General features: G+C 50.1%; 1 protein-coding gene and 1 non-coding gene across 2 annotated transcripts; one reads left to right on the forward strand and one right to left on the reverse strand.

Annotated features, from left to right (window-relative positions):
- Window positions 1-20,259: 20,259 nt before the first annotated feature.
- LHX2 (LIM homeobox 2) lies at window positions 20,260-39,410 on the reverse strand. The gene is made up of 5 exons (XM_004463423.4): window positions 39,149-39,410; window positions 37,451-37,653; window positions 36,164-36,567; window positions 30,360-30,565; window positions 20,260-21,131 (listed from the first exon to the last, which is right to left on the reverse strand). Exons 1-5 carry the CDS (start codon window positions 39,266-39,268, stop codon window positions 20,844-20,846), a joined length of 1,221 nt encoding a protein of 406 aa, XP_004463480.1. The 5' UTR covers window positions 39,269-39,410; the 3' UTR covers window positions 20,260-20,843.
- Window positions 39,411-60,456: 21,046 nt separating this feature from the next.
- LOC111765365 (U2 spliceosomal RNA) lies at window positions 60,457-60,655 on the forward strand. The gene has a single exon (XR_002797740.1). It is a non-coding gene; the product is annotated as a U2 spliceosomal RNA (small nuclear RNA).
- The last annotated feature ends 10,460 nt before the right edge of the window (window positions 60,656-71,115 follow it).

Here is a 71,115-nt window from a genome sequence, read left to right on the forward strand (position 1 = left end):
CCCTTTTCCCTCCCCCCGGGGGCGGCAGCAGCCAGGCATGGGCGGGAAACTCAAGTCTGCCCTCTACCCCAGCAATAGCAGCCACCAATCACTGAACCCTGCCACTTCCCCCAGCAACAGCAACAGCCGGTCCCTGGCCACCACCCCTCCCCCGTCCAGTGCCACCCACTGACCTTTCACCAGCAACCAATCAGAACAGGGTGTGGCTTCGACCAATCAGCCTTCCCCAGCCCCTATAAAACTGTTGCCTCTCCCTCAATAAAGTGGACTTGCGTGTTTACCTTGTCTCCGCAGTAGTTTTTCTGCCGTGCGCCCTCCAGTCCTGAGAGCCCCCAACAAGGGCCTGGCCTCCCTTGTCCCCAGTTCGTCGCCTGCTTCTCCAGGCGACCCCTTCGTCGCCGGCTTCACCGGGCGACCCCGTCAGCCAAACCGCGCAACCCCTGTGAGACCGACCCCTCGTCTGCTGCCGGACCGACCCCTTGTCCCAAGTGGGACCGACCCCTCGTCCAAAGCTGGACCGACCCCTCGTCCGCAGCCAGACCCCACCTCTACCAACCAAGCAAGCCGCCGCAGTTGGAAACTTCAAAACACCACTCTCAGCATTGGATAGAACATCTGGGGAGAGGATCAATAAAGAAACAGAGAGCTTGAATAATATGATAAATGGACCCAGTAGATGTATACAGAACATTGCACCTCAAAACAACAGGATATACATTTTGCTCAAGTACTCATGGATCTTTCTCTAGGATAGACCACATTTTGGGTCACAAAGCAGATCTCAATAAATTCAACAAGAAAGAAATTATACGAAGCACTTTCTCTGATCATAATGGAATAAAATTGGAAATCAACAAGAGGCAGAAAAAAGGAAAATTCACAAATATACAGAGATTAAACACCATACACTTAAGTAATCAATGCATAAAGAAGAAATTGTGAGAGAAATCAATAAATATCTCGATACAAATGAAAATGAGAACACAACCTATCAGAACCTGTGGAATGAAACAAAAGCAGTGTTGAGAGGGAAATCCATAGCCCTCAATGCTTACATTTAAAAAAGAAGAGCTAAAATCAATGACCTAACTACACAGCTGGAGGAACTAGGAAAAAAGCAGCAAACTATTCCCAAAGCAAGGAGAAGGAATGAAATAACAAAGATCAGAGCAGAAATAAATGAAATTGAGAACAACAACAACAAAAACAATAAAGAAAATTAACGAAACCAAAAGTTGGTTCTTTGAGAAGATTAACAAAATCAACAAACCCTTAGCTACACTGACAAAGAAAAAAGAAGATGCAAATAAATAAAATAAAAAATGAAAATTGGGACATTACTACTGACCCCATAGAAATAAAAGAGATCATAAGAGGATACTATGAACAACTGTATGTCAACAAACTAGACAATGTAGATGAAATGGAAAAGCTCCAAGGAATGTACAAACAACCAACACTGACCCTAGAAGAAATAGAAGACTTCAACAAACCAACCACAACTAAAAAGATCGAAACAGTCATCAAACAACTCCCTAAAATGGAAAAGCCCAGGACCAGATGGTTTCACAGGTGCGTTCTACCAAGCATTCAAAAAAGATTTAATGCTAATCTTACTCAAGCTCTTCCAAAAAATTGAACAAGAAGGAACCCTACCAAATTCATTCTATGGAGCCAATATCACCCTAATATTAAAGCCAGGTAGAGATATTATGGAAAAATAAGATTACAGACCCATTTCCCTAATAAATATGAATACAAAAATCCTCAAGAAAATACTTGCTAATCAAATCCAACAACACGTTAAAAGAATTATTCAACACGATCAAGTGGGTTTTATACCAGGCATGCAAGGGTGGTTCAACACAAGAAAATCAATCAGCATAATACACCACATGAGCAAATCAAAGAAGATAAATTACATGATCCAATGATTGATGCAGAAAAGGCATTTGACAAAATACAGCATCCTTTCTTGATAAAAAATTACAAAAGATAGGAATTGAAGGAAATTTTCTCAACATGATAAAGGCCATATATGAAAAACTCACGGCTAATATTGTACTCAATGGTGAAAGACTGAAAGCTTTCCCATTGAAATCAGGAACAAGACAAGAATGCCCACTGTCATCACTGTTGTTCAATATAGTCCTAGAGGTTCTAGCTAGAACAATCAGGCAAGAAAAAGAAGCATCCAAATTGGAAAGGAAGAAGTAAAACTTTCACTATTCACAGATGATATGATCCTACACCTAGAAAGTCCCGAAAAATCTACAACAAAGCTGTTAGAGCTAATAAATGATTGCAAGAGTGCCAGGATATGAGATACATGTGTAAAATCAATGGTGCTTTAAACACTAGTAATGGGTTATCTGAGGAGAATGTCAGGGGAAAAATTCCATTTACAATATTGCTTAAAAGAATCTAATATTTAGGGATAAACTTAACCAAGGATATAAACCAAATGACTTCAAAAAGCTACAATGTATTGCTAAAAGAAAATTTTTAAAGACCTAAATAATGGAAGAACATTCCATTCTCATGGATTGGAAGACTAAAATGTCAGTTCTACCCAAAATGATATACAGATTCAATGCAATCCTGATAAAAACTCCACCGATACTTTGAAACAAATGGAAAACACAACTATCAAATTTATCTGGAAGGGTAAGGGGTCCTGAATAGCCAGAAACATCTTAAAAAGAAAAGGTGAAGTTGGAGGACTTTCACTTCCAGACTTTAAATCATATTACCTAACTACAGTGGCAATAACAGCATGGTACTGGCATAAAGATAGACACATGGACCAATGGAACCAAACTGATGTGGTTCAGAAACAGACCCTCCCATCTATGGGCAAGTGGTTTTTTGACAAGCCTGTCAAACCCGTCCAGCTGGGTAAGAACAATCTATTCAACAAATGGTGCTGGGAGAAATGGACATCCATTGCCAAAGCAAAGAAAGAGGACCCCTACCTCATACTGTATACAAAAATTAACTCAAAATGGATCAAAGGCCTAAATATAAAGACAAGAACCATACAGTGGGAGAGAATGTGGCTCAAGTGGTTGAGTGCCTACTTCCTACATATGAGGTCCCAGGTTCATTCCCTGACCCCAATACCTGAGAGAGAGAGAAAAGAAAAGAAAGAAAAGAACCATAAAGCTCCTAGATGAAAATGTAGGAAAATATCTTCAAGACCTGGTGAACCGGGATGCAGTCTTACACCTTTCACCAAAAGCACAAGCAATGAAAGAAAACATGGATAAATGATACCTCCTCAAACTTAAACACTTTCTAGATTCAAAGGACTTCTTCAAGAAGGTGAAAGGCTGCCCACTCAATGGGAGAAAATATTCGGAAACCACATATCTGATAAGAATTTGATTTCCATTCTATATAAAGAGATCATACAACTTAACAAAAACAGAGCAAGCAATCTAATTTAAAAATGGGCAAAAGACTTAAATAAACATTTCTCCAAAAAGGAAATACAGGGAAGCAGATTTGGCTTGATGGATAGAGCATTCACCTACCACATGGGAGGTCCAGAGTTCAAGCCCAGAGTCTCCTTACCCGTGTAAGGCAGGAAAGGGGAAAGAAATAAAAAGTAATAAATAAGTAACTTTTTTAAAGATTTATTTATTTATTTCTCTCCCATTCCCCCCTACCCCGGTTGTCTGTTCTCTGTGTCTATTTGCTGCGTCTTCTTTGTCCGCTTCTGTTGTTGTCAGGGGCACGGGAATCTGTGTTTCTTTTTGCTGCGTCATCTTGTTGTGTCAACTCTCCGTGTGGGCAGCGCCATTCCTGGGCAGGCTGCACTTTCTTTCACGCTGGGCGGCTCTCCTTACGGGGCGCACTCCTACACGGGGCTCCCCTACACGGGGGACACCCCTGTGTGGCAGGGCACTCCTTGCGTGCATCAGCTCTGTGCATGAGCCAGCTCCACATGGACAAGGAGGCCCGGGGTTTGAAACGCAGACCTCCCATGTGGTAGATGGATGCCCTAACCACTGGGCCAAGTCCGCCGCCGTAATAAGTAATTAACAATTTTTTTAAAAAAAAAGAAAATACAAATGGCCAGAAAACACATGAAAAAATGTTCGATATCACTAGCTATTAGGGAAAAGGAAATCAAAATGACAATGAGATATCATCTCACACTGCATAGAATGGCCATTATTTTTAAAAAAACAAAATAATAAGTGCTGAAGAGGATGTGGCGAAATAGGAACATTCCTTCCCTGTTGGTGGGATTGTAAAATGGTGCAGCCTCTATGGAAGACAGTTCGGCGGTTCCTCAGAAAGCTAAATATAGAACTGGTGTATGATCCAGCAATTTCTCTACTAGGAATATATCCAAAAGAACTGAAAACTGTGACACTAACAGACATCTGCACACCTATGTTCACAGTAGTGTTATTCACAATTGATAAAAGATGGAAACAACCCAAGTGTCCATTGACCAATGAATGGATAAACAAAACATGGTATGTACATATGATGGAATACTATGCTGCAGTAAGAAGATATGAAATTGGGACACATATGATAACATGGATTAATCTTGAAGACATCATGCTAAGTGAAATAAGCCAGATGCAAAAGGACAAATATTACATGGTCTCACTAATCTGGACTAAATATGAAGAATAAATGCATAGATTTAAAACCTAGAGTATAGGTTATTAGGAGATAAGAGGAGGCTGTGAGGGAATACTGAAGCTTAATGTATGTAGACGTTTTAATTAACTTGACTGTAAATGTGTGGAAATGGATAGAGTTGATGGTAACACATTATAGTGAGTAGCAGCTGGTTTATAAGTGGGATTGTGCAGAAAAGGATAGTCTATGGATGTAAACGTCAGTTGAAAGAAAGCTAGAGAATAATCTAGGGACTGAATAACAGAGGTGGATGAGAATCGTGCTTAGTAGTACAAATGCAAGAATGTCCTTCTGTGAACAAGAATGATGGTGGGAATATCGGGAAGCATGGGAAAAAAAACAATGTAAACTATGAACTATAAACTGTAATATTCTTGCATCAATGCCAAAGATATACTGTATTAATAATAAGGAGATATGGGGAAAATATGCCAAATGTATGTTATGGACCATAGTGGTAATAGTCTGATCATATTATCTCATAATCTGTAATAAATGTTCCACAACAGTGTGGTGTGTTGGCGAAGGTTGTTGGGAATTCTACACATGTGCATTATTATTTTGTAAGTTCACAACTTCTGTAATACATATATATATATATTTTTTAAAGAGGTACAATACAGAAAAGCAATGAAATAATTTTTTAAAGGAAGTAATGGAGTAATTGAGAAACAAAAACAGACAAGACCTACAGAAAACAAATAGCTAAATGGCAGAAATAATTCTTTTTTCTAAAGTGAAAAGACAACCCATGGAATAGGAGAAAACACTTGGAAACAATGTGTCTGGTGAGGGGGTTAATATTCAGAATATATAAAGAAATCCTTCAACTTAACAACCAAAAGACAAACAACCCAATTTAAAAATGAGCAAAAGATCTGAATAGACATCTCTCCAAAGAAAATATCCAAATGGCCAAAAAGCATATGAAATGATGTGCACCATCATTAGCTATTAGGGAAATGGAAATCAAAATCTCAATGAGATACCACCTCTCATCCACTAGGATGGCTATAATTTATTTCAAAAAATGGAAAATAATTTCTGGCAAGGATGTGAAGAAATTGGGACTCTAGATGTGGTTGGTGGGAATATAAAATGGTACAACTGCTATGAAAATGGTTTGGCATTTCTTCAAAAACTTGAACATAGAACTACCATATGACCTGAGTCCTGGTTCTAGATAAATACCCAAAAGAATGGAAAAAGGGACTTAAACAGACACATGTACACCAACATTCATAGCAGCAGTAGTCTCAATAGCCAAAAGGTGAAAGCAAACCGAATGTCCATTAGCAGATGAATGGATAAATAAAATGTGGTATATCTATACAATAGAATATTATTCAGTCATAAAAACAAGCGAAGTGCTGGCACATGCTACAACATGGATGAAACTTGAAGACATCATGTTGAGTAAAATAAGCCAGACATAAAAGGAAAAACATTGCATAATTTCTTTTCTACGAAATACTTAGAATAAGTAAATTCTTAGGGACAGAAAGCAAAATAATGGTCACCAAGGATAAGAGGAAGGGGAAATGGGGAGTTATTGCTAAATGAGTATGAATTTTGGTTTGGGATATGAGAATAGTCTGGACATAGATAATGGTAAAAATACAAAGTATTCTCAATGTGCTAAATGTCAAGAATTGTTCACTTAAAATGGTTAAAATGACGTCTGTTTATATATATTTTACCACAATTATAAATAAATAAAATTAAATGAATTTTTTAAAACATAGGATAAAATTACAATAATCGAAATAATGTGGTACTGTTGCATTTTAGACAGATGGAGCAATAGAACAGAATAGAAAGTTGGAAAGCATACTCAAATGCCTGTAGGAATTTAGTAGATGACAAAAACATTATTGCTAGTCAATAGCAAAAAAGTAAATTATTAATAAATAACGCTGGAAAAACTAGGTAGACATTTAGAAAGAAATCAAGCTGAATCCCTACTTCACATCTTAAAAATTCTAGAATTTTTCCAGAAAACCTAAAATACTCTCAAAAGTAATCTTACAGTAAAAAAAAGACCTTTTAAAGTATGAATTCATAAAAAACAAAATTCATGAGGGAGAAATTTATTTGCCAACATAAAATTATTTTTAATTCTTCATGAAAAAATAATATAAACAATGTAAAAATTCATATATTGTAGTCGTAGCATATATTATTGACAAAAGACTAATATCTTTTCTGTTTTAAGAGCTCCTTCATATCAGCCAAGAAAAAAACAACAGCCTAATTAAATGATAGGCGAAGCATGTAAACAAACAGATCCCAGGAAAGGAAATGTAAATGATTCTTACTGACATGAAAACATGGTCAACCTCCCTTGTAGTAGGAGAAATGAAATTAACTATGAGTTACCATTTTATATCTAACAGATTGACAGAGATCAAAAAGTTTGATAGCATGCTGTGTTGGCAAGGGTGCAGGAAACAGGCACTCTCACTCACTGCAAGGGGAGGGCAAATTGGTATAACCTCCCTGTAGAGGATTTTGGCAATATCCAAGAAAATCAAAAATTTTCATACTCTTTAACCCAGCAATTCCATTTCTAGAAATTTATCATACAAATATGCTGGCACGTATGCAAATAATTGTGTGAAAGTATATATTTATTACAGCTTTGCTTATAATAACAATAGATAGGAAAACCTAATTTCTCATCAGTTAGGGACTAGTGAAATAAATCATGAAACATCCATTCAGTGGAACACTATACACTGGTTTAGAAGAATGGGGGCAGTTTTAAATATCCAATGTGGAAAAATCTCTGTGAAACATAGTTAAGGTGAGGAGAGCAAAATGCAGAACAAGGTGTACCACATATTACCACTTCTGTAAAAAATGTATTTATAGACATGCTTTCCTAGACATAGAAGGTCTTCAGAAAGATACACAAGAAAAAGGTTGCCTCTGACTAAAGAACTAGGATGCTGGGGAAGAGAAGTGGCAGGGAAAATGCATACTTTTTACCTATATATACTATGTGCAAGTGTTAACCATTCAAAGTCAGACAAATATATTTAACAACAACAACAACAACAAAAAGACAAAGCAAAAGTTTTCAGATAGATTAAGTTTACATGTCAGCTCCACCACTTTCTTGGACAAGTTATTTCAGCTCTCTAAATCTTGGTATCTCTCTCTGTAAAATGGGAGTAATAATAGTTCACCTCAAGGGGAGCTCTGTGGATTAACTGAAATAATACCTGCCAGCCATCAGCACCTTTTTCATCATTATTAACAATGGCTCCTTGTGAGATGTGATATGGGGGCATTTTTGGGACTTGGCGTTGTCCTGAATGATATTGCAGGGACAGATGCAGGACACTATCCTGCCATAACCCACTGAATGGACTGGGAGAGGGTGTAAACTACAATGTAAATTATAATCCCTGTGATGTAGCAGTACTCCAAAAATGAATTCAGCAATTGCAATGAATGAACCACACTAATGAAAGAAGTTGTTGATGTGGGAAAAGAGGGGGGTGTGGGGAGTGGTGCGTATGGGAACCGCCTATATTTTTAATGTAACATTTCGTGGCATCTATGTATTTTTTAAAAATAACTTTAAAACATATTTTTTAAAAAACCAGTGGCTCCTTGTAAAGAAGGCTTCTTAATAAAAGGCTAAGACGAATGTTGTATGTTCTCCCATGGCCCACTGGATGGAACGTGGGAAAGTGTGGGCTATGGTGTGGAACGTGGAACATGGGGTGCAGCGATGCCCAAAGATGTACTCACCAGATGCAATGGATGTGACATGATGAGTGTTACTGTGAGGGGAGTGGTAGGGTGGGGGGGTGGGCGCGAATGGGGACCTCATCTTTTTTTAATGTAATATCTTTTTAAAAAATGAATAAATTGAGTAGAATTTGAAAAATAAAATAAAATAAAAGGCTAAGAGGCTTGGATGCCACTCTGAAAACCAAAGATCACAGCACTCCGTTCAGAGAGAGCCCTCCCTCCCAGCGCTGTGTGGGGCGGTAGCAGAGCGGGCCTCTCCCAGGGCTCCACCACCACCCAGGCTAGGATTACCTGGGAAAGCAGGACAGATGCCAGCTGCCAAGGCACCTACATGCAATGAGTAAACCTGAGCTCAATCTCGGACAGAGTGGAGGAGGGGAGGGATGTTTTAAAGGACATTATTGGGACACCGGTGAAATATGAATGTGGATTGTGAATTAATTTTGGGGACTGTTAAATGTCCTGAACTTGATAAGTGTACCATCCTTATGTAAGAAGATGTCCTTGTTCTTAGGAAATATAATACATATAATACACATTGTTCAGAGGCAAAGGGCCATGATGACTGTAACTTACTCTCAACATAATAGCACATACAAATAAAGAGACAAAGCAAATACAGCAAAATGTTAACAATTGGTGAATCTAGGAAGGGCATATGAGATCATTGTTCTAGAGCCCCTTTTCTGTAATTTATAATTTTTTTTCCAAAATAAAATGTTTGGTTGTTTTAATTGCTGATTCCGGGGCCTTACCCCAAACCCATTAAATCCGAATCGAGGGGCCGGAAGTGAGGCCAGGGAACTCATCTTCTCCAAGCACGCTGTATCCGAGCACCCCCGGACCAGCACGCAGCTGAGGCTGGGAGCCAGCGGCCCCCGTCAGGCCTCCCCCCGCCCTCCCTTCCCTGCGCACCAGGACCGACGGCGGGGATTCAGGGGGTCGGGAGACGGAGGCCGCCCCCGGTAGTCTCGGGAGAGAAGGGCCCTCGGGTGAGAGGCGTGAGCCCCGGGGGGCCGCACCCCGCCCCGCCCGGCCTCCCGGCCTCCCGGCCTCCCGGCGGGGCCCGTGCCGCGACACGCGGAGCGCCCTGGCCCCGGCGGAGCCCCCATCAGATAAGGCCGCCTCCCCCGCGCTGGCAGCGGCGCAGCCGGCGAGGAGTTTACGTAAGCCTGTTGTTGATGGAAAAACAAACGCGCCGGCAGACGTTGCCCGGCCCGCCCGGAGCCGGAGCCGCAGCCGCGCGCCCCAGACGCTGGCTCTGCCCGCAGAGGCCCGGCCCCGACAGCTCCCCCGCGGCTCGGGTTACACCCTGAGGGTCCCCTGGGCTGGAAGACTGTTCTCAGGCAGCCACCCGGAGCCTCCCCTCACCAAGCCCAGGCCACCCTGCGCGTGGGTCCAGCATGCAGGAGGTATTTAATTAATGCTTGTTTTTAAGCTCTCCCTGCTGACCCTGGCACCGCCCGCAGCCGCCTGAGGACCCTGTTCCGGCCCACACCCACCTCCCGCCCAGCGCCCAGGAGGGGTCTGGTCCAGGCATCCATCAGCACCTTCCACTGAGTCCCTGCCGCATGCCTGGCCCTGCTCTGGGCAGCGGGGGTGGGGGGTGGAGGCATTGGGAATCGGCGGAGAGCCACGCTAACCAGGCAGCGCTAAGAGGAAGTTTCGGGGGGAAGGCCCAACTCTACCTGGAGTCTTCTGATTTTAAACCCGAGGCAGGCCTTCACAGAGCCGCTGGAAGGACAAAATGACACACCTGAGTTTGAACCTTACACACTCCCTTCCCCCAGATCCATTTCTGGCTGGAGGGAGGCAGATGAGCAGGGTTCAAATGCCACTCACTAGCTGTGTGGCCCCATCGTCTTATGCCCATCTCTTTGTATAAAAGGTGGACAACACTTAACCCAACCTCAAGTTAGGATTACCTTAGCTAATAAATATGTAACCCTAGCATCATGCCTAGCATAAAATATCACACAGGAAAAAATGTCACTGGAGATGAAAATACATTACTCTCAACGATCCATTCCACCTCAGCACAGCCATCTGCCTTCCAGGGTAGTCTCTCCTGACACCCACTCCCGCCATCCCAGTGGGTTAGGTGCTCCAGTCCCTGTTCATCCACTTCTCCCGGTAGCCTGGGGAACCACGTATCCACATGCCCAACCACCCTCCCCACACACGCCAGATTGTGCACCTACTGTGTGCCAGGCCCAGTGCTGGCGCTCCTCATGCAGAGCTAAATCACACTCTCGCCCTGCCCTCTAGGGGCTCCAGACCCGGAGGGGTGGGTGTGTGCACAGGGCCAGGATTGATGAAGGAACGCAGAGGAACTGGAATCCTCCTGGGAATGTTGTACAGATGACAGAGGCCCATGGAGGCACAGTGCTAGCACCCAGGCTGAGGCCCAGCAGGTACAGCCCCAACTCAGAATTACATAAAATGATGCTATTTATTAGTGGAAAGGCTTAGAATCTAATGCTGGCCTCAATTTCCCTTATGCATGGGAGATGCTAATATTAAACACCCAAATTAAGGCTCTGGGGAGATTCAGACGAGTCAGTGCATATGGAGGCACTGTGTGGACTACAGAGTGTTAGTCCTATCAACCACGAACTCCTCTTCCATGCCTGGGACAAAGGCTTTGGTATCAGGCCTGGGGTCAGCACCTGGCCTGGACACCCCCATTCTTGTGACCTATGACAATAGCCCAGCCTCAGTTTCCTCATCTGTAAAGTGGAGTGCTGTTATAGCCCCTACCTCCTAGGTCGCCATGAGGAGCTGAGGAGATCACAGCAATGGGAACTAGTACTTGTTGCACACTTACTCAGTGCCAGGATGGTTTTTAAGTGGTTTATACATATTCACTTATCTGCTTTCTTTTACAACGGAGAAATCTAGGGACAGAGAGATTAAGCAACTTGGCTAATGTCACACAGCTGGGAAGCGTTGCTGGGAAGTAATCCTGGCTGGTACTGGAGCCCAAGGCCCTAAACACCCTACATCACTGCCTCCCCAGAACCTTGGGTAAAGAGCTTCACACTGACACATAGTCAGGCCTCTGCAAACAGTAGCCATCCTTATGGTTCTGTTAACACATTGTGTTGATATCATGATGATCTTAATTACTCATCGATCCCTTCTCAGAGCAGGGCAAGCTGAAGCACTTTGGGCCTGGATGGGTGCCAGCTGAGAGCTGGCACCAGGGGCCTGAAATGTGAGTGGGGCTTTGTTTCCCCATCACACCCAACAGGAATCAGCCCACGGGGTGGTGGGGTGCTTTCTAGGCCCCCAGGAAAGCATGGATGTCACAGGCAGCCCTCTTTGCCCAGTCTGGTGCTGGACTCCCCCTCCCCCCTTGGCTCTCCAAGCAGGGCAGGGCCAGGAGGCGGAGGCAGGGGCACACACTGCCCCTTTTGTCCTGCTCCCCACTGGGCCCAGCCCAGAAACCTGTCCATGCTCCCGCCCCAGGCTGGGCGAAGGTGCTCAGTGTCCTCCTTGGAAAGGGAAAGAATTCAGATTAGAGTCAGCAGTCTGGTTAGTCCCCTGTCTCCACCACCTTCTGGCCAAATGTTCTTGGGCCAGGCCCTCCCGGCTTCCTCATCTCTAGCATGAGACCCAGAGAGCTGGACTCAGGTAGAGGCAGGGGTTAGGAGAGAGAGAGGGAGAGAAAATACTGGTCCTGAAGCAGCCGAAGGAAGGGGACAGGACAGGGGCCCAGCTCTCCCCTGCTGTTGGGTGGAAATGTTGTTATGGTTTTCGCCCCCTCCTTGGCCCAGAGCATCCCTCAGCCCCAGCACACACACATACACACACCCCAACCTGCATCACAAAAGCAGACACCAGCTGAACACTCATGCACACCCAAACAGACCTCTAGAGAACACACACAAACCCCTGAACACACTCTCCTCTGCTCACAGACACACACACCTTAACTCAATGCCCTGCGCACATGTCCTCGGTCTGCACCCCCAGCAACTGACGGGTGTAGACACAATATACACACCAAACGCCCCCCCATGTGAACACACAGACTTACACAAATGCCTGACCACAGACACACAGACACACCCATAAGCGCACACACACACATTTCTACCAACACCTCCACAGCCACACCCATACCAACATGGCCACATACACAGATGCACTGACACCAGAACACACCCACATACCTACAGCCACGGCCCCTCAGTCCACCCACCCGTCACACAACAGGCAGGCTCCAGTCGTTGTGCAGGCCACTGGAGGGCAGTGTGGGCCCCTCGGGGAGTTCAAGATGGGTGCTTGGAATTGCACCTCTCATCCCTTCCCATTCTTGGGGAGCCGGCCCCCCAGTCTTGGGCCTCACAGCTCTGCCCAGAAGCACCCAGGAACTAGCATGCTTAAAACACCTACTGTGTGCCGATCCCTGCGCTGTGCGCTTCCACACTGTCACGACTGCTGAACTCTGCCTAACGCAGTACCTGGCACACATTACATCAAAATTATTAAAATTATCACCCCATTTTGCAGCTGCGGAACGCAGGTCCCCCCCCCCCCCCCCCCCCCGCCAGGAGTAGATGGATCCCCGGTCTCTCTGAGCGCCCTCCGGGGAATTTCATCAGCGCAGACCCCAGACTGCTGAACAGGGAGGGGAGGGGGAGACCCGGGGCGATGCCGCGGTGCATCGCCAGGAGGCGCGCTCCGCTCGGCCCCAGCGGGAGGCGCCTTCGCCCCAAACCCAGCGTGGCTCTCCCAACCCCCGCGGCGTTCCGGTCGGCTCCCCGGGGACCTCCCCTAGGTCCCGGCGGACGCCCCGCAGGATGTCTCCGCTTTCCACCCAACGGATCCGGCCTCGGGCTCCGACTTCCCCCACTCCCCAGTCCCCAGGGGCCTCCTCCGATAGCCACCCACTCAGCCCGGAACCACCCCAGAGCCCACCCGCCCCAGGCTCCACCGTCAGCTCTGAGAACCACTGAGGCCACCAGAGTAGACGTCTCCTCCCTCCCGTCTCCTCATGGCACAAAGGCTCAGGAAGTGCCCGCACTGAAAGATTGAATTTTAAATACCAGCTCCCTGGAACAGAGCACTCCTATGCGCCAGGCCCTGTGAAACACTATCGCTGCATGGATTATATCACTGGATGTTCACAAAAAAACTCTCTGAAATAGGTTATGATTACCCCTATTTGACAGATAAGAGAAACAGGAGCTCAGAGAGGTTAAGTAATTTTCCCAGGATCCCACAGCAGGAGTGACAAGGCAGGTCTCGCAACAAAGCGCTGAGGACTGCACTCAGTGATGGTGTACCCCATGCGAACATTTATTCTGGCCAGGATGGAAGAAATGTTTATTAAGAACCCGCCGCGTGCCAGGACTGTGCTCAGTTGTGATTTGGAGGTGAAGACAGACTGAGTCGTGGAGCTTACAGTAGCAGGAAAGAGAGAGAGAGGGGAAAGTAATCCCCAAATGTGCTCTTACGGATTCATGATTAATTTGCTCACCTAGTAAAAATGTGTTGGTCAGGACTCTGTGCCCAGCACCGTGCTGCTGTGCTAAACCAGACTGGCAGTCCCCCAGCCTCCCCGCACCCCACCCTCCAGCCTCCCTGATTGCCAGGAGGGGGTGACAATGAACAGATAATTATAGCCCATTGTGGTGAAAGCAGCTGAAGCCACAGCAGGGTCAGGAGGGGAGGGGGCTAATCTGGGAGTGCCCCACAGAGGAAGGGGTATTTGAACAGAAGTTTTGAGGGGGAGAAGAGAGGTAGGGCCTTCAGACAGAGGGCCCACCAATCTGTAAGGCTTTGATGGCAAGTTTGGAACACCTGCCGGCTTTAGACTCAGAGGTGGGCAGGACCCAAATCCTGCACTAGAGAGCTGGGCAGGGACTGACTTTTGACCCAACCTCAAATACCAGCCTCAAAAGATCAGCTTGCTTCCAAGGCCTGGGAAACTCAAGGAAGAGAAGCAATGGGTAAATATCCTAGGTCCCTTTAATGCCTCCCCCATCTGACTAGAGCCCCTTGGCAGCAAGGACTGGGCCGGCATTTTGATGTCTTAAAGGCATCCAAAACTGAGCAAGTCTGAATCTGCCATCCCCCTGCCAGTGACATTTCTCACCACAATGAAAGGCCACGATCCACCGTGGTCCTGTGCCCTCCGTGTTTTCGCTCACAGCCAGGACATCTTCTCTGCCTCCACCCAGTCAGATGCCCCATCTGGGTGACTTCAAGCACCTCCTCACACCCACACTTGCCCTTCCTGCCCCTTCCATCAGGCACCCAAAGCATTCTTCTTAAACTATGAAACTGACTCATCATTCCCTGCTTCCTAGTGCTTTTCAAATGAAGACCCAGGGGCTCCCTGGAAATCTGGCCATGTCTCTGGTCCCACCTCCCATCACCCTGGTTCTCAATCTTGGAGCTCCAGCCACACTGGCCACCTTTCAATGCCTTGGACCTGCTGGGCCTCAGAGCCTTTGCACATGTGTTTGCCCCTTTTTTCCTCCTCCCTCCCCCTTTTTTTTGCTGAGTTAATATTCACTCATTCATCTGATCCCTGCTCAATGATGCCTTTTTTTCCAGGAAGCCATCCTTTCCCTCCCGCTTTGTGTACACTCTCTTTGTCCAACACAGGCCTCATCACAGACGTCAAGTAGTTACTTTTGAGGCTGCTTAGCATTTGTCTCCCCTACTAGATTCTAAGCTTGTGAGGGCATATCTTATTTACTGGTATCCCCAGTGCACAGACCAGGACTTGGCACTCAATGAATGTCCTTTAGCCAAATAAACCCAGTTCTGCCGTTTCCTGGCCGGGCACCCTTGGGTGAGACCCTTCTCCTCTGTGACCTTACACAGCTCCTCCCTAAAATGAAGGGCCAGATGGGTGGTCCCTAATTTGGGCTTTAAAATCCTTGAGGGACTTTAAAAATGCAGTTGGTCACCGTCGTCATTGAGTTAGGATGGGGTGTGGGTGGAGGTACAGATGATACAAGAATGAATGCTGAAAACTAGGGAGCAAGGTAAAGGGTACACAGGGGTTCGTTGTACTAGTCTGTTTAATTTGTATAGGTTTGATATTTTCCTTAATAAAAACTTAAACAAAAAAAAGGACTGACCTGGTCTCCTACCCAGCCTCAGGGAATTCGGACCTGGGGGTGAGGAGTCAGTACGGGAATTTTGGTAAAGCTTCTGGAGTGGTTCTGATGCACGTCCCCGGGCTAGAGCCTCTGCGTGGTTGCTTCCAGCTCCAAAGAGTTGGCATTGATGCTCTCCTGTCCACGCAGCTCCTGTTCCCTGCTGGAAACTACCACACCGTGAGCGTGCACTTCTGCCCTCTCCCTCAGTGCCCCATGACCTCAAACACTTCTAGGTTGGCTGCTTGATTTTCCAACTCAAAAAGTCCTCCAAAACACCAGTCCCAGTTAGCACCCTCTTCTGGGCTCCCCCGGCATCTCAAACCCCCAGTCCCAGCCCCAGTCACACCTGGTCTAGTTTTGGGCCTTTTTCCCCAAGACCCCGGGTGAGGCTTAAATTACCTAGGTGCCACCATAGTGCCTGGCATGGGGGCAGGGGTATCGGCAATGCTGAGTTGAACTGAACAGCAATGAAAATATCTTTGTTGCCCCAACCTATGTGACTGCAGGCAAGTGATTTCCCCTTGGTCTGTGTACTGGATGATAATCTCTGCCTCATAGAGACATGGTACGGATTCAGTGAGATCACGTGTTGAAAAAGGCATGTAAGTTGCAGGGTGCTGCCTCAGACTTTTCTCCACAAAGAGCCAGATTCGCCCTCCTTGGTGGCCTCGTAACCCCCAAGCCTCCCTCACACTGGACAGTGACTAGCTGTTTATGTATGTCTCCCAGAAAGCTGGGAAGCTGGAGGGAGGAGCTGTGGCCAAATCATCTCCACATTCCCAGTGTCCAGCATTGGGCCAGGGGGAGAGGGACAGAGGCAGGGGGTGGGGGAGACAGAAAGGAAGCTTCGAAGAGCCTTCTGGCACGCCCAGAGTCCCCAGGGGCCCGAGGGCTCTGGATGGCCCTCCTCAGGGCCTCAGCTGTCAGAGGAAAACTGGCTGGCCCACTCCTGCCCGCAGGACACAGCAGCCACGGAAGCCAGTTGTGTCAAGTGAGACTCAAACATAAGTGCGGCGTCCCAGGCCCATCGCCCAGGAAAGAGCAGAGGGGTCCCCCTGGGCCCCAGCCTCCCAGCGGTCTCCCTGCCTCACTCCCCCCCTTGCCCAACTGGTCAGAGGAAGGTCCCCACGGCTCCAGGTCAAAGTTCAAGTAGGCATTCAAGGCCCTCCATGAGGTCAACCGCACCCTCCCCTCCAGGGGCACCCCCAGCCGTTAAACTACTCCCCACTCCTGAAGATGCTACGTCACCTCACACACCCCAGCACCACGCCTTTGCCCTGGCTGCTTCCCCCGCTAGGCCTGTCGTCCCCTCCCCTTCTCCACTCAGTCACCTTTTACTCATAAAAGGTTTCAACTCAAATATCTCCTCCTCTTTGGAGTCTCCCAACTTCTCCAGTCAGTCCTCACACCTCTACTGTATCTCCCCTTGCATTTACTCAAACCACAAAGCATTGGCCCCATTTTACATATTAGGAAACTGAGATTCAGAGGACTAAGTGCGGTGCCTACACCTCTTCAAGGGCAGCGAAGGCTGTGGGAGCTCTCCTCCATCTGCCCTGGAGCTCCTCACTCCGTGGGTAAAGGAGCCTCGGCAGGATGGGACAGGGCAGAGGAAAGCCAAGGCCAAGACCCCCGCCCCTGAGCCCACACTGTGTCAGGCCTGCTGTGGGACCCAAGAACCAAAAAGCTCCCCAGATTCACAGCAGGTTGGAGCCCATAGGATTCCAGAAACGGGCCGTCAGCCCCTCTGTAGCTAGCATGCAGGAGGATGTGGGCAGAGTCCCAGAGCTGCAAGTGGTAGTGGGAACAGACCTTCTCCCATCACCGCGGGCAGAGCCGGGCCAGCCGGGCAGAGCCGGGCCAGCCAGTCTGAGCCCAGCCTCAGCCCCTTTCCTTACCAAGCACCTGCCTTCTGTTGCCGGTCCACGCTTGGTCTGAGTTTCTATTTCTTTCCGGCTGACTGAGTGTCTCTCTTTCCCAGCCTCAAAGGGACAGTCTGTTTCTCAAGTCGTGGTCCCTCTTAAGCCTTTGAGTCTCAGTCTCCCTTCATCTCTGAGTCCTCCCTTTCCCATCTCCTTCTGTCTTTCCCTGTGTCGCCCTGGTTCACTGTGTGTGTGTGAGACTTTGATACTGTCTCTTAGTCTCTGACTCTAGCTCTGTGTCTCATTGTGGCTCTGCCTCGTCACTCTCTGTCTCTGGTTCTTTCTCTCCTCTGTCTCCTGGTCTTTGTCACTGTTGCTGTCTCTGTGCGACTCTCGGTGACTGTATCTTTGTCACTGTCCCATTGTCTCTGTGCCCCACTCTTTCCCTCTGTCTGGCTCCCAGGCTCCACCTCTCTCAGCGTAGGCCTCTTTCCCCATCGCCCTGTCTCTTATTCTTGTGTGTGTCTCTTGGTCTCTGGATCTGGGGAGAGCAATGCCTCCTCTTCCATGTCCTCATCCCTGGCCCATCAGCAGGGGCCCCTTCTAAACTTGCTCCCATGTAAGGGGGCGGGGGTCCCCCAGGCGTCATTCCAGGGCCCGCTCCATCTGGGTGGCAGTGCTGACAGGTGAGATAGGGATCAGACTCAGCTCTGTCCGGGCCTGAGCGAGGGGCACAGCTGGGCTGTGCAGGGCATCCGGGGGCCGGTGAGCGTCTTCATATGTGCACGTCTGGGTTTGTGCACAGGTTCTCCTGTGTGGGGTGGTCTGGGTGTCTGTCTAGGTATTTTTGGGAATGTCTGTGCCTGTTTATGTCTGTCTGCAAGTATCTGTGTATGTCTTTGTAGGGTGCTGTCTGGGTGTGAGCATCTTAGCCTGTGGGTCTATCCATCCACGAGTGGCTCGCGAGTGTGTGTGCGTGCTTGTCTGCGCTGTGAGTCCCAGCGCTTACTTGGAGCTGGGCTATATCCATGTGGCTGTCCAATGGCCAGGCCGTCTGCTTGCATCCACTCGTGCAGTCTTGAGGGAGGCACAAATTTGATTACTCCATTTGACAGGTGAAAAAGTTGACACTCTTAATTCCGTTTTAATGTGTGAGTGTGAATACATGTGTGTGCTTGAGGTTGAAAGCTTGGGGTCTAGAGGCAGACAGAGCTGGTTCGAATCTTGGCTCTTCCACTGACTAGTTGCAGGACCCCAGGCAAGTTGACTGATCTTCCAAGTCTCCTGAATTAATTCTTCAAAAATGTCTTGGTCAAAAACAGATAAAACTAATCTATGATGCTAGAAGTCAAAATTAGAAGCTGCCTTGGGAGGGAATAGCGGGGAAGACACTCAGGGGAGCCTTCCAGGTACTAAAAATGTCCTATATCTTCATTTGGGTGGTGGCTGCAGGGGTGTGTTTATTTGGAAAAAAATAATCGAGCTGCTCATTTCAGCTGTGAGCACTTTTTGTATGTTATATAGCAATACTAAAAAATTATTGCGCTCTATTTGCCAGGCATTAATAGCAATAACAACAATATTATTCTGGTTATTTGTTGTTTTTTTACCATTCCAGAAAACGAGTCAGTCTAGGTTTTAAGCCCTCTCAGCCTATTCCTGCCCCATTCTCTCCCTCCACCCTGTCCCAACCACGATGGCAGGAAGCGAAGGGGGGAGAGACCCCAGTACTGGGCTCGACTGTTCTCCTACCCAATCCTGCCTGGCTGTTTCCTCCTCAAGGCAGTTGTAATGTTCCCTCTGGATTTTCACATTTCTGGGCCACTGGGGGGCACTTTGTTGGGTAACTGCTGGCATTCAATAAAGCTGGTAACAGAGCATTCTGCAGCAAGGCTCAGAGCAAGAAACAAGACCTGTAAGATGCCCAATGGACAGACACCATACCTGCCTAACCATTCAACTATGACAGGCAACGCCTGACTACGAGACAGCCTGCTCTTACCTGCAAAGTCCTCAAGTATTACCTGTCATTCAGCAAAATATATTGAGCCCCTAGTATATGCCAGACCCTCTGCTAGGCCCTTCAATACAAATTAATTCACCCTCATTACAATCTTGCCACATAAAGGTCATCATCTTCATCTTACAGCTGAGGAAACTGAGGCCAAAGAGGTGAAAAAAGACTTCCCCCACGCCCTATTTCAACAGTGGGAATCCCAACCTCTTCCTACAGGGCTCTAAACCTCCATCCTCCCTGGGTGTGTCTTTTCTCTGGGTTTCTGAGATTACCTGACGCATTGGCAAAGGAACGCATCCATTTGTTTTTGCCTTCTTGGGAGATTTTTTATTTTTTGCCATTAGGAAAACTGGAATTTAAGCTGCCCCTTGGTGACAGCGTTCATCCTTACAGGGAAGAGCTGCATGTTCTTCAGGCCTCTCTCACTGCCTGGCAATTCTCCTAGCCCAAACAAGGGCAGAAAAGGTAAGTCTGGGGAACTTTGACCTCTGTAGCCAAAGTATCCAGCAGGCTGCGCTTATTAAATATATGAAAGAACAAACGAAAGAATTAATGGTGTTTTGTTTACCCTGCCACCACTTGAGCACATTGCACAGTAAGGATTATCTCTTGTCAGCCTCTGCCTCCAAACTCGGAATTCCTTGAGGGCAGAGCCTGGGTCTACTTCATCTCTGGATTCTGACAACCAGCCTGAAGCCTGGCCCAGAAGAAAGTCCCCGTGAAGATTTGATAAATAAGTGGAGACCCTCAACTTCATCTCTGGGTTTCAGTAAGACTTAAGTTCTGTGAATTTCACACCCAGCTAAACAGCGGCAGCACCAGGTAGTTTCGATAAGTGGTTTTATTACTGGTTAGATTTTACAAATTCTGATATTCGAACAGACTTCCACCTTAAAATTCTAAAACAACAAAGCGACCGTTGGAGGGGGTTTGATTTCTCCTTTTTTTTTTCCTTTTTTTTTCTTTTTAGGACTATTCAAAGTAACAAACTTTTTTTAACTTTTTTTTTTTTTTTGCTCTGGTCATAAATATACAGAGAGAAAAAGAGGAAGAGAAAAATGAACAAGTCATCCAAAGTATGGAGATAAAACAGTATTCCTAAGGCACGTGGCAGTCTTTGAAAATACAGAAGCTCTAGCCAACTTAAATTATTTGTTGTTTTTCCTCGCTCAGTCCACAAAACTGTACAGTGACACAAATGTTGTGTTGCAGATAGATCTTCCAAGTAATTCTTCAGTCCACACCGCCGCGTTAGCCCAACACGCAATTATTTTTTCCTCTGTTTCCAGGCGAGATCCTAAAATGTGGTTAGTTGCTCAAAGCCTCTATTTTAAAATACACTTGGAATTCAACTAAAGATAATTTCTTTTTTAAAGAAATTGTGGGGCAGGGGTGGGGGGCCGCGAGTCATTAGAAAAGGTTGGTAAGAGTCGTTTGTGAGGGGCTGTGGGGCTCGTGGCCCTCCAGGTTGCCAGGCACGGAAGTTAAGACGGACGTCACAGTTGGCAGGGTGGGGCTGGTCAAGTCTGTGAGGGTGGTGGGCGTGCTCGAGGGGCTGAGCGAGGCGTTGGAGAGCTCCGAGGCCGGGCCCGACGGCGTCCCCGTCTGCAGCGCCGCGTCGCTCGACTTGTCCACGCCCGTGTTTTCCTGCCGTAAGAGGTTGCGCCTGAACTTGGCCCGGGCGTTCTGGAACCAGACCTGCAGAGGGGCGAGAGGGGAGGGCTAGGGTAGAGGAGGGCAGGCGGGAACTTTGAGTCTGGGCGGAGGGAGGCGGCGAGGATGGAAGAGCAGAGCCCTCGCCCGACGAGTTAACTCAGAGCCCTGGTGGTTTCTCTGAGATGCTAACTGATGTTTTGCAGAGGAAAAACTAAAAAGTCGGGTTGGCGGTATTTGGTTCTTAATAACTAAATTAAAATTTCATTTCCTCTAATCGGCTACTACTGGGTTTCTCTTTCTGTTAGGAGGTTCTAGAGCTGGGCTGCACTCTCCAGCATCGTAGCTGCATGTGGCTAGCCCAAATGTAGCTACCCGGTAGGTGAAAAGCACACACCAGATTGGAAGACGCCGTATGAAAAAAAGAATGTAGCATATCTCCATGATAATTTCGTATGGTTTACACGTCTTTATGATATTATTTTGCATATATTAGGTTAAATATAATATCGAAATTAATATACTGGTTTCTTTTAATGTGGCTACTAGAAAATTTAAAATTACATATGTGGGACCATTTGAGATTTTTTTCTTTTTTTGGCAGTTGCCTTTAAGCTGGGAATGGATCCCACAGGTTCTTGTTGGTAAAATTTTTAAAGTGTCTTGTGTTCAGTAAGTCTGGAAAATACTAGAATGGTATAGACAACACATAGGAATCAGTCAATAAACAGTTACAAAAAGGAAGAAAAAAAGATACCACCATTGTGTGTTGTGGGCTACTGGGCTTCAGGTCTCAGGGGAGAGAAGGGCAGGGTCAGGACAGCTCCCGACCCCAGGAGGGAGCCTGGCATCCCCTTTCAGAGACGCCCTCTCCCAATCTGCCATGTCCAAGTTTTCATTTATGAGGGAGGTGGGGTGGAGGCAGAGTTAGAACTGAGCTGGGTGCTAAAATAATACCAAAGAAAGAGAATGTGCTTACTTTCATTTTACCTTGGACATACACATCCACAAACATGCCCGCACACACTTGTAAAGACATACATAGAATCATCTACACAGCACCCCTGGCCCCCCACCGGCATCATACACACAGGCCCAGCAGTACCCTCTACCCAGAGGTTCCCACGGTGGTACTTCAGGAGAGGCAAGGCCTAGGAAATCCAGGCCACTGGGTGGGGGGGTGGGGGGGATGGGAGGTAGGGTAGGGGGAGGTTGTATCTCCCAAAGAAAAAAGCCCCAAAAGAGGCAGGGCCCCTTCACTTCCCTTTGCGTGAGGAAAACACCGGCCAGAAGCCTCCCCATAAAACAAAGGGCCTGGGGGATTTTAGGGATCCTGGGGTGTCCAGTTGCGCATTTCCAGATGTGTATGCATCTGCCTGTCTTTCCAGTGTCTCAGGCAGGGATGGGAAAGGGTGACTCTGGCCCCATCCTCCCCCCTTGGGACCACCCCGGCTGCAGGGGCATGGGCCTCAAAGCAGCCTTTTTGTTGACTGAAACAATTTGGGCTCAATTAAAATCAAAGCCACCAGGATTTTGGAGTAAGGAGAAGCGGACTCTGAAGTAAAGAAACAAAGCCCTCTCCCCAGCACACTGGAGATTCCCCCGAAGAAAGCACATTTTCCCCGGTTTCTGCTTAAAGGAAACCCATCACCTCTTCTGGGGACTTACGAGTAAGTACAGCACTGCCAAGACCACTGTCACATGCTCTCCTGGCTGGGGATGGGGTGGTCCTTCCCGGCCCTACCCATGGAAATCCGCAGGGGTGAAACGCTGCGTTTGTCTGGCCCAGGGAAGGGCTGATGGAGAAAAGCCTCCAGAGGCACTCAGAGAAAGGAAGTGACTCGCCCAGGTCACACTGCAGGCTGGGGATGAGGAAGGCTGGGACCTCGGTGGCAGCCCTCTTCTGCCACTGTCCTGGGCTGTGTGCATGCGAGCCTGTGAGCGTGCATGTGTGGCTGCCTCTCCAAGCGGTAGCTGGAGCTGGGAGCCCAGGGGTGCGTGGCTCATCAGTTCCGGGCTCTGAGACCTCAGGAAAGGCTGGAACCAGTTAGCTGCCGGCTGTTTGCTATTTCTCCTGCGTTGCCCCTAACAGTGGATGTGTAAACAATGACAGCATCTTCTGCAACTGCCTTCTCTGCTTTACGGGATTCCAAGGAGCTGGGAAATCTGGTGGATGAAAATTCAACACGCAACTAAGAGCCAGGCTTCTCTGGAGCTTTATGTTCAATTTGTTTTCACCCTAAGCAGGGCTTCACCAGGGTACTCTTCCCAGGTATCTCAGAAGTCCCCTCCCAAGAGATATTTGAGGGCAGGGATCCTGTCTAAGTCATCTCCATGTCTCCAGAGCCTGGCACAGAGACTGGCAAAGAATTAGTAATATGTGTTCATAGGAATAGTAACAGCTGACATTTATGGACCTCTAAGTATGTGCTAGGCACTATGCCACCCTCTAACATGCACTGTCACAGGTTAGCCTCTTGATAAGCCCAGTAGAAAGGCACTATTATTATCCCCATTTCATACATTTACAAACCAGACAGGCTCAGAGAAGTGAATTCACTTGCCCAAGATCACAAAGAGGTCAAGCTGAAATTGGAATATAGGACTGTCTGCCATAAAAAGTCCAGGCTCCCAGCTACCACATGGTCCTATGAGTCAGCCAGTGAATGAATGAGTGAATGAATGAGTGAATGAGTGAATACACAGAGAAGCAACTGTGGTGCAGTAGAAAGAGTACTGGGCATGGCTTCTTACCCTGGTACTACTACGGACGAACCAAGTGACCTTGAGCTAGTCCCTTACCTCTGAGCCTGCCTCAGTTTCACTAACTGTACAATGAGGGGGTTGGACTATACCACACAATTTCTATGGCCTTTTGGGTTTTGATAGGCTGGGATTCTATGGCAGATGCAACAGGAAAGAGATCGTCTGCTTTCCCTACCCATCTTTCTAAACTGGCAGCCCTCTTTTCTTCATCTTTCCTCGGGCCCTGCTCCTACCCACAACAGCTCTGTTTTTGCCAAAGGTGTGTGTTTGGGGCAATGGGCCAAGCTCAGGCATGGAATCACCACAGCATGACTAACGCCAGGCCAGAAGTGCCTCAGCGTGACACATAAGAGAGCCCACTAAGTGCTGAATGGATGAGGAACCTACATCCACACTGCTACTCGCCCTCTCCTCCTGCACTAGTTGGCCCATCCCCTTCCCAAGAATTCCTTCATCAGGGAGGTAAGATGGGCCAGTGGGAAACCCACTTTGACCCAGCACGTCTCCTTGTGGGACTCTAGGGAAACCAGACAAAAGCTTCATGCCCAAAGATGTTCATCATGGCATTGTTTACAGTATCAAACTAATGACTGATCCAAAGGAGCCAATCCGATGGAACAAGATGGAAGTCATGACAGCTATTCCAAGGCATGTCTTGTGAATATTATGTGAGAGAAGAAGATAACAATGTCTGCCCACTGGTAACGCAACTTCACAAAGAAAATAATTATGACAAATATTTTTCATTCACTAAATGCCAGGCATGGTCTAAGCAAAATTCTAAGCATTTTACACACATCCATTTATTTAGTTCTCCTAATAATCCTATAAGGCAGACACTGTTATTGTTGACAGTTTACAGGTTAGGAGACTGAGGCACAGCACTGCTAGTAAGGGGAGCTGAGACGTGAGCCCCAGCAAGCTGAGTCCACACCCCTAACCACTACTTAACCTCTAAACTACACCCCAGAATTAGCAGGGTTTCTGTGGTCTTACATAGGTGTTTTTTGTTTTTTACTATTTGTCTAACTTCTCTTAAGGTGGTTCTATTATTTATAACCATTTTTTTAAAGTTCTCTTTTTTAAAGTGTTTAAAAACAATAAACACGAATCAGAAATCAGGAATCCTTGGATCCAGCCCCAGAACTATAAGAACTTTTCTGTGGGGCCTTGGATGAACCACTCCACCTCTCTGGGTCACTTTCCTCTCTTCTAAAATGGGAGATTTGGGCTAAACCATCGATTAACTCCATTCAGCTTAGGCTACCAGTGACTGGATAAGAAGCTCACCACCACAGCCGTGAGCAAAGGAGAGGCAGGGCGGCGCTCATCACCCCCATTTTAAAGGTGGGGAAACCGACTTAGAAACGAACTGATGGCCCACACTTACACTTTACTTCCTTAGCTCACCTTTACCAGGCCAGGTCCTTGGAGAACATGCTCTCGTTGCATCCCTATGTTTTTCCTCCCTAGAACTTTTTCCATTTTATTTTTGCAAGAATTACACAAAAATAAGAGTTCTGTGGTTGATACATCTGGGAAATGTTAGATAAAGTTGAGTCTCTTCAAGATTTCTCAATGCCTGTATTAATGCTAATGTGTTCTGATTTCCAAGAGAAAGACATGGTCAATACTGGCCCAAAATTTGAAAAAGAAAAAAAAAATTTTTATTATGAGATATTCCAAATATACAAAAATAGAGATTAATCAAACAACAATTTATTTATACAACACCTAGTACACATCTGTCTTTCCCCTAGATTTTATGCTCCAGCAGGGCCTCATTCACGGTCTTGCTTATAGTTGAATCCTCAGTATCTTGTGCCGCACCTAACACATGGCAGGAGGGCAGTATATTTGTTGAATAAATGAGTGAGCAGAGGAAAGCTAGTGTTCTCAATTCCTACCCTCTCACACAGGCCAACGATGACTATCAATGATGATTTTAGATTGTTGGTAGTTAAAATGCGTTTTATTTCAAAGTCACACCAGGAACCCCTAAAAAATTCTTCACTCACCCAAACCAATTGGCTTGCCACCCCTATCCCCAACCTCCACCTCCAAGCCCAGGGCATCTTAATATTCTGCCTCTCTGAGACAACTCAGAGAGGCATCCATAGGCTCAGGAATGGTTCCCATATACTTGCAAGGCTGGATGTCTTAATGGACCTCTGTCCAAGAGGCCATTCTGTCTCTGAGGCACCCTGCTTACCAATGCAGAGCAAGTATTATGGTTGTCATGCTGTTGATGACAAATCTGGGTTCTTTTTATGGCTAAGTGTTTTGCAACAGGGTTCCTGCTTTCCTACCAAGACATGGCATCTATGACCCACTCCTTCCCTTTTCTCCCATCTGCACTGCCGCATTCTGCAGCTAGATCAAAGGGAAAAAATACCACAATCCCTAAACTGTGCTATATTGGACAGAGCTTTGGAAACCAGACGGATCTGGGCTTGACTCCTGGCTCCATCACTTACTAGCTGTGAGACTCAGGGCAAAGGTCCTAGCTCTCTGAAAGTCAGTTTTCTCATCTGCAAAATGGGGATAATTAAAATTGTTAAATGTGTGCAGAAGGGCTTGGTAGACAAACCCTGCTATGTAAATGTGTGTGTGATTAATATGGATTGAGTCCCTAATATATACTTTATAACCACTTCATTAACTCCTTAAAACCATCCAGTGAGGTTATCAGAATCCCCATTTTACAGCTGAGACCAATGATGCTCAGAAAGGTTAACTGACCAGGGTCACTCAGCAGGGAGAGATGAGCCTGGACGTCACATCACCTGATTCCAAATCTCAGAAGGGATGCTGCATCCCAGCCTGTATGTTGGTGCTGCTCTTGCATACAGATTCAATAACACCCTAGAAGCCCCCAGAGACATACACACACCCTGCATTATTCTCTTCTAGGAACACAGCGTCAACCTCAGGCCTGCCCCTGACCTGCAGGCTCTCTCTGAAGGGTTGAGCTGGGCCACGAATTTGGGGAAAGAACCTGCAAGGCCTAGTCCCATTAAGCTGGTATAGACCAAATGCTGAGTAATTATTTAATGGGCACCTCCTGTATCAGCAGGCACCATGCTAGAACCTTGTAATTCCTTATCTCAACCCTCAAGAATCCTCAAGGTAGAAACTATTATCCTCAATTCACAGATAAGAAATCAGGCTCAGAGAGGAGAAATTAAAAGCACCAAAATCTTACAGCTAGTAAGTCAGGATTCAAACCAGTCCATGTACCTTCCATAGCCACACTACCAGGTGCCTCATCCAAAACTACTCCTACCCAATCCTCCCCAGCTGACCCACCCTGCTGGTGCTTGACTGCTGTAACCTGGAGTGAGTTACTTCATCTCACTAGGTCTTAAGCTTCTCATCTGTAAAATGGGCAGGAAATATTAAGGTAAGGTAAATGAGTGGCTGGAAAGACAATGCTTGGCAAAGTGCTGCATAACCACAAGTGGTCATGCTGGTGGGAAATGTTAAGGATTTGCGCAGGAGACGTGAGGTCTCAGAGGAAGAATAGTGGTCTAGACTGCCCCCCACTCCCATCATTCAGGCTTTAAAGGACATATTCAGAGACAGTCAGTGCTGGAGTAGGCTTAGAGGAGAAAGAATAACGTCCCTCGATCAAGCAGGCCTGGGTTTGGACCCAGTTCTGCTACTTAGTAACAGTGACTCTGGGCAAGTGGGAATCATTTCTGCCTCAGTGTTCTTGTCTCTACAGTGGGGGAGAGAGGATGATGATGCCTGACAGTTAGGTCTCTATGAACAAATTATAGAGACCTATCAAAGTGCCTGACACATCATAGGCACCAAACATTCGCTGAATAGTGGCCACACCGTAACTGTCTGGTGTTTTCTCCCTCAATGAGCCCCTGTCCCTGGCTTTTCTGAGTCCCCATGGTGGAAAGGCAGGTAGGTGTGAGCAGCCCTGACTGAGGAAGAACTCTGGAGGTGGAGAGGACAGGTCAAGCATTCACCCAGGTCCTCAGAGGAACCTTCTGTCACACATTAGGTGGTTGGTCCCTCCTCTGGGCTCCCACAATAACCCACACCCCAGTGGGGAAACTGGCTGTATGTGACTGTTTCCACACCTAAAAAGTGAATTTCTTCAGGGCCAGAACCATGCTTCATTCATCTCAGTGCCCCCAGCTTCCTTCACTCCAGGACCCAGCGCCAACAGGTGCTCAATAGGTATTCACTCAGATAAAAGAATGAGGGATGATTGGGCTGGATATCTGATTTGCTCCTAAAGCAGACAACCACGTCTCCTGCCTTACCAGGGCCAGCAGAGATTGATCCTCCAGATTCAAACTCAACTAGAGGGCACCTGCTCTTTATTTCACTAAATCAGGATAAATGGGAAAGGTATGTGTCCCAGTAGTACCCATTTTACAGATGAGAAAGCTGTGGCCGAGAAAGAGTAACTAAGTTGCCCAAGACAGACAGCTAGTGAGTAAAGAAATATAATGGAACCCAGATCTGTCTCACCCAAGGGCTGCTCATGCCCCTCACTGCTCCGAGGCGTTGCCTCAACCCATCTCCCCCCGCCAGGCCTGTCCGACTCCCCTCCCCCAATAAGGGCACCTGGACAGACCACAGGATCCCCAGGCCTGGGGCAATGAGCGAGTATCAGGAACTCTGGGTCGCCAGTCCAAACTACCAGGGCTGAGCCACGGAGGGGTCGCCGAGGACGTAAAGTCCGAGGGAAGCGGCCGAGAGAGCCCCGAGACCCCGATGGGCGCGGCACTGTCCGCCCTCCCCTCGCAGCACTCGGCTCCCACCCGCGGGCCCAGGCGAGCGTCAGCCACCCAAGGCCGCGGGCGACGACCCAAGGGGGAGGGGAGGGGCCGGCGGGGAGCGCCGGGCCCAGGGGGCGGGCCCAGAGAGGCGCACCGGCGCCCCATTGGCCGGCGCTCGCCCCTTCGGCCACGTCACCAGCGCGCGCGAGCCCGAGCGCTCTCCCGCAGCCGAAGCAAAGGCCGCCTGGGGCCGGGGCTCCCCGGGGGTCCGCAGACCCGCGTCTGCGTCTCAGGCCCCTCCCGCCACCACGGTCACCCCACAGAATGCTTGGTTCTTATTTGTTGTCATTGTTTTCTGACAGACTCTCAGGAAAACGTTTCTGGGGCGCCTGCGCACCCCCGCGTTCCCATCACCATCACCCTCACCACCGCTCAGATGTCGCCCAGGCCTCAATCCCTGTCCACCCACGGCTGGCGGGTGGGTCGGACTGCTTGGCCTGAAGCACCTCCCCTCCCCTCCTGTTGTGAGACCTCATCACCCTTCGGTTTTCTTACCTAAAATGTGCATCGCTATTCCTACAATCGCTCGTTCTGTGAAATACATTGATTAAATTTGCTACAAAAGGGAGGTATTCTGCCTAATCCTTATACAGACAGGGAAACTGAAGTTCAGCAACCAGGATAATCGTTCATACTAATTAATATCAATTAACACTAGCTAATATTATTAGCCACCATCCACTGAGCAGTTAAACATCAGGCGCCGGCCGCATGGACACTTTACTTCATCTCAACGGTTTCTCTAGTATCCCCATGGGGTAAATAATTTCTTGTGTCCATTTCACAGATGGGGAAACTGAGTTTCAGAGGAGTGAAGTGAGTTTCCCAGAACCACGGCATGAATAAGGAGCTGAAGATTACGGAAGTGATGGTTCCCAGCTCTACCTCGAGTTTGGGTCATGGAGGGTCCTGGGATCCCCAGACTTGAATTCTTTGGAATCACGGAGAGATGTTTTGGGAATCTCGTGAAATCTGGATCCCTTCTCTGCCATGACAGTACCCTCACATACAAATGCAACTCTGCTTAGTTTCAGAGGTGACCATTTCATGCGCTTCCCCCACTGCCTGTGGACAGACCTGGAGAGACCCCTTGTCCCCCCAAGGCACCAGCCCACTGAGGTGGAGATGATAGAGAATCTTGTTTCCGGGAGATTCCAGAAGTCAGTAAAAGAAAAGAAAACCCTAAAGAGACACCAGAAAAAGAAAAACGAGAGGAGAGAGGAGTGAGACAGAAGCAGAAATAGAGAAGAGAAACTAGAGAGGGAGTGAGAAGCCGGAAGGAGCAAAGGGCTAACAGGTTGCCTTGAAGGGCATCCTGGGGTGAGAGGGAGAAGGAGGGTCTCTGGATTCATCTGAAATGTCTGGACTTTTTACAAGGTGAACGCATTGTATACCACTTGAATAATAACTTGCAACTAAGAATTGCCTGCAAAAAGAAAGGAGATTGGGTATGGAGACAAAGAGGACAGAGACAAAACAAACAAAAACTCACTGAGACCAAAATTGAGAGGAAGATGTAAAGTTAAAGAAATACGGGAAGACAGATAAAGAGATAGACTGAAGCGATGGAGAGAAATAGAAAATAAGAAGGATAAAGAGCAACACAGAATAGGGTGGAATGTTCTCCCAAAGCCCGGGTCAGTGTGGGGTTCCGCCCCAGGTCTTGGAGGCTGCAGATACCCCCACCCCCGACCCGGCTGACCTGGAGAACCCGCTTGGTGAGACCAGTCTTCTGCGCAAGCTGCTTCAAGTCCTTGGCGTCGGGGTTGTGATTAATGGCAAAATAAGACTTCATGGTCCGAAGCTGGTGGTGCTTGAAGGAGGTTCGCATGCGCTTGGTCTTCTGACTGCTGGGGTACGGCTGGTCGCGGTCTAGGTGCTCTGCGTCGTTCTCATTGCAGCTCAGTGCTGGGGAGGGGATGCAGAGTTGGCAGGTGAACTCCTGACACCCTCCCACCCCACATACACACACACACACACATACAAGGCCCTGGGTACACACCCACCCCACCCGCCACCAAATGTTTTTACCCTTGGTATCACACTGCGTGTGCAGCACCACACTGAGAAGGGGGTATTAGCCCCAATTTTATAGATGGGGAAACAGGCTCAGAGAAAGGAAGCGACCTGCCGAGAGTCACTCGTCTGGAAATGTAGTAACCGGGATTCCAACCACTGTCTGTGAGAAACCGAAAACGATGCTGAGCTAACATGTTACGATAATAATAGTAATAGTAATAATAATGATGATGGCTACAACTTGTTGAGGGTTTACTTCACTCCAGATGATGTACAAAGGGGATTTACATACACATTTTCATTGAATCCTATGAGTCAGGCATCATTTCCCCCTGTTTACAGAGATTGAAACTGAGGCTCAGAAAGGGAAGTCACTTGCCTACAGACACAGCAACGCAGGACTCTAGGGCCCAAGCTCTTCCATTCTCCCCTGTACCCCCTGAGGAGGAGGAGCTGTCTGTGGTCTCCCCACCCCACAGTGTCTAAGACAGGCACCTGGAAGGTGCTGACTGACAGCGAGATACCTTCATTTTCCCTCATCAGTTTCCACACCCCAAAATCCTGAACTCTTCCTGGACACTGAGCTGGAGGTCAGGAATTGCATTTTGTAGTTTAATCCTCACCACTGCCCTGTTGTTTCCCAGTTTTACAAATGAGGCAAATGAGTCTCAGGGAGGTTAAGTGATCTGCCAGAAGTCTTGCAGCAAGTGTCAGAGTTATAAACCAGAAAGGGAAGGAAGGTGGAGGAAGAAATTAACATGTATTAAATACCTACTGTATGCCTTTGGCTTTACATACATCACTGGACCTAAACAACAGCTCTGAAAGCTACTACTGTTCCCGCCATTTTAGAGACGAGGAAGCTGAAACTCAGGGAAATTAAGCCACTTGCATATAGTCCTACTGCTAAAAGCAGCTGAGCCTATATTAACACTGGAGTCCTCACCTGTTTCTTTTCACTATCCCACAAAGGGGGATGGGGATGAAGGCATGACTCTTTGAGGAACCTGTCTCATCCAGAAGGGGTCCAACCAGGGCTTAGCTGACAATGCCTGGAAGGCATGGGGGGTGCAAAGGTGGAAACCTCAGGTCTCTAGAAGTTACTCCCCACTTGGTGGCTCTCCATGACACTGCAAGACTCCCCCACCCCACCGCCACCCCCAAGAGCGCCTCATTACACCCTGAGCCATCTTACACAGAAGGTGTTGCTTTGGTGAAAGCCTCCTGGGAGGTTCAAACTCAGTCCCCTGAAGTAGGGACCTGGGAAGAGATCTCATTCCCCATCATAGCCCATCATCGGGTTCCCAGAGTTAGCAAATAAGACAACAAATAATTTTTTAGTATAAGTATGTTCTGTGCAATATTTGGGATGTATTTATCTGAAATTCAAAGTTAGCTGGGTGCCCAACATTTAATATGGCAACCCTACCACTGAATACTTCCATTCCCCAAATGATATACCTCTTCCCCTGTCCAGGTGAGTAGGAACCCCTTGCAGAGAGAATTTGCAGAAGGCCAGTTTTGCCCCTTAGCCCAGCAGGTGCTAGCCTCCTAAGGACCCCTTTATACATTCATCTAGGCACTCAGGTCCTCCACCAAGGCTGCACTAAGAGTGCCCAGAGTGAGGAATGGGGTGGGGGGGGGGTGTTATCCAGCAATTTAAAGGCTCAAAAGGTGACTGTGAACTGGATCCACAGAAACTGCCTTGTACCCAAGGGGAGCGACCCTCTTCTTGCCTCCAGGCCCGGGCTCCACTGGGGGGAGGTGATAGACCTCCCCATGGAGCTCTCTGGGCCCATTCTCCTCCCTGCCCCCCCCCCCAGGTCTCACTGCTGTTAATGAGTTCCTTGGGGATCCCGGCGCCCCGTGTGCCCAAGGGATGTGCCCCCAAGTGTGGCCTAGGCAGGGGGAGGAGGCGCGCAAAAGAAAGGGCAGAGAAAGGAGACAGAGGTAGAAAGAACAGAGAGAGAAAAAAAGAAGACCGGGTAGGAAGATAGAGTGGGGTGGGAAAGAGGGGGGACACAGAAGATAAGAAAGCAGTGGGGGTGGGAGTAGAGGAAAGAACTATAAAGACAGAAAAAGAAATGAGAGGCCCAGAGAGAGCCTGAGCGGAGAGGGAGGCTGGGAAATGGGGGTATGTGGTGGAGAGTCCCGGTGAGAGTACTGAATCCCGGGGCTCGAGGAGGCCGGATCCCTACCGGGGAGGCCTTTTCGGAAGCCGCTTCGAGCCGGGGATGTAGAGAAAGGGAAAGGAGGATGTAGAGGAGGGAAGGCGCTTGCCCCAGGGAGCGAGGCCGAGGCCGGCCCATTGGCCGGGGCGGGGACTGCTCTGGGGGAAGAGAGGGCAGGCGGCGGGAAAGGCGGCCCTCGAACCCAGGTTTGGCTGGTGCCCCAGTCTCCCTCACTCCTGCTCGCAAAGCCCCGGCCAGGTCGATATTCACCAGGATCGGATCCGGGGACCGGCGAGGGGCCGAGGGGAGGGGGAGGACCCGGCTTTCTGTCTCCTTTTTTTTTTTCTTTCCTCTCAATTAGGCCGATTCAATGGAGCTAAAGAGCTCGTAAAATCATGAATAATTTACTCGTGATCTGTTATTAACCCATCGGGTTTCGAGCTCTTGTCGCTGGGCCTGAACCTGTAATCAAATCTGACTTCGCCTCATTTTACTAAAGACGAGATTGTAGGTTCAATTGTCTAAATAACGGATTGGAATCAAATCAGTAATTACGCTGCCAGGCACACATACACAAAAAGCTGGGGCTGGGGGAGGCCCTGGCGTCCGGCCGGTCCGCGCGGGACTCCTGCGGCCCTGACGCGCAGACCCCGGCGCACTCTGTGCCACCCGGGCCCGCACCCGCTCCAGCCGCCTTTTCCGCGCCCCTGGACCACGGACAGCCGGGTCGGGGTCCGGGACGGGGACGGGGACGGGGACAGGGGGAGGCTTCAGTTTCGCCCGGGCAGGGGCAGCGCGCTGGGACCCGCGGGGCAGCAGGAGGAGAGACGCGGCGGCCCCAACCCCGGAAGGACTTGCCGACCCCGGCCCAGCGGTCCTGGCTGCCCTCCCTGGGCAGAGGGCCGGGCGCACCGACGACGCCCCTACCCACTCTGCCCGTTAGTAGGTGCCGCTATGCCCCTGCCGGGCTGTTCCCCAGGTCCACGGACTTTGCAAGGAGTCGGGATCGCGGGGCCCTGCAGTGTGGGCCACCCTCACAAACAAGCTCATGTTCTCACAGCAGGAAACACCACACCCGCACACAAATGCCCACCAACACTTGCCTGTGCGTGCAGCACCGGCATTCGCACTGGCTAGTCCTCTCTGCAGTCCAGGTCGCCCCTCGGCCCGCACCGCGGCCATTTCTCTCCTACCAGTGCCGGGGGAGGGGGCTGAATGCAAGGGGGTGACGGAAGCCAACCCGAGGAGGCCTGGCTGGGCACGGCGCCGCCAAGGAGGTCCCCCTTTCTCCCAGCCTAGTCCCAGCCTAGTTCCGAGAGCCCCGAGTGAGCGAGCGGGACAGGCTTCGCGGGCGCGCTGCGCGCAGGTTCTGCAAGGACCCGCGGAGCCGAGGGGCACTGGGGGGAGAAACTGACACCAGAACAGAGAAACTGGGAGACACACACAGAGCTAGAGAGAGAGAAAGGGTGGTGGAGAGAGTAAATAGAAAGGGGAGAGAGTAGAGAAAAAGAAGCCAAAGAGAAAATGCCGAGAAGCTGGAATGAGTGGGTGCCGGCTCCGCAGAACGCCTCCAGCCGCATCTCCCCACTCGGGGCAGCGCGGCTCGGTGAGGAAAAGTGGCCGAAAACCAGCAAAAAAAAAAAAAAAAACCCACAAAAAACACCAAAAAACAAAAACACACGAATCTCTGTGCCTTCAATTCCAAACCCGTTTCAGAACGTGCGTTCCCAGAAAAATCTCGTCCCGCTCCGCACCCACAGTCCCGTGGAGCCACCACGCGCCGGCTGCTTCCCCGCCCGAGGCCGACCCCACTTGGTAAATAGACGTGGCTTTGCTTGGGGCGCCCAACTAGGTCTCTGGTCACTCGTAATTTCCGGGGTAGTGGGAGACGAAGGACGGAAGTTTCGGAAAGTGGCATCTCCCGGTAGAACCTTCAACAAATCTTAAGTCCGTCTGCCCGGCTCAGACCGTCTGCGGCCACTTCATTTACCAAACTGGGGGTTGCATTTTCCTCCAGGCTCCGTACACAGACACACACCCGACCCACGATCCTCCAGCCAGCAACTTCGATGGAGCGAAAGGGACCTCCGCGAGCCCTCCATCGCCAACCCCCACCCCCACTCCACCCCCGGCGGGCTCAGCCTCTTTAAGATCAAAATAACGCAGACTTCTTCCCCACCGGCGTCCCCTCCCCCACAGTTCAGGGTTTTGTTTTTGTTTGTGTGTGTGTGTGTGTGTGTTACCAGTTGTGCATCTGACTGAAGGGAAAAGGAGGCCGAAAACAAAATCTTTCAGATTTGATTCTTTTGCAAACGAAAGAAAGAAAATAATTGCAAATAAACTCTATCTAGTTTGGAAGCATAACCCTTTGTGGGCCGCCCAGACTTCGGGCAGATGTTGACGGTTCAATGTGCCCGGCCGCAGAACTTCGGCAGCTGTCCTGGGCTGGCAGGGGCGCGGGGGTGGGGGGTGGGGGGAGGCAGAGCCTCGCGGGCGAAGGCCCGGGGTTATAAAACGCCGGAAATGGGAAACGATCTCCCTCTTCTTCCCCAGTATCCCACCGCCCCCGGCGCGAGGCTAGGCCCACTCCAGTCTCATCCCGTGGCGATCGGTTCCGAGGGTCGCCGCCCTCATCCCAGGGCCCCGCAGATGCTGCGAACTTGGAGAAAGGAGCCCGGCAAAGCCTAAAGCCGGCGGGGCAGGGGGATCTGGCTGGGTACAAGGAGCCGCAACCCTTGCTCGTGTAAAGCGCAGGGACCCCATTTGCCGCAGACTGCCGCCCTCGGGACGCTTCACCGACCAGGCGGCACCCCAGACGGAGCATGGAGCCTCCGGGCACCACAAGCCCTTTCTCCTGGGGCCCAAGGCACCTTGTTTACCTTCTCTGCCGCCCATCTCCCTGTCCTCAGCGGCGCCAACCCTGAGCCTGTTTGGACTCGGCGGTGCCTTGTTTTCTCTATCACTGGCACTTTCAACCCAGCAAAGCAGTTGGGAGGTCGGGGAGTCGGCCCAATCCAAAAAGAAGCCTCCAAAAACCAGTTTCCCAGCAACGATACTCTGTATCTGGGACAGCGGAGGACTAATGCCCCCTGTCCTCTCGCTCCAGCCGAGGGCTCACGGACCTAAACCCCGGGGGTTAATGTCCCTTCTGCCGGGTCGTCCAGGGTTTAGAGGCGGAGGAAGCTGAGGTCTAGCGAATCCCCCATATGGCCAGCACACTAAGCCCAGCACACGGAGATTCACTCTGGCTCCTGGCAGTCTGCGGCGCGCGCTTTCCCGCAACCCCACCAAGGCGCCGCGTGCGCCTCGCACTCACCAGCATTGTAGGCCGCCAGATCCGCCCCAGGGCCGGGGCTCTTGCGTTTCCTCGGCCGCCCCTTCTGCACTGTGCCCACGCCATTGTAGTAGGGAAGACCCAACGGGTTGGCTCCCGCGGCGCCCAGCCCCGCGCTCTTGGCTGCGGCGGCGGCAGCTGCTGCCGCTGCCACGTCGGCGTGGTTAAAATGCGCGGGGTACTCGCCCTGCAGCAGCGCCTCGAAGTGCAAGCGGCAGTAGACCAGGCTGTCCTTCATACCGAAGTGGTCGCCGGTGGTCAGCATTTTATTACACGTGGTGCAAGTGAAGCAGTTGAGGTGATAAACCAAGTCCCGGGCGCGCATCACCATCTCGGAGGCCGAGATCCCCAGATGGCAGCGGGCGCAGCGCTGCACAGAGAACCGCCTGTGGACCATTGAAGAAGGGGCTGTGGGAACGCAACGTCGGATACCCCCGCCCCCCACATCTTCCTCCAGGTGCCGCTACTGCCGCCAGAAGCAGTCCTGAAAATGGGCAACCCTGCCTTAACTTGGAGGATGGGGGAAGTGGCAACTAGATTTTGAACCAAGCCTGGGGCTGGTCCTGCCCTGAAATATAGCACCTCTTAACTATTTTCATGCCTCCAAAGGCTTCTACTTCATCCGGAGCCTAAGCAAGTTCTAAGAAAGCTCATGTTTGGGATAGTGGAAAAATCCTCCATTTACCCCTTCTTCACCCTTTACCCTGCCCTCCATACAGAATCCTACAGACTTTTGCAACTTGGGAGAAACACAGAGATAGGCAGAGCAAGAAAGAATATAAACAGACCCTAACCCTAAGCCCAGAGAGAAGGACAAGCAGGGAGCTTGGAGCCAGTTAGCGATTCCGGTCCTTTAATCCCGGCCAGCTTTCATTCCCGTCTCACCAAAAGACCCGGAAATGCACCCTCTCCCCTAGCTCTCCCTCCAAGTTTGTTCCACACCAGCCCATGCAGCCTGGGTTTGGGGGTGCCAATTTCTATCACTTCTGGTTGACCCAAGAAACTTCAAATGGAAATGTGTGCAAGGACCCCAGCCCAAGCTTATTTATGGCCTAGGGTCAGAGGGGAAGACCGCTTCTGATTTTCTCTGGGTTCCTACATTTTACAGACCTTTCCAAGAAAGCCTCTTAAAAAGGCTGTTAGTTCTGACTTGGAGAACCAGGTCCTGAGTAGAGAGCCCTCTCCGGGGAATAGAGGGAAAGGAGAGGGGCAAGACTGTGCCTGGGATGGGGGCTCCTGAGGGGCAGTGGGTCCCAGGGTGGGGGCTACCTGTAGTAGTCTTCCTTGCAGTAGATGCTGCCGTCCTTACTGAAACAGGTGAGCTCTGACTCCAGGTTCAGCTTGCACTCACAGCACTTGAGGCAGCGCATGTGCCACTGCTTGTCCACTGCCAGCAGGTAGTAGCGGTCTGAAATCTTACCCCCGCAGCCAGCACACAGTGCAGCACGGTCACTGCTGATGGATGGCATGGTCTGCAGGAGGAGGGAGAAAGGAAACAGCAGTGCCTGAGTCAGCTGTGGCCCCTCTGCTGCTATGGGCAGCTCTCTCTGTTCCCAAGCTAGCCCCAAACACCAAGGGGCTGCTGCTGCCCGTTGGGTCCCAGCACTGGCCCCATCCCAAAAGGCCCATATCCAGCAGCTCATAATGCTGGCCTGCCCAGCACAGCCCAAGCCGGCCATAGGCCCGGGCTAGGGCCCCGGCCTAGATGATTCTGCGGCCTTCTTCCCCTCTTACTACCCGCCCCACCCCCCAACGCCTTTTCCCCAGAAAGGCTCAGGCTCTGTTGGGACTGGAGCAGTGATGGCCACTTCATTTAAACCCATCAAGAGTTCTCCCAAACTCTTTTCAAAGGAGCCACCTGGTTGCCCCCCCCCAAAAAAAAAGGGTGGAGTAATCATTAAAAATCACCCTCCACAACAGACCCCTCTCCAGAGATCCAGAAAGAGTCCCTGGCCCACAGTCCCAGAGATCTCTGGATCCTTGAGCCAAAGGTTTCGGCCAAGGCAGGTTGCTACAACTGGCCCCTCTGCCACATCTCTCCTGCTTGGGTCCTGAGCACAGGCCGACGGACTGGGAGATGGCAAGTGGGATGCAAGGGCATTCTGAAAATCTCCTGGTGCAGGACAGGCCCAACTCAAATCCTTTCCTAACCAGATTGACACTGAGTGGGTTTAACCAGGGAAACAGGCTAGGAAGTAGAGGTGGCTGGGACTGCAGCTCTCCCTGTTGCAGCAGAGACGCTTCAACGGTTCTTCCAGCCTCCTCCTGTTCTAAAGGTCATTTCTGGGCCCGGTTTGGGCAGCATCTGTTCATCTGGTCTCTGGAGGTCTCAGGCAAGGAACTGGCTATTTGGGGTTGGGCCGGCAGAGCTAGTGAAGGAGATCCGAATGGACTGTATGCAAGAGTCAGGCCGGAGCCTGAACTCCTAGTCCTGGCTGGCCAAGTCGGGTGGGCCAGGAGGCCGGGTGGCCCGGTCCAGCGATCAAGGAAAAGCACTGGCTCAGAAGACTCCTGCCCCTGAACGGCGCTAGGGTGGGAGCCCCGATTGCCCGAAGGCGGGGAGCGGCCCTAGCCTGCTGGAGCCCCAGGGCTCCAAGTTATTTCGCCCATCCCGGGCGCGACGGCGGCGCCGCCAGCAGCTGAGCCGAGTGGTTGAGGACGCCGGGCCTCAGCGCCGGGAGAAGTGAGTCGCCCCCGGCCCTGCGTCGGACTTCACTTCCACTTGGGGAGAAACCTCTCCTCCACCCTCCGGGCCCGCTATTTCGGTTTCAACCTTGTTTCTGTTCTCCGCCCCTGTAGCCTGGTTTCCCCGGAGTCAGGAGCTGCGAACCCTGCATTCTGCTCGCAGATCCTAGTGCTCAGTCCCGTGCGGCACGAAGGACGTTCCCCAAACTTCCGGGAGCAGAGAAGCAGTCCCACCCGGCCCCAGCTATGATCTCAGCCCGGATCCCGCAGCCTCGCGCCTACCGTCTCCGTGTCGCCGCGGTCGATGGCGGAGCTGATGGCGGGAGCCTCGCTCTTGGCCCTGCGGTCCATCTCGTCGATGACCCCGTGCACCTCGGGGCCCGACAGACTGTGGAACAGCATCGCGGCGGAACCGGCGGGGCCGGGGGCGCGGCTCCTCGGCGGGAGGGCTTGCCCACCGCCTCAGCTGCCTGGCGCTCCCGGCGCTAACGGGTCGGGTGCATTGCCACCGCGGCCGCGGCCCCGGCCCCGCCCGAGCTCGGCTGCGCCCCCAGGCCGGGCTTCGGGCTCCGGGCACCCGCGGGCCAGGACGCCTCCCGCCGTGGCGCGGGGGCAGCTACATCGCGGGGCGCCTGGGCGGCGGCGCCAAAGCCTGGGTCACAAGGGCACGGGGCAGGGGACTGGAGGCGAGGGCAGAGGTCGGCGCCCTCCACGGGCGCTTTCACGCCGCGGGCATTGCCTGCCCGGCCTCGGCGCCCGGGGCGCAAAGCAGGGGCGCAAACTCTGCCCAAAGCGGCGACGGCTGCAGTGGTGGCTCAACCCGGCGGGGCTAGGTGCCCGCGGCGGTTCTGCTGCCTGGACCCCTCCCGTCCCAGGAGTGCGTCCCCAGCCCCAGGCGACCCGCTTGGACGCTGAGTCTGCGACTGGAGTAGGGATTTCTCCGAAGCCAGCAAGCTGAGCCGCGCCACCGGGAGAATTGAAGAGAAGGAGGAGGAAGAGGAGGAGGAGGTGGAGGAGGAGAAGGACGAGGAGGGGGAGGACGAGGAGGAGGACGAGGAGGAGGAGGAGGAGGAGAAAGAGGAGAAAAAGGAGGAGGAGCAGAGCGGGAGGAGGAGCCGCCGGCCGCGGGCCCAGCCGCGCACAACGCTCTCCAAGCGCGCGCCGAGCCCAGCCCCAGCTCTGTAGTCCGCGCCAGCGCAAGCCTCCGCGCCTTTTCTACAGCCGCGCCTGACATCACGTCCTGCCGCGGCGCCATTGGCCGCTGGGCGCCCCGGGCCCTGGCAGCGCGTGCTCGGGGAAGGCGGGAGACCCGAGAGGGAGGGGAGAGGCAAGAGGAGGAGAGGAGAGACTAGATGGTGGGAGCTGGTGGGCGAGGCTCGAAGGAGGGGGCGAGAGGAAGGGAGGAAGGTGAGCACGGGGTTTGGAGTTTTTCAAGCTATGAACATTTCCCTGCCGTTTCCTCGGGAAAGAAAATTAAACACTCGCTTTCCCTCCGTCTCCATCCCTAGACCGCGCAACCAGAGGATGCTCGAAGAGGTCTCCCGTCTCCCCGGCCAAGGGGCAAGTCCCAGAGCCGCAGCCTCGGTGCGGGAGCCTTCGGCCGCTTCCCGCCGAGCTGGGCCTATCGCCGCGGCTCGGCGCCAGGAATCGCGGGCGCCGGCGCGGGCCTCCTGGGCACCCGCGTGAGCCAGAGAGGCGAAAGCCAGTGGGAGAACCGTGATTCCCGGGGAGCAAAGCCAGCCCGCGTCTCCTCGCTTCAAGCAAGCAAGGGCCCAATCAACGACTCAGCGTCTAGCTCCTTTTCGCTCTTCCTGGTCTTTCTCCAGGCTAGAAGATTAGGGGCCAGCATGGCCGTAGCAACTCAGAAAGGCGTGTGTTCGAATTCCAGCTCTGCCCTTTACATTCAGTGTAACCTTAGGCAAGTGCCTGAAACTCTCTTATCCTGTTTCAGACCTTTTCAGAGGGGGACAAGAAGGTCCCCTCCGCAGGGATACGATGAAAAACGAAAGAAATCATAGATGTGAAACTCCTGGAACATAGTAGGCACTCAGCAAATTCTCTCATCACTCCTTTTCCCTTTCCATCCCCTCATCCTATTAAAACTTTCCGACTCGGAAATACATCCTACATCAGTGGGATTCTTAAACTAGCCAGAGGATCACAGGCCCATTCTTTGCCGGCCTCACGCACCATGAATACAGACACCCACCCCGGTGTACCCAATCCTGCCGTCTGGCTCCACTACTTCTCCAAGGACCAACAACCTGGCCTTCCCTGAAAATCTCGGCTGTCATTCCCATCCCCCAGATCTCGGACTCAACCTAGAATTTCTTGGGAGCTCAAGGGCGATTCCCAGGTGTGTGGTGGAGGGAGATTTCAGAAATAAAATGTGACTGTGGAGAAAAACTGAATGAGCAAGTCGGTTAGTCGGTTACAGGGTTTCCTTCTCCTGAGTCCGGGGCTGCTTTGCAGGCCGGATTTGTCTGTTGAATAGAGGGAAGGAGGACCCGTCTGAGGTGACTTACTTGCCAGGACGCGGTAAGCGGGAAACCAGGATCTCTGCGGTTTATCTTACAGTTGAGGCAGTACAAAATTGTACTTTCCACATATGTACCTAACTTTAAGACATAAAGATATGTGCATGCAATGCCCAAGCACGTGCACTTGCGTTCGTGTGTGCAAACGCACATGTTCATCTCTGTTGGGGAAAAAAAACAAAGGCCAGCACGAATGTAATGCTAGAGTCCACACACACGTAGGCACCAGGTATAATGGTGTGGTGCCCTTATAAGAGTGCATCTAAAGCGGCGAATTCAACGAATACTTAACACTTGTGAGCTCGGGCAACTCTATCTAAACCCGAGCGCGCGCCCTGTTTTGCGTCGCTGCAAAAACTCTTTAAGTTACAAAGATGTGTGTACATGCTGCACGCGCACAGATGCCCCAGCGCGAGGGAAGGACCATAAACGCAAAGACGCGCGTGCGCCTGTGTTCACACAGACGTGTGCTTGGGCGCCTGCACACGGCCCGCGCCCAGGCACGCGGCCGCCTGCATGTACACAGTCATGTTTTACTGACACATCTGGGGCACGTTCTCTCAAAGAAAGTAAGGAATGAAAATCTAATCTGGAAGTCACTAGGGTTCATTTGGAGGTCGCCCAAGGGGTACAAAAAATAATGTGTAACAACGCTGAAGTGTTTGTGCTTGGTGCAGCTCTGCTCCGGAGCTGGATGGGTACAAAAAGATTTTCGCGAGTTGAAGAGGCCGTCTAGGAGCTGGGTGGGGAGGGGACCGGGGCGAGTTAGGCGCTCTGTAACTCTTGCCGTAGGTTTCTCAAGAATCGTGGAAACATCCCCGTGCCTTCATTTCACTTCACTTCCCCCACACTTCTCAGACCAGCAGCCCATACCCATCCCTGAACCAACCACAAATTCACCGGCAGTCAGGATTCCCGCCCGGGCGCACCCGCCTCTTTATCCCTTTGCGTCAGGCTGGGACGCGCTCGGGTCTGCAAAAAGCTCAAACGCATCTCCCGCCTCTGCGCAGATCCCAGCGCCCCGACTCGGGGTTCAGAGGCCGGTAACTTTGCTAATCTCCCACAGTGGCGAGGGGACTTCACGAAGCTGCTGAGCCCTGTCCGCAGAGACTAAACAAGGAGAGGAACAGGCTGTAAACACACATCCTGACACGTGAGTGACATTTACGCGGTGCGAGAAGCCGCAGCCGAGGGGCACGCGGGGTGGGGGTGGGGGGAGCAAGCACCCACAGGTAAAGGGAGCTCTCGGAGACTCCAGAAACGGCAACCCCTCGCCCGCCCTCCCACTGAGAGGGGCAAGGAATCCCAAGACCCCTGAACCTGCCTTTTGTGGGAGGTGACAGGTGAACGGAATTCAGGTCTGGCCACTCTCGCTGCTGCCTACCTCTCCACCATCTGCTTCCTCGCAGACAAGCAGACCGGGCGCATAATGAGGTAGCAGCCTCCAGCCGGCCACCGTGACTAACTCAGAACAAAAGCGCTCCCTCCACGCCTTCACCAACAAAGGGGCCACCAGCCCCAGCGCTCCCCGAAGGCTGCGGGGCTCCCGGCTGCCGGCTGCAGAGCTGCCGTGCGCAAACTTCCCGGGGCTCCCGGGGCTCCCGGCGCCACCGAGCCGGGGCCGCGGAGGGAGGAAGCGCATGCCGCCCGGAGAAAGTGAGGCCGGGCGGGGCGGGGGGCGGTGGGGGAGGGCGCGGGGGAGCCGCGGAAGGAGGTTGATTGATCAGTGCGCTGTTCCCGGCGCTCTGTCCCGTTATTAGAGGCGGCCAAAGCAGGGCCACGCAATAACCTCGGAATCGCCAACTAATTGACGCTGCAGGCAACTACTTCATTGTGCGCGCTGGTTTTATGTCTTCATAGCCGGTGATTGACAAGGTGTAATTAGTCATCTCACTCGGTGATAAACATGGGCACCCTCCTCCCGCGGCATCAGGCCGTGTGTACCAGCAGAGGAAGCGATAGTTGACGCTGATATACCATTAAATCAAAATGAAGACGTTCAGAAGTGTGTGTTTGCTGTGACGCTCTGATGGTTTATTTCTCAAATACGGCACCAACAGATTTACTTGATTTGCAAGTTAACTACAACATTAACTGGTTTTATTTATTTTGCCTCTTCCTTCCTCTTCCTAGGCAGGGATGTTGCTCTTGGAGAATGTGAAGACAGTTTGCTTCTTGACAAGCGAGTGAGCGCCCAGATTTTTGCAGCCTCTCCGAGTCTCCCCGGAGAGAAAGGCAGGCAGGGAAAACGCGGGATTTGGGAGCCACCAGGGAAGGATTTCGCGCAGGAGGAACCGCCCTCCTTAGCCCCAGTCGCGCCTGCCTGGGCCCCCCCCCTTTGGGCACTGCCAGTGGATGACCTGAAGCTCTGAGAATGGTGCTGGGGACCAGAGAGGGGGGAGCTTCTTGAATAATAGCTGCGAAGAAGAAAGAGGCAAAAACAACATTTCTTCCCTGCCTTGGAGCAGAAAGGACTGTGTTCTTAAAGCTGTTGGCTGCAGTCACATGGCCAGTTGCCCCCCTCGTTCCCAAAGTAAATCGTAACAGCTCCCATCCTTTGGGCTTGCTCGCACCAATCAGCAAATTATACTCCTTGCGCTCCAAAGTGACTCTTACTCAGGGAAATATGTTTGTGTGTGTATGTGTTCCCCTCTACAGTGAGGCTGCTGCTGCTAGTGGTGCTAGTCATTCCAGAAACCTGGAGGTCTAACTTTTAAGGCAGGGGAGCATCCTTGGTTGGACTTCTGGGGGTTGCTAAAGTCTGTCTTGACCCTAATTCTGGTTAGAGAGAGGCAGGGACTGCACGAAGCCAGTAACATCTGAAGGTCCATTTCCAGGGTATCGTATGCACCCCACAGATCCCTCAGTGGGATCTGCGTCCTGCACTTTCCCCTCCTCGCTAACCTCTGTCTTCTGTGTGAATAGCGGACGGATGGTGAGTCCTTGCCACTGTGCAGGAATGTGGGGTTGTGGACATCTCGAAGCAAAGCCAGGGTGAGGCTGAGTCACAGGATGGCAGAAAAGCCTCCTATCTTCCACAAGGACCCCTCTCTTCTCCCAGTGCGTGTTTGTGGTCCTCAGTCAGGAAAGGGGGGTCGTTTTATATTGATGTGAAAGACTGTCAGTCATCAGCAAATCGGCTCAGGCATGGCTATCCCTTCACAGAATCAGCTCATTGCCTTGTTCACACTGTGTGGGAAAATGTGCTGATCACTACTGTTGATAATAAAAATTAGTGGGGTCTTAATTGTTTCAAAGAGAAACCCCATGTCTATGACACTAGATAGATAAGACAGGTTTGGCGGGTCTCAGGCAGAGAGGAGCCCAATGCCTCCTCCTCTTCTCCCTGCAGCTATCTGAACAATTCTGAAACCGCCTCCCTGGGCGTCAGCTGAGCAGGTTGGGGAAGTAACCAGGGCCCTCTCTCTAGGGCCCTGTTAAATGCACTGAACTTAAAATGAAACACGAAGTGTGAATTTCAGGTTTGAACATGATGCATCAGGAAACGTGGAGGTTGGCAGCCCTTTTCCTCTCCCCTGCCTTTCAGTAGCAGGTATTAATATTGTATTAAATGTTATGAGAAAGTAAGGGCTGTGGAGAGGAATGTGCTCAGATGCAATTTTGTCAAGGTTTTTATCTGTGATTATGATTCCAGATGTAGAAACTCCCGGAGGAGGGAAATGAGGGGCTGCTGGCGTGTGACATGTGTTTTAAGGTGTTTGGCAGTGTTTCTCAAAGTGGTGACAAAATGTTCAATTTTATTACAGGGGATTGGTAAAAGAAATATGATACTAGGTCAGAGATTGTTCACTTCAGCAAAAGGATTTACTGTTATTGATTGGGGTAGAGAAAGTTTGTATCTGGGCCCTGCTTAAATAACATTGTCAACAGTATAAATCTGTCCCATCAGATTATTCTTTTTTAAAAAAAATTGTAATGAAATAGGCAATAGCTAATTGCACCCCCCACCCACCCCCAGCTAATTTCCATGCAAAGATGTAAGTAGCCCTGGAAGGGAAAAAAAAAAGTAAATATTGCAAGAAGATGTCATGTTGTTGTTGTTTTCCCCAGCTGGTATAACTACAGCCATTCCCTGATGGTAATTTCTTTTTAATCTAGCCCAGAATACTACCAAATCCTTGAAGGGCTATTTTGCTAATCTGGCTGCTCTGCAGATCTTTGAGTTGAGGCACAAATAACAACAATAAATTTTCCTCACGCAGGGAACCACATTTAGCTTAAAGGGGAATTAGAAGATTTGTATGAAAAAATAGTGGGGGTGGGGAGGAAGAAGCAGCCAAACGCTTGACTAGCTAACAGCTCTCATATCTATACGCACTTGAGACTAGAAAAATTTCCTACCACATCCTCCGCTCAAACGTATCTCTGCCATCCCTCTCTAACAGCAGGACACCCTCACCCTCCAATTTCTAAGCACATTTCTAAGCACAGGTTTCCTCATGAATCTTCAATGTTCATACATGCTACTCGACATGGGTGTCCAGTCAGCGCTGACTGGTCTGGAGGTGGGTTTGGTAAACATTTCTACAGAACTAAGAGGGCTTTGGGGCTAAAGATGCTGGCTTGGCCCCTCCCTGTTCTTCAGTCAGAGGATGAGGGTCTCTACCCACTCGCTGGAGACATTACCACACAAATTACCACACAGCTAGCACGCTCAGTACATTTCTCAGCCCAATCCACGAAAGCTACATGTTCAGCCCCAGCCTTCCTTTAATCCAGGCTAAAGAATGTTGATTTTGGCTACTCAGTCGCTGGCACTATTTTACCATCACAAAGCATATTAGGCTCCTAGCACAAACTGCGACTTCCTTGGAAGTAAGAGGATTCCTCGTGTGAAGTGATGTAGGTTGTGGTACATTTCCAAAGGGGATCAGTAAGGTTGCCAAGGAGAGAAACACCCAGCATGACCACTATCTGTCACCCTGCACTTTCAGTAGGACCCTTCCTCTAGCCCAGTGCAACTTTCCACTGGCCCGATTAGCAAATTTCTGCTGCTCTTTGAGAAGCTGGCATTGTCTCTTTAGGTGAGGAACAAATATCATTTCCCACATTCGCTTCAGCTGAAGTCCAGCCCTGTTTATCCCCCACCCCAACATTTTCATTCTTCTATTAATTAAAACAACTTATGTCCCATTGATTATTTTTATATGAATGAAAATCATTATGGTCTCTTGAAGGTATATGGGAAATTGTTTGCTCACATATTCACACTTTGATTTCCTATGCACTCGTTTTCTCAGGCGTAAAGAAATTCAAACAAAACAGAAAGAAAATCTCTTGGCACAATGCAATAAAACATGAAGACCAGTAGTAATGAGCTTGTGCCGATTTCCTGTAGGAAGAAATGCTCACTTGGCCCTGTTTTAGAGCTGAATTTTGCTATCTGGTAAGGGAGACTAGACAGTTAAGGCAAATGCTGAGAGGTCATCAGACTTGGCTTTTGAATTTTGCTTGTGTCGAGTCAGATGAGCTCGTCCAAATTTACTTTTCAGCCATCAGTGTCAGCCTTTTAAAGTAAAAAAGGCAGGGGACAATCAGCTCTATTTGAAATTTCCCAGCTAGTTGGCCATTTCAGCTTGCTTCTCCATTTCTGGGGGCTGCCATAATTAGAGCGATCTATTTTGCATTTACTTCTCTTTGCAAGCACTACATTATTCACTCTTTCCTGTGCTTATTAAACAGTGCCACCTGCACCAAATTCAACAAAGCTCTTCCATCAGTGGGGCCCAGCTAAGGATCCCGGACCATATATTATCATTAATTGAAGCTCAATTGAATAGTTGACGATAAAGGCATGAGTAAAAGCAACACATTTTTTAAGGACCTGTTTATTCAAATGTTTTAAGCAAAAAACATTTATTGCCCAAATTGTCATCTTTTACAAAGTCATTTCATTCTCTCTGCACAGTAATTCAAGTATCAATTAGCAAGTCTTTTAATTAATGAACTATTCCTTGTATGTCATCAAGGTGCCCCCAGCACAAATGTCCTACTTCATAAGGTACTAGCAAATGCAGTCAATATTTTGTCACCCAAAGCCTTAGAACTGACCACCTCTATAGCCCTAATGCTGTAAAGAGGAACTAGAAGCCAGGGATAAGACTAGAGAGCAGAGGACAATTATAAGGAAACTAGCCATGGATAGTCTGAATCCAGAAAGACGGAGAGGTAGAAAAAAGGGAACCAGAGACAGAGAGGGAGGAGGCAGAAAATTAGTGCATATGGAGATTCTGTGCCTAAAGAAAGGCACAGAAAGTTTCTAGCAAAGATGGGACCATCTCAGAGCTCCAGCTATGCTGTAACAAACTCTATATCCAAATGCTGGCGATTTACACATTGTTAAGAGCCTCAAACCTTACTGTGACTTGTTCTTTAAAAAGCTTCCTGCTTTGTTCAAAATCCTGCTTATCTTTAGCATTGTCAACAGCTCTGCATCTGGGAGAGATTAATTAAGTGATAGGTCAGACACAATGAGGTGAAAGGGCATGTCCACCCAATCAGGACTGATTCATCCATTTCTAGGTAGATCAACTTTTTTTTTAAGGATGCCAATTTCAGTTCCATTTCCTTTCCCAGGGGTTAATCAATAGGGGTGCCCGAGTTCCCCTAGTGAAGGGGCACTTAGCTAGAAAATTTTTTTCTGTATATATATATATATATATAAACTAAAATCTACACTCTGTCTTTTTAAGATATGAAAACAAAACAACTATAAATGGTCTGAATGCTTAAGTTTCGTTGATCTGGGTGAAGGCTGATTTTCTTGAACATGATCCTTCCACAAAATAGCTAATTGGATGACTACAAACAAGACTGCCATGCGACATGATAAAAAAATTTTAAGTTTGCTTTCTCTCCTCCCCCTTCCAACTGTTTCTTATTGCCCTTTGCTTTCAAAGACTACTTTTAATTTCAGGAAATGTTTCTGAAAGACAAAATGAGAGAAAGATATAGGAAAAGGAGTAGGGGAGGAGAAGAAAGCAAGAATGAAAGAGGTTTTCTAGGTGTCATCGACTGAATTTTTCCAGACCAATTAGAGGTTATCTTTAAACCTCCATCCCCCACCTCCCCCACACCTTTCTAAATAGATCTTTAGATTAGTGAGAAATTAGTTAATTGGGAAAGGCCATGTGGCCAGTTCACGTTGTTCATAACGAGAAGGATTTCAAGGACCTTAAGCACCCCCTCCCCAGCCCCCGAAATGACACTCTCCCCATCTCCACAGCAGCCTGTCAGTCTGAATCAAAATTCTGGCCTCTGCTGTGTGTGTGTGTGTGTGAGAGAGAGAGAGAAGTGTGTGTGTGTAATCTTCCCATCTCTAAACAAGGTTAGGTTCAGGTAAAGAGACCATTCTTAGTAGACTCTAAACATTGGTCAGATTTTTACTCTATTCTTGAACACCCCTGCAAATGAAGTTCACATTTTCCAAGGTATTTATTTGGGGAGGGGGGAAGAGCAAACAATGGGTTCATTTTTGCAACTGACCAATCATTTCCCCTTCTCCAAAGAAATGTAGAATGCCAGTTTCTTAACTATCCAATTCTTTAAATCACCTGGGATCCACTATATTTATAAAACTGAGCAGAAATACTTAACAGCCTGATCAATAGCCATTGACCGTCAGTGGACCTCACACCCTAACATGCACCGCTTGATCATGTATATTTGATCATTGAAAAATTCAAAGCATCTTGTAGCAGTGTATCAAGTTTCCCATAAAATAGTCTGTCTCTGTGGTCTTAAAAAGAATGTGAGTTTCTTTTTCCCCTGCATCCATCTATCCATCTATTTGTCTACATGCATGCGCATGCACACACGCACACACACACACAACACACCTCCCTTCCTGGAGAATTTATTGCTCATATATTTGATGAAGAACAAGGTAATTAACTGCGAGGCTGTACATCTGGGCGGCACTTCATATCCATTGCAATAATAAAACACTTTTTTCGCGTTTTAGCAGAAGAAAGGCTAGTCCTGCCCACAGATTCAGAGGACCCCAGAGTCTCCGTCTGCAAAGCCTCCTTGTTATAAATCCTGCCTCCCTCTTAAGTGATGGCATGCACAATAGCACCAAGGGGCACTAAGTTTATCTGTGCAAAAGCATCATCGGAAAAGCTTGTCCTTTCTCAGAGCTACAGCATCAGCTTGTGGGGGTTGAAATAGACACAGTTGGCTCCTCAGTTCCCAGTATTTGGCAGCAAATGGGGACAAACATCCAGAAGACTTTTCCTGGGAAGGACCACAGGTAGAAGAGGTGTATTTTGGGATCACACAGACCTCTATCCTATGCACCTGTCACTAAGCTCCAATACCCTAAAAAGGGCCCAGTCCTGCAGTTTTCTAATATTCTGGGGTCAAAAGGCTGATTCTAAGTTTCTCCATAAGATCGCCCAGATCTTGTCAAACCATTCCAAGGATTTAGCCACTGGAATACAAACAGGCAGACCTGCTCTAAACCCCCAGCATAGTCTTTCTAGCATCAACCCCAGAGACCACCCCCACCCTCCAGCCAGCAAAACAAATTACCTGCAGAACCTCCCATCTCGGGAGTCTCCTGCTCTGTATTCCGAACTGTGCCCAGCACAAATTACTCAGGGTCTTTCCTTCAAAAAGCAGCAGCATCTGGGCTGAGGCTCCCTCCTTTATATGGGGAGGGGGGACTTCATATGATAATACGTGTAATATGATATGGAATGACAGAATGCATGACAGTTGCCCATAATACGGAGAAGTCAGTCAAAGGACAGAGGGGACATTTGGATAATTACCATCCATTGGCTAGTCAATCACGCGAACAGAGAGAAACTGCACAAAACCCACAATGGAGTTGGGAAACAAAAGAGACCCGAGCCAGACTCAGGATTAACCGGTCTAAAGCGATCTAAATGCTTTTGTATCTGAAGAACTGAGGCTCCCGGGCTGTCCCCCCCTCCCAATCCCAGGGAACTAATTGCGGGGATCAGAGTTAAAGCTCTCTCCTTCTTTCCCCCTTTCTCTTTGTAGACTGCTCACCACGCAGGGAAAAAAAATGATTTTTCTCTCCCCGTTCATTAAACTATTTTAAAGTTAAATGGGTGGGGGAGGGGGACTATATCAGCCCCTCAGCCCAGAAGCTGGGATTCTTCATCCTTGGGAGAGGCCCGGCCTCAAGTCTTTGTTTCTGCGTAGAGTCTCCCCTCCTTGCCCCTTGGAAACAAATGCCCAGTCCACCTCAGCTGAGGCTAGGCAGCTGCCCTCTGCCTGGAGGCTGACATGGCTGGCTCGGTCCCTGCTTCGGGTGAGGGACCCCCACAGCTGGCCCCTGTACCAGAAAAACACAAAGTCCAACCCCTCTCCCAGTTGAAGGCTTAAATTGAGTCTGCACACCCAGGATTAAGTGGGGCTAAAAGGGCTATAGAGAAAGGGTGTCTAGCCTTCCAAATGGGAGAGTGAGAGGGAAGGTGGTTGTAAACTGCCGGGAGTCTCCTAAATTGGGGAGTGAAGAAAATCCTTCCTAATTGAGAGAAAGAGAGTATATGCTTAATTGGGGAGAGAAGTGGGAAAAGACTCCTGCTTGAGAGAGGCAGGGGTGATTTATCCAAAGAGAAGAGACACAGGGAAAGGATGCCTGGACATTTTTAGAGAGGAAGGCAAAAGAAGAGGATTCCTTACAAGAAAAAAAGATGGACCGAAGATCTCGGTACAAGAGAGCGAGACGCCCCTAGTTCCACGACAGAAAGGCGAGTCACTACCTCATCCATTTCCTACCAGGTCCTCCCTATACAAATTCCAGTTCCCCAAAGCCCTCTCGGCCTCCCCGGGGCCCTGGCCTCGGTTCCTGGCTCCGTGGCAGCGGCAGTTCCCGGTCCGGTTCGGTCCCGGTCCGGGAGATCGGGAAGGCACAGGCAGCTGTGCCTCCGGGCGCGTAGCGTGGTGCCCGCTGTGCCCCTGCCCGCGCCCCTGGCGCAGCCCGCGCGGCCCTTCGGGGCGCGACGAGGCACCTTCTTACCTTTCCGAGTCCTCTGCGGCGGGTGTGGCCGGCTCTGCGGGCGGTGCCAGGCCAGGGCCGGGGGTCGGGGGCCGTGGGGTGGGTGCTGGGCTGGGGGGAAGCGGCAGGGCGAGGACTGGGGGGGGCTGGCACTGTGCCCAGGGGGGGGCGAGGGGGCAGTTGGCAGCCCCAGGGCCTGCGGGCGGGCCCGGCGGAGCCGGAGGAGGCGGGAGATCCGAGGGGTCGGGGAGGGGCACAGGGGCCCGGGCTGAGAGGCGGGGGGCTCCCTCCTCGGGTCGGCGGGGTGCTCCAGCCTGCAGAGAGGCCTGGGAGCCGGGAGAGGACGGCAGAGCCGGAGCGAGGCGCGCGGGAGGGAGGCCCGGCGCCCGGGAAGCGGAGGACGGGGCTTGCGGATCAGAGGGGCTGTTTTCTCGGCTCGGCTGACAAATCAATCAGGGCCCGCCGAGCCGGGGGAGTTGCCACCCTCGCTCGCCCAGCGCTGCCAGCTGACGGCGGCCTGGAGCCCGCGCCGGCCGCGCGTCGCAGGTTGGACTGCGGTCATTAGGCTGCGGGCGCGTGCGGCCGGGCGCGGGGCGGGGGGCAGCCGGGACAGGGGACAGGGCGCGGGGCGGCCGAGCGCCGGGCACCCCTCGGCCTCCCTCCCCCGCCCGCCGTCGTCCCGCGCGCGCTCCGCGGGCTCTGCGTCCCACCCCCACCAGGCGCTCTCGCTGTCACTAGCTCTGGCCTTTCTCTCGGAGCATCTCCGCCCGCCTCCCTCTGTCTCTCGCCGTCTCCTAGTCTCTGTCGCGTTTCTGTCTCCTCCCCTCTCTCGGTCTCCCCTTAGGCCCCCTGTTCTCTAGCTCTCTCTGCGGCCCTGTGGTGCCGTCCCTCTTACCCCTTCTCTCCTCGGGCGCTCTCACCATGTCTCCCTCCCTCTCTTATCTCGACCTCCGCTCACTCTCCACCCCTTTCTCACTTTTCTCAGGACTCACTATCCCTCCCTCTCTGGAACAGCGGCCCCAGAATCCAGCTTAAGCCATTTCCCCACTCTGAGACCTCGAACAAGTCCCGTTCTCTGGCCCAACTGCAGTTTCCTTTATCTGTTAAACGAGTTAATAAGCCGCCCTTTGTGGGGTGGGTTGGGAGGAGCACTGGGGGGCACGCGAGAGATGCCCAATAACGCCTAGTCCGCCCTACTGTAGTTAATGCAAGCTCAAATGCACCGACGACGGTGGCAGCTGCTTAGAGACCAGGGCAGGGTGCCACATGTGTCCCACCAAGCCCCTGGCACCAGTGGGAGGTATCAGAAGGCTATTTCAGCAGGAAAGTCAAGGGTGGTTTCCTCTGGGGTCACCCCTAAAGCTCCTCCTGAGATGTGCCTGTGGTCACTTCCACACCCCAGGTTACAGATGGGCTGACCCCAGAGCTGCATCTGACATCTCCCACCCTGTCCCCTGCTGGCTCTTCCCTTGCTAACACCCAACAGGGGAAATGCTCTTTCTTGTCCTTTGACCCAAACAGGAGAAATCCTTTCCCCTTCCCCAACACATACACTATGATTGACTTTTAAGCTTCAGAGATGCTTCCTGGATAGAGTGTGGCTTCAGAGTCAGACAGGTGTTGGTTGAAGACCACTTACTTGGTGTGTGGCCTTGGGCAAGTCACCCCACTCTGAACTTCAGTTTTCTCATCTGTGAAATGAGAACAATAACCACCTCCCCCATAGGACTGTGACTAGGATGCTGCAAGGTGTGCATAAGGGGACCAGGATATACAAGTTTATTCATTGTTTGGAGCTTTTCTCCGCCCCCCCCCCCAACAATTAATATACACTTTCTCTGCCCGGGTTTTTTAACGTGGCACTGAGGATACAGCAGTTCCCAAGGCAGGCATGATCTGTGTCTTCACGAAACTTGGAGTCTAGCTAGAGAGATAGACAGTGAACAGCAATTGCAAAATCATTTCATGCCAGTTGTGGAAGTGCTATGGGGGAGTAGAGCGTGCGAAGAGCCAAACATCCAGGGAAACTGACCTGAGGGAGAGTGTTCCTGGCAGAGGGACCAGCATGTGCTAGGGCCCGGAGGCAGGCGAGAGCTTGGTCAGTAGGAAGGCCAGTGTGGCTGGAGCAGAGGGGAGGAAGGGGATGAGGCTCAAAGGGTGGGTGGGGCCAGGGATGGAGGAGGGACTTGATGACTGTGAGGAGGAGTCTGGTGGCTGCTCTTGAAAACATTTAACCACATGAGTCCTGGTTTCCTCTTTTATGAACTGGAAGGAGGAAGCGAGAACCAGCCCCAGACTTATCCTTTGCCTTTTGCCTTTTTGGGGGTTATCGTCTCTTGTCTCCATCTCTGCTCTGTCCCAGCACTGCTCAGCCCACAGTGGCACTGCCTGCTGTGGCATCTGCGCCTCCACCAGTTTGTGGTCTTCTGAAGGGAGGCCCATGGGAGGTGTCCTCAGCTAGGGTTTGCTGTTTGACCAATTAGTAGCCATCGAGTACCCACTGTGTGCCAGGCTCTGTGCAGGACACTGCACCTGCCCTTACAAAGCGCCCACTCGGTGGGGAAGACACCTTTGAACATACCGGACTGTGAGGACCATTATGAAGGAGCTCCGCAGGGGACTTGGGGCAATGGCCTGGAAGTTTTCTGAGAGCAGACACCCTGGGCTTGCTCACCTGGGCAAGTCCTCAGGGTGCTGCACAGTGCCTGGCACAAGACGGGCACTTGGTAACACGTGGTACAAGGATGAAAAAGCAAAGTGAAGTTTAAATGCAGAGGGATGAAGGGTAAGTAGGAGTTAAGCCAAAGGAAGGAGTGGAGCGAGGCTACTTGTCTATGTAGATCTAGTTAGTGGCAATAAGCAGATGGGAGGAGACAGGAGAATCTGAAGAGAGGGAGGTGGTTAGTGTTTATCGAGCTCCTCCTCAAGGACAGGCACGCTCTAGGTGCTTTAGTGCAGTTACTCCGACCAATCTTCACAGCATCCCTGCCTCATGGATACCCCTGTCCTCCCTTTTCTGATAAAGTCCTGAGGCCCAGAGGGGTTAAGTTACTGGTTTAAGGTCACACAGCTAGTAAGAGCCTGTGCTCAGATTTGAACTCAGGTCTGCCTGTTCCTCTTGACTAAAAGGAAGAAGCAAAAAAGGAGGAGGAGGTAGAGGAAGGAGACCACTAAGAACAAAAGAAAAGCAATGGCAAAAGAGTGAACTCAACGAGTAATCTTTCAGCTTAAAAACAATTCCCATTTCCCAGCCCTGAGGAGGCAGCGCGGCAGATCTGAGGCGAGGCTAGCCCTCTGACTTGCAGGAGCGGCTGAAGGGCCCCAGCAAGCTGCTTCAAAGCCAGCCTCTTCAGCACAGGCGCTTTTAAACTTCACACAGGGAAACTTTCCAGGGCTGACTTTTTGCACTTTGTTTCCAAATCAAGAGACGGGGATGTCCCTCTCTTCCCAGCAGGGAGGAGAGCTCCCGGAGCAGACTTACCCAGGGGTTCTGGGCTTGGCACCTCCCAGGGCAGCCGGTTTGTCCCCCAGGTGCCTGCCCCCCGCCCTCAGTAGGTTCCCCAGAGAGAATTCAGGGTGGAGGCTTGGCAGCTGGTCCTTCCTGGGGCGATGAGGTCTCTCTTCCAGCATCCCCCCAAGTGGCCTTTGCTGAGAAGGTGAGGCCACCACACAAAGGTCACGATGTGCTCCTTGCTCTTCTCTGCACAACAGCCTCAAACCCAAACCACATCGCCTACCATGCTCCTGTCACCAGTGTGAGAGGTGGAAGAGGATTTTCCTCACTCAGCCTTGGCCCCCTCTGATTTTTGGAATTCAGATTTGGATTTTGGATGTACATCAAGAGACTGGCTCTATGCATTTTAATTAAGCTGTCTTTCTTCATTTATTACTAATACACTCCTCTTAACTATGATTTATTTGTTAAACAAAGCACCATAAGCCATCACTTATTCATCTTAATTTCAACAAAATTAAAGTAGTCGCTGTTAGATAGCACCTAATTGCACTTGCAATGAAAAGAACGGAGATGTTAATCAAAATAAATTGAAGATAAACAATAAAATCATTACATCTTTGCGGCGGTAAGTGTAACTAATCAGTTTTGACTCGAAGCGACCGAACAGGAATAATGAATGTGTCACTGAAGGCACGCTCATTAAGGGAAGCCGCCTCGGCCCGGGTCCTCGGGGCAGCAGACGGCCACCCTGCCATGTGGCCCTGAGAGTACCTGCCCCCTGGGCTGGGCAGAGGGGCCCTGAGGAGCAGGAGCCACCAAGGGGAGCAGGCTCATAGAACGGGAGAGAGCCATGGGTGGGGGGCCCTGAGGCCGCCCTGCTGCAGAGGGGTTCTCTCGCTCCAGTGAGAAAGCAGGATGTCCAGGCCCATTTCTGGACATTCAAGGGTGGGAGGAGAGAGCATGGGATAGAAACAGACAGACAGACATTCAGGGGACACAGACAGGCAGATACACCCCAGGGGACACTGTAAGGAGAGTCAAGCAGAAAGAGACAAGGAGAAAGACAGGCAGGTGGAAAGAGAGTACGAAGAGAGATAGACCAAGGCCAGAGGTGAAAGGGCAGGCAGAGTAGAGAGCCTCTGAGGAAGGGAAAGCCAGGCAGCTCTGACAGGGTCACGGAGTACGGATGAGGAAAGAGCTGCATGGGCAAAGAGAGGCAGGAGAGCGACAACCCTGTGGATCCACACCAGTGGAGGTTGCTTGGTCTTAATTAATCTCTCCTGTGAGGACAAGACCAGCACCTTTTAATTTGAACCAGGCAAAGCTCAGGAGGTTTGAGGTTAGGACTCTGGGGACAAGGTGGTCCTTAGGGTCCCTTTAGGTAAGTGCATATTGGGATGGGGATCCCTGGACCTGACTCTGGGAACACTGGAGGCATGAGAGGGAGCACCAAGATGGGGGGAGGTGGAGGAGGGCGACCCAGACTCGCTCTCCAAACACCGAGGTCTTAGGGGCCTGAAGGGTCCAGATTGCGGTCACTTCCCCAGGCCGCAGGCCTCTGTGCTGTCCTTCGGGTCGCTGGCCTGGATGCCGGATGCAGAGCCAGGAAGAGACCAGACTGGGCTTTCTGGCTAAGGCTGCCTCAGTCGCACCCTGTTTCCATTCCAGGCTGGGGAGATGACACTTTGGGAAAAGGGAAAATCTGGGCACCTGGCCATCTTGGTAAGACTGAGAACAGAGACCAGGAGAGAACAGCCTGAAAGGCGCATGCATGTGTCGAATATTTGCCGCATGCTTCTCCCTGGGCTAGGCCCAGGAGACACATGAATGAATCAGTACGATTTCCCTGTGCCTTCAATTTCCCCATCTTTAAAGGAGGGTTAAGAATGCGACTTTGTACGTTTATTATGAGGATTGAGAGAGTTAATATTTGTAAAGAGCTTAGACCAGTCAGCTTCTATAAGGGCTTTAGTTGTTAATAAAAATCAAGTAAACCCCTGCCCCTGTGGAGTGCAGAGTCCAGTGCAGGAGACACACGCAACGCAACAGGGTCGAGGGCATTAGAGATGCTCTGGGGACCCAGAGTGGAGATAAGTCTCCAGCTGAGCAAAGTCTTGAAGGGAGAGAAGGATCAGATAAAGGTGGAAGGAAGGATGAGAGGGTGTTCTAGAAAGAGAGGACCACAGGAGCAAAGGGATGTAGGCAAGAAACGGAGGACGCCTGAGGATGTCGGTCAGGGTGAGGCCAGGGACTCAGATCTTGATGAGTCTTGGCAGGGTCCATTAGGGAGCATCCTGGTGAACTCATGCTGATTTTTGTTTTTGTTTCTTTGATTTTGGGTGCTCAAATGCATTGGCTGTACTTGCGGTGGGGCTTTTCTTTTCTGTGTTCTCTCCCTCTTCTCCCTTTCTCCCCTCCCAGGCCTTGTAGTTCTGTAGAGTCAACTCCACCCTGACTCGGGGGAAAGGAGAATGTGACCCAGACCGAAGCCAATCAGTGCCTCCCATTCCGGTGGCCACAGTGATTGGCTGAGGGATTGGCAACCAGGGCCAATGGAAGCCAGTCCCGGGCTTTGTCTGGAGGCCGTGGGGGAGATCTTTGATCCCGTCTGTTGGTCTCTGATCCAAGAGGATGGTAGGGGCTGGGGCTGCTGCCACCACCTCACTACCATGCGGTGTCTGAGACCAGAGCCAGCATAACAGAAGGCAGCACAACGGAGCAAAGTGAGTTCCAATGACATCGTTTGAGCCCCGAATCCAGCCGAGATGAAGCCGTGTCTAGCCTCTGGCCTTTTTGGATTCATGAGCCAATAAATTCCTTTTCACTTAAGCCAGTTTGGGTTGGGCTTTCTGTCACTTGGAACAGAAAGAATTCTGAAACAGGCTTCAAACAGAAATGTGAAACAGCCATGTGTTTTAGTAACAGCACTCTGGCAACCGCCATGTGGCAGCGGGCTAGAGGCAGTGAGCCTGGAGGCAAGGAGACCTGCGGGGAGACTGGGGTGGTCATCCCAAAGAGGTCCATGACCAGAGCAGGCAGCACTGGACTTTAGTCTCCACCGGTGCATTCTCCCAGGGCTGCTGTAGCAAATTACCACATATTTCATGGCTTAAAATAACTGAAATTTATTCTCTCACAATTCAGGAGGCCAGAAGCCTGAAACCAAGGTGTCAGCAGGGTCATGTTCTCTTTAAGGGCTCTAGGGGAGAAGCTTTCTTTGTCTCTTCCAGCTTTTGGTGGCTCCATGTGTTCCTTGACTAGAGACAGCATGACTCCAATCTCTGCCTCCATCTTCACATGGTCTTATCCTCTGTGTCCATGTGTTTTCTTTTTCTGGCTCCTATAAGAACACTTGACATTGGTTTTAGAGCCACCTGGCTAATCCAGGGTGACCTCATCTCAAGATCCTTAACTTAATTACATCTACAAAGACCGTTTTTCCAAATAAGATAACATTCACAGGTGTCTTTTTGGGGGGCCACCATTCAGCCCACTACAACCAGTGAAGAAAATGACAACCACACCAAAAAGACCAGAAGGAATATTGCTGAAGGGGAGCAGGAGGCCAGGGGAGGTGAGGTAGTGGTAAGAAAGAACCAGGAGATGCGAAAGTTTAAACTTCCTGGCTGGGAGGAATTCCGGCATACCAAGAGAATTTGCACACAAGCTTGCCATTCCCTAGAGAATCTAGGAAATCCAGAGAAGAGCCAGGAGCCTAAGGAATGGACAAGGGTGCTTTGTATTTTCAAAAATTTGGAAGCCAAGAAACGCTGGAAATACATGGTTTGGTGAGCTCAAAATCAGTCCAGGCAAGATTCCAGAAACCGTGGAGATAGTGAGAGCACCCAGGAGGGAAAGCTGTGGTGCCAGGGCCCGGCAGTGATTCCCTAAGAGTAATCATGCCAAATCTTTCTCTTTCTCTGCCAGGGCTACCAAACGGGTAGATCAGAGAGGGTGAGATGGACAGGGTAAGCCCAGGCTTCCACTTGAGCCTTTTAAAAGACCTCTTATAAATAGGACAGAGATGACTGTAGGATGGATTGAAAGCTGATTAGTAAGTTGACTGTTCATAACAAAGGGGTATTGACTGATGGATCCCTGTTGCTTGGAGAAAGCCCTCTGGTGGGGTATCTGGGTTCCTCTATTCAAGATTTTGTTCTGCCCATCCAAGTTATATGTAAGGATGCTAAACATTGGGAAGGCTGATCATCTGAGGGTGAAAAAACCAAAGATTATATTGGATAGAGCTCTTTTTTTTTTTTTTTTACCAGGGACTAAGCTAAGGACAGAGAGACAGAGAGGGTACTTGCCTACATGGAGCATACTTTTCTTTGGGGAACAAGACAAGCACTTATGACTCAGTGTAATAAGCACCCCAAAAAATCTTGACAAAATGGAGTTTATGAAATAAGAGGAGGCAGAGAAAATATAAACTCCTGTCCCTGGTTTCAGAATAACAATGTCATCAGCTCAGGAGACGGTAGACCTGGGTCAACAGCGGCTGGAGTGAAGCAGACAGGGCCAGGGGGAGGGAGGGGGCGTGGCCCTGCCAAGCGTGGAGGCCTGCTTTGCACTCTAATTTCACGCATTAGCCTTTCAGCTTATATAAAGTAGCAAAGGAGAGGGCGTGAAGGCGTGTGGTGGTGGTGGTGGTGGTGGTGGTGTGTGCGTGTGAAGAGGCTCTAGGGGAAATTAGAGGCAAGAATAGAAATAGTTTTGAATCATCCTGCTGATCATAGAGGGGACTGGACAACCAAGGATTGGAGTGGGGATAGCTCTGAAGGAGGCAGTGTAATCTCCTTGGTCCCCCTATCAGGCCAGGAGTCACCCCAGAGCAGCGTATGGGGGTAGAGAGGGTTGGGATGCAGAGCTGTGGACCCTTCTGGGAAATTTGACTACTGCCCGGCATGAGGCAGAAGGAATCCTACAAATACTGGAGGTAGGGAGAGGCACAGCCATATCGTCACCACCTCCCAGACTCTCCCTAGCTCAGTGTCGGGCAAAAAAGGGACTCAGGAATGACTGCCTGAAAAAAAAAAAAAAGCTATTTCCCTCTTCTATGTGGTGTTAATTTCAGTTCTCAGAGCCTCCATTTCCCTATCTATAAAGTGGGTTAAGATGTTCAAAACCCCATGTGAAATCATTGTGTGAACACTAAAGTCCTGTTCAAATACAGGGATTTAAAAGAAAGATGAGAGGGAAGCAAATGTGGCTCAAGCAATTGGGCTCCCGTCTACCCTATGGGAGGTCCAGGGTTTGATTCTTGGGGCCTCCTGGTGAAGGCGAGCTGGCCCAAGTGGAATGCTGGCCGGAGCAGAGTGCTGGCCCGCATGGCAAGGTGGCCCAAGTGGATAGCTGGTGCAGCAGGATGATGCAACAAAAAGAGACACAGAGGAGAGAGAGTAAGAGATGCTGCAGACCAGGGAGCTGAGATGGCGCAAGAGATTGAACACCTCTCTCCCACTCTGGAAGGTCCCAGGTTTGGTTCCCGGTGCCGCCTAAAGAGAGGACAAGCAGACACAGAAAAACGCACAGCAAATGGACACAGAGAGCAGACAACAAGGCGGGGTGGGGGGCAGGGTAAGTAAAAATTAACAAATATATCGCTTCTCGGCCTTTTGGCTAAGATCAAGTGTAGTATCTGTTCTTATGAGATGTACTTACCAGGTGCAATGGATGTGTCACGATGATGGGAGAGAGTGTTGCTGTGGGGGGAGTGGGGGGTGGGGGCGGTGGGGTTGAATAGGACCTCATATTTTTTGAATGTAATTTTTAAAAATAAATAATTTAAAAAAATTAACAAATAAATAAATCTTAACCCCCCCACACACACAAATAAACAAAACAAAGATGAGATAGCAACCTCTATATTGTTGCTTCCTGAATATGTCCATTTGGTAATATTTTACTGGCAAAAACAGGACCAATTTTCTCATAACATTCTTAACATTCCACTAAAGAAAGAGAAATGAACTGTAAGGATTGACACTTTTTTCCCATGACACCAATGGTGTTCCATCAATGCACTCATAAGAAGGAAAGAGAATTTATATAAAGATAGTTTGACTTGGCCAACTTGGAATCCCTCCTGCGTGTCCTCACCTGGGACCCTGAGAGCCCCACTCAGAAGTGCCTCACTACTCCAATGCCAGCCACCCTCGATTCTGGAGCTCCGCTTCATCTACTCTAGTGCCTGATCCTTTTGATGACGGTAGTGATGACAGCTCCATTTACTGACCATTCTATCTGTGCCAGGCAGAGGGTTCAGAGCTTTCCATGCATTAGCGCAGATTCCCTATTAGCAGGGTCTATTACTATCTTTTTTTTCACAGATAAGGAAACTGAGGCTCAGAGGGGAGACGCGGCTTTCCCAAAGTCACATACATGACAGCTGCCAGAGCCAGGTCTCAAGTCCAGATCTGTCTGATTCCAAAGTTGCACTAACCTGCTTGGCTGCAGACTTGGGGGGACCGAGCTGGGAAGACAATGATATCCTGGGGCTGGAGCCCCCAGGCCAACAGCAAGCAGTGATGCTCCTCCCAGGTGGCCGTCCTCCTCCCAGGTTGCAGTGTTTCAAGGCTGTGATAGTCCCAAGAGTATCACGTTCATGTAGGGTGCCCCATGATGTAAGAGGTGGTCCCCAAATCCCTTTTTGAAGTGAGAGCCAGAGGCCAGAGCCACCCTGCAGGGTTGTCAGTGGAGGGCCAGGGCACACCCACTACATTCACCACAGCGGAGGCCAGAGGAGCCTTGGGTCAGGTGCCAAAGCCTGGTGGTGGGCAGAGCTTGTCTTGACTCTGGGTAGAGGAAGGGGTTGTAGGAGAAGCCCCTACTTGCCCGTGGTGTCCTTTTTGAAGCTGAATAAACAGAGGCCTTAAAGCATACTATATAATCTTTATTGCATGCTCACTGTGTTTGGGCACTGTGCTGAACACTTCCATTCGTTATCTAGCTAGTCCTTTGCAGCAGTCACAGTGATAACCATTGCCTCCATTTTCCAGGTGAGGAAACTGAGGCTCACAGAAGTTAAATTGTTCACCCCAGGCCTTGCATTTAGGAAGTGGCAGAGCCAGGATTTGAATCTATGCCATTAACTGCTATGCTCAGAGAGGAGAAGTGACTTTCTCTGGAACACACAGCCAGAAAGTGGCAGCTCTAGGCTTGTTAGATACTTCCTTGTGCAGAGGCAGAGTGAAACAGTTTGCGTGTGTGTATGGGGGGATAAACCAAAAACCCCTGGGGTGGAGTGGAGAGGCAACCAAGAGGCTGACAAAGAAGGTCCTTAAGAGACCGGTGGGAACCTGCCCTTATGGAGGACACCTTTTCATCTCAGGAAGTCCCAGGGGCAATTTCCCCACCCTGTATTTAAATTTTTTATATTTTTATTAGAGAAGTTGTGAGCTTACAAAACAATCATGTCTACCCTGCATTTTACTGTCTGCTGGGAGTTACAAAGAATCCAAGCATATCCAATAAATGTTTTATTCTATCCTGAGCTGGCCCTCGTGGATAAAGTAAGCACATTTCACCAGGAGGAAATGAAGGGGCAAGCAGTTCTAGGGCATCTACTATGTACCAAGCCATAGGGATTAGTCTTTTCATTGCAGGAGAACTTCCACTTCAGAGAGGCAAAGCGACTTGCCCAGGTCCACACAGCAGGTGAGTCCCCAAGGTCTAACCCAGGATGCCTGGCTTCTGGCCCAGAACCCAGAGATACCATCCTCTACTCTGGAGCTTTCTGAGAACCCGGGCTGCCCCTCTCTCAGCCTCTGTGTCTCCCTTCTCAGGAGGACTCAACATAGCTGAGGGCACTGAAAATCTCTGAGGTATTGGATGAGCAGGTATCCTCTCCCCACTCCAAAGAGCACCGAATAACTGAGTTGTTAAAACGACTTTCCGTGGGAAGGCCCTCATGAGCTGGCCCCTGCCTCCCTCCAGCCTCATCTCTCCCCTGCCCCCACCTCCCTCACACTGTGCTCTTTCTCACTCCAGGGCTGCTCTGCTAGATGTCCACATCCCACCTTTGCTGACCTGACCACTACTCACCGCTCATGTCTCAGCTTAAACCTCACGTCTCTGGGAAACCTTCCTTGAGTCACGCCCGGGTCATCGCCTGTACCCTTCACCACATACACACACTCGCACGCCCACACACACACTCACACTCACTTCCTCAGGCCTTATCTGCTGTTCCTGGCTGTATTCCCCGGTGCCTAAAACAGCACCTGGCACAGGACAGGCCCTCAGTAAATTTTCGTTGATTGAATAATATATGAAAGGAATGGATTCAGATTCAAACGCAGTGAAGAATCTGGGATTTGTTGCTAAGAAGCTGGGGGGCTCTTGGGTGATATACTTAACCTCTCCAGGACTCAGATTTCTCATGGGTCAAAAGGGTATGATAACAGAACCTAAAGTGCTTGGCACAGTGCCTGAGTCACCACAGGGCTTAGTCAATGTTGGATACTGTGACTGCCTGGAAGAATGTGTCCTTACCATGCCCCCACTTCTCCCTTCTCAGGAAGAAAAACAATGAGTGCAGGCATTAGCATCTACTTAAGAAATCTATGAGCCTCCTGAACCAGGAGTGTGAGGCACATAGACAACTTGGCCTTCAAGGCCTTTGTGGTCCAATGAGGGAGAAAGCCCCAACTAGATGATGGCAGAGAGGGGATTCTGGGTGGGAGCCCCAAGGACAGCTTCCCAGAGAAGGTGATGCTTGACCTTTGCTGAAGGGATAAAAAGGAGTTTCCCAGGCAGAGAACTGGGCAGAGGACAGTGCTTGAGGCAAAGGAACAGCACGGGCAATGGATGGAAGTGTTACTGGAGAGTGGCGAATTGATCAGAAGGACTTGGGTGCCTGGGGAGGGCTAGAGGGGGTGCTGGGGGAGGGCAGCCAGGAAGGACCTGGGAAGCACCATCGTAAGGAAGCTTTGTCCCAGTGGCCAAGGGGGGGCATGGCAAGGTTTCAAATAGATAGAGGATTGGAGAGTGACATCATCAGGTTTACTCTCTGGAAAGAGTGTGAACAGGGCCTAGACTGGCAGAAAAGAGACCCCTCAGGAGATATCCAAAACACTTTGCCCCTACACTCATAGAAAGAAAAGTCATCAGAGTCAGGAAGAACTTATTTCCAATCTGGCTCTTCTCTTTAGAGCTATGTGACAAGGAGTTGGCTCTTTTCAACTCCCAAGTTCTCATTTGTAAATTGGGGACAGTAAGACTGACCTGCAAGGTTGCTGAGAGGATTCAGTGAGATACTGGATGTGCAAGCACCCGGCACATAGTAGGCACATAAACTTCTTTGGGCCCAAGGTTATTTGACCCTCATCATCTGAAAGACTTGGGCGTAACCAAAGCCCCACGTCTGTTTTGTGCTCATTCCAGAAGCAACCTTTGGGATTTTGCAGAGCACACACTAACCCAACACCTCCACACCCTTTGTTATAGACCCTCCTAACTGGGGGTCACCACCTATGTAGATCGGGTCATCCCAGGCAGGGCAGCTGGACCTTTGTCACTGCACATCAAAGCTGTCCCTGGTCCTGGGGTTTACAGCCAGAGTAACGCAGACCCAAAACTTTGTGCTCAGAAGATGTCCCTGCTGCAAGCCTTCCATCTGCCTGGAGGCACCTCCCTCCCGGACAAGGATAGATAAGGGACTTTGAGGAGATTCTAGGCATCCTGGGCACCAGCTATCAGTCCAGAGAGTTTGCCACATAGCTGGGAACCTGGAACTTCTCCCAGGACTAAACACATGCTAAACACCACTCTTGTCTCCTATGATGTCATGCCTTGTTAATATAACCACATCTTCCATATGATGAGCCTTAATATGTGGGAGGCACCTTCCTTAGAATAGTTTGCTTAATCTTTACAATGCTGGGAGGTATACACAATTGTCAGTCTCATTTTACGGATGAAGAAACTGAGGCTCACAGAGGTGACTTCTCTAGCTAAAGGTGTCCACCTGGAAATGGATTTGAATCCAGGTCTGTGGATTCTAGATCCTTCACTCCTAAGGGCTGAGTCATTCTGTTTGTTTAAAAAGCCCCTGTCTAGGCAAGTGGCTGTGGCTCCATCAGTTGGGCTCCCGTCTACCATGTGGGAGGCCCTGGGCTCTTGTCCCGGGGCCTCCTTGTGAAGGCAGGCTTGCCCACATGCTGTGGAGAGCCATCCAGCCCGCAAGCACCGCAGAGAGCCAACTCAGCAAGGTGACCCAACAAAAAAGGGAGACAAGTAAAAACACAAAAGAGCATGCAGCAAATGGACACAGAGAGCAGACAGCAAGCAAGCTGCAGGGGTGGGGGGTGGGGGGCGGGGAATTAAAAAAAAACCCTCTCTAGATAAGAGGAGGAAGGTAAAGGTGCTCTCAGCCGTGCCCAGGCTGGGCTCCACTGTGGTCTGGGAGGCAGGTAGCGAGAACTGCAGGGGAGCTGAGCCGTGTGATGCAGGGGCTGGCAGCAGAGCAGGGACTGATTTCTGGGCTGCCCTGCTAGAGACCAAGGTAGGACCCCTTCCTGTGCCAAAACTTGTATTTTACCTGGTCCCTCCTCTGCAGTCCAAAGACCTTTGCAGGCTTCCTGTTGACTTTAGGACAGAGTCCAAATCCCTCAGTCTGGCAATCAAGGCCCTTCACAAGCTCACCATGCCTAACCCTTCAGCCCACCCCTGCCTTCAGCCCCACCTGCGAGCCTCCCTTCTTTTTCATAACTCTGCGCCATTGCTCACGTTGATCTTGCTGCCTTTTCTCTTTGGTGAACTCTGGCCTATTTTTCACTACCTAGCTCAGACTTTGGGGAAGCCAACTCAATCTTTTCGGCCTGGCACATCATCTCTCTCTGTGCCCATTTGGCGCACAGGGCATTTGCTTATGTGTCTGTCTTCTTTTTCAGTCTCTGAGCTTCCTGAGACCAGGAATCTCACCCACCTTGGCCTCCCCAGGCCTGATTACAAGGCCCAGCAATGGATGGCTTACAAGAAATATTTGAGAACAAATGAATTACCCAGTGGAATGAAAAAATGATACAGATGTGTGAAGAGGAGTCTAAAATGCTGTCCCCAGGAAAGAAGAGATGCGAAAGCTTGTGGGAGAGGTCAGTGTATCTGGGAGGGACACCCCAGTTTCCTTTAACTGGCTAAAGTAAGAGGGAGGCCCCAGTATTCTTTTTTCAAGAAACGTTTTTTAATGGGCATCAGAATGACTCATTCCTTGACAGCCTGGCCACACCCATAACTTTTGAAGGGGCCTTATGCCCTTGTCTTTATTAGAAAGCTTCCCTGGCCCCCTTCTCTTACTCATCCTATGAGTCAGGATAGGATACCTTATGCTGCAGTAACATGCTGTATGCCCAGTGCAGATTGGCTGGGACTTAACTTTTTATGGTCCTCCCTCAAGGACTCAAGCTGAGGGAAGTGCTCTCTCTGTGCTTCTACCATTACTGAGACAGGGAAATGGGGACATGGCAAATTGCAACCTGGCTCTTCAAGAAAATGCCCGGAGTTAACCCATGTCACTTTGCTCTTATTTCACTGGCAAAGCAAGTCATATGATCACACCTATTTTCAAAGGGGGCAGTGAAATGCAACCCCTCTGGGAAGCAGAGATAGAAATATCTGGTGGGGAAACGAACTTGGCCCAGTGGTTAGGGCGTCCGTCTACCACATGGGAGGTCCGCGGTTCAAGCCCCGGGCCTCCTTGACCCATGTGGAGCTGGCCCATGCGCAGTGCTGATGCGCGCAAGGAGTGCCCTGCCACGCAGGGTGTCCCCCGCGTAGGGGAGCCCCACGCGCAAGGAGTGTGCCCTGTAAGGAGAGCCGCCCAGCGCGAAGGAGGGAGCAGCCTGCTGACGAATGGCGCCGCCCACACTTCCCGTGTCGCTGACAACAACAGAAGCGGACAAAGAAACAAGATGCAGCAAAAAGACACAGAAAACAGACAACTGGGGGAGGGGAGGGGAATTAAATAAATAAAAATAAATCTTAAAAAAAAAAAAAAGAAATATCTGGTGGATAGCTAAAATCTACCACACCCATCCACATTCACTGTATATCTACTATGAGCTATGCGTGGAAGGAGTTACAGATCGGTGGTAGGAATTGTTCTGCTCACATGGTCTCTGGGAAGCCCCCTCTGACCCCAACAGGCTCAATTACCCCTTTTCCACATTGTTCTATGTCACCAATACTCTGCACATATAATTCCTTCTTTTTCAAATGCCTTTCCTCTCTTCAGCACTTAACAAATCCCTATCCTTCCTTCTTCCTTCTCCCTTCTCTTCTTCCTTCCCTTCTTTCATTTAACAAATATATGTTAAGCACTTAGGTTAGATATTTGCTTGGAGTTCAAATATCATGGGTTCTTGGTAGTCTTCCCTGTCCCTCCTGCTTGTAATCAAATGGCTCTTCAGCACTGTGAACCTACTTCTTGTCCCTTTGGATCCTAAGCATCCTTGTCCACACCTTCCTTGCCTGCTAGGCTGTGCACTTTGCCAGGGTGAGAACTACGTCTCATTCATCTCTATTGCCAGCCCTTAGCACTTGGGCTCCAAAAAGGATTGTTAACTGTCTGGCCAACTGACTGAAAGGTAGAGTGAATGAATGAATGGATGTTCAACAAGAGCTTGCGTATAAGATAGGAGAGTGTTTTCCACAGTCTTTAAAATCCTCACCTCTGTCCACCACGTTCCAGTTCTGGTTATCTTTCAGTTCATTCAACACACCATGTTCATTCTTAGATCAGGGTCTTTGCACCCACTACGCCCTGTTCCTGGGACATTCTGTTGCTAGTTTGTCACTGGGCTGCCTCCCTCTCCTCATTCTAGTCCCAGTTCAAATGCTACCTCCTTGGGGAGCCCTTCCCAGACCACCAATCTAAAGGAACCCCCTGGCTGTTTTTTCTGTTCAAAGCACTTTCCATTGGATGTTATTAACTCATTTATTTATTTATGTACTATGGTCTGCCTCCCCCTTCTAAAATAGAAAGTTCATGAGAGCAGGGACATTATCTGGTCTATTCACTGTGCTATCACTGGAGTCCTCAACAGGGCCTAGCATGTAGCAGGTGCTCAGTTCATATTTATTTACTGGATGAGTAAACGGTAAAATGTGACATATTATCTAAGAGACATGCAGCCTAAATGGGGAGGATTCACTGAGCAGGCTTAGGCCTTGAACCCCTTGGTCTTCCCTGACCACCAGCTCCTTGAAGGCCGGGGAGTAGCTGTCTGCAGGGCAGGCCATGAGACACTTGTGCACCTCAGAGACTCCTGCTCTCCCCACACGCAGATGCAGGAAACCCCATGGAGCCATCTTCTAGGCCAGAACAAAGTACTAGGCGCTCGAGCAGAGCGGGTCCTTGAGGCGCCGTCTCCTTGCCTGCCTTACTCTTGGCATTGGGCCGTGTAGCTGCTCATTGCCTGAGTTCCAGGTCCCGTGCAGCTATGACTAATCAACAGTCTTAAAAGCGAGAGCCTTGTGGCTCCTGTCCTGCCTTTGTGGAGAGGGCACAGAACGGTCCCGCTGGAGCTGGCAGGGCAGGTGCATGGACTTCAAAGCTTCTTTGCTTCTTTAACTGCTGCTTGCCAGGCAGCTGGGGGGCCAAGGGGCTGGAGGCAGGATGGGATACAGCTGGGAGCAGGCAGTGCCCACATGTGCGAGGTTGGGGAGGGGCTGCCTTCCCAGCTCCTTCTTCCTATAGCTTCCCATAGCTCCTTTCTTCTCTCAGTAGCAGGTGAGATTTCCTCAAGGGCAAGGTAGGGAAGATTTACCTCTGGGTCCCCAGTACCCTGCACGGGACTAAGTGGAGTATGAATCTGGACCATCATGTCATTCAACAGTGTCTCCCTTGGGGTCTGGGGAAACCAGCCCTCTCATTCCCTCTAGTTGGTTCACACTTTTCAGAGGACTACTTTGTAGCCTGTAAAAACTCTTTAAATGTGCATGCCCTTTGACCCAGCGTTTCTTCTCCTAGGAATGCATAGATCCATTCAGTACTTTGTTCCTTCAGTTGTTCATTCAAAATGATCTACTGCAATCATGCTATGTACCATGCATTGAATTAGGCACTGAGATGTTCTCATGGACACACAGACATGATCCCTTAAGCTCCCTTTGGAATCTCACCCTTCAGTGAGGGAGAGAGACATCGAACAAACAGTCACAGGAATCCGTAGTTGCAATCATGCTAAGTACTTCAAGTGAAAAGCTCAAGGTGTGGTAGGACTAGGTTCAAGATTCTTTATAGCAATGATTTTACACAAGCACGAATGGGCGACAGTCCAAATATCCATCCTCAGGGAGAACTGTGGTGTGTCTGTACTTTGGATTAGCACGCACCTGTTAAAAAGAACGAGGCAAGTAATACGGGCAGACCCTGAAAGATGCCCTCAATAAAGTGGTGAATTAAACAACAACAGTGTATGGTATGCTTAATTTTTGAAATACTAACACTTATTATTATATTTACATGTATTATTAATATTTGCATGGGAAAAGACTGGAAGAATATGTCCCATCTGTTAACAGCTGTTATTTCCGGCGAGGAGAATACCTGTGACTTTCATTTTTACAAACATTCGTATAATGTTTGAATCCTTAAAAAATAAACATGCATTACCTTGGTAAAAAGAAAAAAAATAAAGATTTGGAGAAAAAAACGGATGGGAAGCATTCTTGGGGTTTTGCAGCCATCCAGAACCAATGCTGCTCAGAGATGGAAGTCTTCCTTCTTGGAGACAGATTTCCTTCCATTCTGGGCTAGACTCACAAAAGCTGAAAGAATCACAATGATTAAGGAGCGGAAGGGCTTCTTCAGAGGTCAGTGTGGTGCAGTGAATGGCAGAGAAATGTAGCAGTGTGCGCTTCCATGTTGGGGAGAGCTGGGTTCTAACCCCAGCTCTGCCACTCTCCAGGTCACATTGGGCTTTGGCTTCCTCGGCTGTAGGAAGGATGTAACCATCTCGTCCTCACAATGTTGCTTGCAGATTTAATGAAATGCTACATTAGAATTCTCTTGGAGAGTCACTACTCAGTGGCTCTAAACAGAGGAAATGCCTTCGCCAGACCTGGAAGCGTCATATGGAATTGTTGGAAGAGGAGAAATAATTTAGCTCTTGGCTCTTCTTGCAGGGAAGTGAAGTTTGCTTACATCATCCACGTAGGAAATCCAGTAACATGTCTGCTTATCGGGAAGAAGCAGAAATTGCAGCCTGCTTCCCTCGGCATTCCCCTCTGGCAGAAAAGTATCAGACTTCGTTGACTGAGTAAATGAATGACCTGTTCCATATAGTGTAGAAGTGACTGATGGATATCACCAGGTATGAAACTGAACTGAACAATTCTCTGAAAAAAAATCCACATCTCACTCCTCAAATAGTGTTGGTGGAATTGACTGTGAAATGTCTTAAGTATAATTGTGCCAGGCATACTTCCACATCTAATGATTTGTGACGAAAGAAAAGGAAGTAAGGCTTCCTTTGAAAGTGGTTTGAGCCGGTTAAAACTGGTTGAGATGGCATGAAGAACAGGGCCGGAAGTGAAAGCTGCAGAAAGCCCTGGCCTGAAGGTGCGGAGAGAGGACCACTAAGTGGCCAGAACTGACCTTGAACCTGGGCCTTGAACCTTCCCAAGCCGTGAGTGTGGGCTTGGGTCAAGGCATGCCGAGACCACAGGACCAGCAAAGTAGGAAGGCGAGGGGCTGGGGATACCCACGGGGGTATCCTGAGCCTCAATTTCCGGTTCCCAAAGCTATTTGGCAAACTCCAGATTGGTTCCAGGTGGCATCATTTTTTGGTGGAAGGATAGGGTGGCCTCCACAGGAGTGAGGGCAGCCATGGAGGCAGGAAGTGAAGTGATCAGTTTATTCCTAGTGGAACCCCAGCTTGCACTGCCCTGGTATATAGTAAGTTCTCAACCAAGAGTTGCTACCATTTGTTGTTATAATATTGTTGTATTACATGGGGGCAGTGGTTTCCCAGACCTACACTGGGTCTCAGGGTGCTATTCAAAGGGTTTGGCTACAGTGATGAGCTCCCAGAAAAGTAGAATTCTTGTGAGAAACTGAAGTAAACAGACACTATCGCATGGTTATTAAATGCCAGGCTCATGGTAAGAACTTTATTTGAATTAACTCACAATTCCCCGCAATATGTACTGTTACTGTTCCCATTTTGTGTGTGTGTTTGTGTGTGTTTTTAGAAGGTAGCAAGGATTGAACGTTGAATCTAGTACACGCGAAGCAGGCACTCAACCACCAAGCCAC

The sequence above is a fragment of the Dasypus novemcinctus genome, chromosome 8, assembly GCF_030445035.2.
Source record: "Dasypus novemcinctus isolate mDasNov1 chromosome 8, mDasNov1.1.hap2, whole genome shotgun sequence".
NCBI lineage: Eukaryota > Metazoa > Chordata > Mammalia > Cingulata > Dasypodidae > Dasypus > Dasypus novemcinctus.

Excerpts from the sequence above, each read along its gene's own strand:
- LHX2 (XM_004463423.4), bottom strand. The coding sequence starts at position 39,268 with ATGCTGTTCCACAGTCTGTCGGGCCCCGAGGTGCACGGGGTCATCGAC. Across the intron at positions 36,568-37,450 it reads TGCAAGGAAGACTACTACAG|GCGGTTCTCTGTGCAGCGCT; the intron begins GTAGCCCCCACC and ends AATGGTCCACAG. Across the intron at positions 21,132-30,359 it reads TCACCAAGCGGGTTCTCCAG|GTCTGGTTCCAGAACGCCCG; the intron begins GTCAGCCGGGTC and ends GCCCCTCTGCAG.